This window comes from Microcebus murinus, chromosome 15 (assembly GCF_040939455.1).
Source record: "Microcebus murinus isolate Inina chromosome 15, M.murinus_Inina_mat1.0, whole genome shotgun sequence".
Classification (NCBI taxonomy): domain Eukaryota; kingdom Metazoa; phylum Chordata; class Mammalia; order Primates; family Cheirogaleidae; genus Microcebus; species Microcebus murinus.
This window is the reverse complement of record NC_134118.1, coordinates 76931974-77000082: the sequence shown is the minus strand read 5'-3', so window position 1 is coordinate 77000082 and position 68109 is coordinate 76931974. Positions and strand designations below refer to the sequence as shown.

General features: G+C 49.1%; 1 protein-coding gene across 1 annotated transcript; it reads left to right on the top strand.

The window, feature by feature from the left end:
• Positions 1-7967: 7967 nt before the first annotated feature.
• CPE (carboxypeptidase E) lies at positions 7968-66836 on the top strand. Its single transcript, XM_020280271.2, has 9 exons — positions 7968-8486; positions 52266-52462; positions 55545-55712; positions 56737-56854; positions 57787-57969; positions 59062-59201; positions 61947-62046; positions 64974-65092; positions 66148-66836. The coding sequence occupies exons 1-9, from the start codon at positions 8228-8230 to the stop codon at positions 66244-66246; spliced, it is 1383 nt and encodes a 460-aa protein (XP_020135860.2). The 5' UTR covers positions 7968-8227; the 3' UTR covers positions 66247-66836.
• The last annotated feature ends 1273 nt before the right edge of the window (positions 66837-68109 follow it).

Below are 68109 nucleotides of genomic sequence, written 5' to 3'. Positions count from 1 at the left end.
TCCGGTCCGCAGGTCGCGGGAGTCACCTCAGGTGGGCGCTGAGCGCGGCGGGCGAGGGGGACTCCGGTCCGCAGGTCGCGGGAGTCACCTCAGGTGGGCGCCAAGCGCGGGGTGGGGGACTCCGGTCCGCAGGTCGCGGGAGTCACCTCAGGTGGGCGCCAAGCGCGAGGTGGGGGACTCCGGTCCGCAGGTCGCGGGAGTCACCTCAGGTGGGCGCTGAGCGCGGCGCGGGGGGAGGCAGGTCCGCAGGTCGCGGGAGTCACCTCAGGTGGGCGCCAAGCGCGGGGTGGGGGACTCCGGTCCGCAGGTCGCGGGAGTCACCTCAGGTGGGCGCCAAGCGCGGGGTGGGGGACTCCGGTCCGCAGGTCGCGGGAGTCACCTCAGGTGGGCGCTGAGCGCGGCGCGGGGGGAGGCAGGTCCGCAGGTCGCGGGAGTCACCTCAGGTGGGCGCTGAGCGCGGCGCGGGGGGAGGCAGGTCCGCAGGTCGCGGGAGTCACCTCAGGTGGGCGCTGAGCGCGGCGGGCGTGGAGGACTCCGGTCCGCAGGTCGCGGGAGTCACCTCAGGTGGGCGCTGAGCGCGGCGGGCGTGGGGGACTCCGGTCCGCAGGTCGCGGGAGTCACCTCAGGTGGGCGCTGAGCGCGGCGGGCGTGGGGGACTCCGGTCCGCCTCAAGCATGCGGGAGATGAGGACACAGCAGGGCCTCTCCTTTTTTTTTAATTTTTTATTTGTTTTACTTTTTTTTTTTTTCATATAAACTCTACTCGTGTGGATGTTTTACTTTTTAAAATAGATTTTAATCATAATAAAATGATCTAACAGGAGAAAACCAAAATTGAAACACTTAATTTTGAAAGCCAAAATTGAAACAGATTATAATACTAAGAGGGGTTTAACAAGTACTGACTTTTCCTATAGTTAATAATTTCATATTATAGCCACGATAAAATGGAAAAACGCCTCTTCTGTAGGCCTCTGGTTTGCGCTGGGAGGAATTGTCCCTCAGTGCATGTGGTCTCTGTCCACTCATCTGAACACCTGGGGCAGTGGGAGAGCTGGGGACAAACACTCCAAGTGCGCCGGGTTTGCTCCCCATGTCCCTCGTGAGTGAATCTGCCACATGGGGTGGGGTCCCTCTCTGCAGGCCGGGGGCCTGCCCTGCCCGCACTGCCCAGACCGAGGCAAGCAGGCAAATCTGAGGTGCCCTGGGGTTCAGTTAGCAGATCTGTGTGCCCCGTACTAAGCTACACCCCCAATTTAGCTTTTATCAGTAAGAAACATGATATTTTGGTCTGTATCTGCCACTTGTTTTCCCTCAATTTGTGCAGATCGCACATGGGGAAGAGGCGTGCTATTTATCGACCCCCTTCAGAGACCCCAGCATGAACCATCACAACGTGAATGTTAGCACATTCATTTACATATTAGTTAAATATTACTGTTTTGTGACCAATATGCCAGTTATAATACCAGGATTGTAGTGTGGGGTCATGGAGAACAGAGGGAACTAATTTTGAGCATTTAGCATTGAGTTAAATTGGCAAAGATTGTATCTTAAATGCCGTACTTGGTTGACTGGCCAGCTAGCATGAAGGGGCAAGTGGAAAGAGAATGCTATTTGGCTGCCTATACCTTTGAAGGATCTGCGCTTCTGTGTGGTAAAAGCTAAAGAGCAAGGGTGAGGCGACAAGATGCAGAAGATACAAGAATAAAATACAGGTAAAAGCCTATTCGACATCAGCCATCCCAGCAGGTAGCCAGCAGCATCCCTCTGGCTCTTTAAATAATCATCCCACTTCCTTCTGGCCGGCAATGTTTCTGCGGAGAAACCTGCTGATAGTGTGTGGGTGTCCCTTGTCTGTGATGAGTGGCTTTTCTCTTGCTGCTTTCACAACTTGTTTGGTTTGTGACAATGGGATTATAAAGTGTCTCAGTGTACACTAGTTAGGGTCCATCCTATTTAAAATCCCTTGAGCTTCATGAATCCAGATGTGCATTTCCCTTCCCAGATTTAGGAAGTTTTCAGCCACTTCATCTTTAGATAAGCTTTTGTTGCTTCCTCCTCTCTTTCTCCTTCTGGATGCCCATAATACATATATTTGTTTGCTTGGTGGTATCTGATAATTCCCTTAGACTTTCTTCACTGGTTTTCATTCTTTTTTCTTTTTCCTGCTCTGATTGGATAGTTTCAAATGACCTGTCTTTGGGTTCAGTGATTCTTTCTTCTGCTTGACCAACTCTGCTGTTGAGCCCCTACAGTGAATTTCTTACTTCAGTTAGGTATTCTTCAGCTCCAGAATTTCTGTTTGGTTCTTCTTTATTGTTTTTGTTTCTTTGTAATGTTTTTGTTTTGTTCATGTATTGTTTTCCTGATTTTGTTTTGGTTGTCTTTCTGTATTCTATTGTAACTTGCTGAGTTGCTTTAAGATGATCATCGTGAATTCTTCATCAGATAATTAATAGATCTCCATTTCTTTGGGGCTAGCTAGTGGAGTTTTGTTGTTATTGTTCTTTTGACTGTGCTTTGTCTTCCTGATTCTTTGTGTCCCTGGTGCTTTGCATTGGTGTCTATACATTTGAAGAAACAGCTCCCTCTCCAGTCTTTATGGACTGGCTTTGATTGAGAAAGATCTTTGCCAGTTATCTGAGGTAGAATTTCTGGGCCTTTCCTCCTAGCTCCTGACTCAGGCATCTAGTCTTTATTATTATTAATTAATTAATTAATTATTTTCAGCATATTATGGGGGTGCAAATGTTAAGGTTATGTATATTGCCCTTGTCCCCCCACCTTGAGTCAGAGGTTCAAGCATGTCCATCCCCCAGTTGGTATGCATCACACTCATTATGTATGTATATACCCATCCCCTCCCCCACCTGCCCGACACCCAATAGATATTAGTCCTATATGTCCACTTAGGTGTTGATCAGTTAATACTAATTTGATAGTACATGTGGTGCTTGTTTTTCCATTCTTGTGATACTTCACTTAGTAGCATGCGATCCAGCTCTATCCAGGAAAATACAAGAGGTGCAATGTCACCATTGTTTCTTATAGCTGAGCAGTACTTCATGGTATACGTAGACCACATCTTATTAATACAGTGGTGTATTGATGGGCACTTGGGTTGTGTCCACATCTTTGTTATTGTGAATTGTGCTGCTATAAACATTCCAGTGCAGGTGTCTTTTTCATAGAGTGACTTTTGTTCTTTTGGGTAGATGCCCAGTAGTGGGATTGCTGGATCGCATGGTAGATCAACTTGTATTTGTCTTTTTTTGTTTGTTTGTTTAAGTCAGTACCAGGAATCTCTTGCTCTCACTGGTTCCTATATACGATCCATCACTGCTCTATGGGAGGTGAGAGAGAAGCAGCTCTTCAGGGAGCCCAGTGAAAGGGCAGAGACATTCGAGTTTTGGTCCATTCCTCCTTCTATCCTGGAGGGGAGGCCTCAGCCCTACGATGTCTACAAGTCTCTCAGAGCTTTGCCTGCCATGGAAACATGCCCATCTCCGGGCCCTCCCAGGTATCTGGACTGTTCTACTTTTAGCATCTTTTAGAGGCAGGACAGACACCAGCCACTTGCGGAATGTACTGAAGGGCTAGAAAAGTTGGATGCTTGCCCCACTCTCTGCCCTCCCCCAGTCCACCCCGGGGAGGAGTGGCCAACCCTCTTCATGCTGAGCTGTGCAGCAGGTGAAGTGACATGGCTCTTCTTGTCTGTGTCAGTGTGGCTGCTCTTGCTTTGTGTTTGTCTGTGATTCTGGGCTTCTTATAAAGCTGTCTGTATTACTTGTATCATTGTTAAATCTGTGTTTCTGTGGAAGAATGAGAGCCGGGACTTCCTATTCTGTCATCTTGCTGCTATCATCCTATCCTCTATGTTCTGGAGGTTATTTATGTCTATTATCTGTGTATAGGAGAGATGCTGCATGCATCAGTTATCTATAGCTGTGTAACAAATCATCCCAAACTCACAGCTTAAGGCAACAAACATTTATTATGTAGCTGTCCTGTGGGTCAGGAAACTGGGAGCTGCTTAGCTGGCTGGCTCTGACTCCGAGTCTCTAACGAGGCTGCAGTGACCCTCAGAGACATCAGACATCAGCAAGGGAGTCCTCTCAAGGCTCAGCTGGTGCAGGAGGGTCTGCTTTGCAGCCCACTCGCAGGGCTGTTGACAGGCCTCAGTGCTTCACGGGCCCACGGACTGAGTACGTCAGTTTCTTCCAGCCTCTTTGTCAGGTGCCGAAGTTTCTTGCTCTGTAAGCCTCCTGACAGCTGCCCTGGAACAAGTGATGGAGGGCAGGTGGAGAGGAGGAGAGCGAGCCAGCATGAGGGCATAATTGAGATGGAAGCTGCAGTCCTTTTATGACTGAATTCTGGAGGACAGACAAATCACATCACTTTTGCTGTACGACGATCATGTGAATGACTTGCTAAGTCCTCAAATGGAATGGGACTAAGTTTCATCTCCTGAAAGGGAGGAGTGTAAAGAGTTTGTGCCCCTCACATTCTAAATCAGGCTCCCCCCAGGCCGGGTGTCGTGGTTCACGCCTGTAATCCTAGCACTCTGGGAGGCCGAGGCGGGTGGATTGGTCAAGGTCAGGAGTTCAAAACCAGCCTGAGCAAGAGCGAGACCCCCGTCTCTACTATAAATAGAAAGAAATTAATTGGACAACTAATATATATAGAAAAAATTAGCCAGGCATGGTGGTGCATGCCTGTAGTCCTAGCTACTCAGGAGGCTGAGGCAGTAGGATTGCTTGAGCCCAGGAGTTTGAGGTTGCTGTGAGCGAGGCTGATGCCACGGCACTTGTTCTAGCCTGGGCAACAAAGCGAGACTCTGTCTCAAAATAAAATAAAATAAAATAAAATAAAATAAAATAAAATAAAATAAAATAAAATAAAATAAAATAAAATAAAATAAAATAAAATAAAATAAAATAAAATAAAATAAAAAATAAAATAAATCAGGCTCCCCCCGACTTCCAATCCCCTCCCACTGAGAGCTGAGTGTTGAACGCTTACCAGCACGCAGCTGGATGTGTACAGAGCTTTGCATTCACAGAATGTTTATAGAGATGAATTTTAGAGGGGGCTTTGGAGGAAGGGAACAAAAGCTTATTGACACAGGACGGGGATTTGAGATAATGAAGGTGAAGCCGGAAGTGAGGGTTTGGGGAGTTTAAATATGCTCATATAAATGTCCAGAAGTGGCATTAAGAAAAAAAAAAAAAGCTCTTTTTCTTCTTCTCTCTTGTGTAAGCATGTGTGCACATAATTTAAAATGGAGTTTGCAGACTAAATTTAACTATGGGTACGCAAACATGTTAAAGATTTGGCATGCAAGATTTTTTACCCAAGCAGTCAGGATGGGCACAAACTTTTGCATAATTGCCTGTGAAGCCACAAACAAGTAGTACATGCTCCAGTAAACTTGCTGCAGCTGAGCTACACCTAAAGCAGCCCAGACAATTTTTTATTTTTATTTTTTTTTTGAGTCCCTGGCTCATCAGCCTAGCTCATAGCAACCTCCAACTCCTGGGCTCAAGCAATCCTGCCTCAGCCTCCCCAGTAGCTGGGACTACAGGCATGTGCCACCATGCCTGGCTAATTTTGTCCATATATTTTTAGTTGACCAATTAGTTTCTTTCTATTTTTAGTAGAGAGGGGGTCTTGCTCTTGCTCAGGCTGGTTTTGAACTCCTGACCTTGAGCGATCCTCCCGCCTTGGCCTCCCAGAGTGCTAGGATTACAGGCGTGAGCCACCGTGCCTGGCCACAGCCCAGACATTTGAAGACCAAGTTTTAGTTCCTTCAAATGGGTGCGGTGGTGTATGTAGTACATCCAATAACACATGAGGAGTGCTACCATTTACCAGGTGAGTAGGAGTTTTCTTCAAACAGAGAACTTCCAGAACACAGCATTTTAGATCTGGAAGAGACCTTAGAGAATTTACAGGGTGTTACTCCTCAAAGTGTGTTTGCTAATCAAACATTAAAATTATAAACAACTGCTTTTCTTGTTGAAACCTAGAAGGTTGCTAACATGTGAAACCCACCTCAGACCTAATGAATTGGTGGGGGCTTGAGAATCTGCACATTTTATAAACTCTCCAGATATTCTGTTGCACTCAAACATTAGAGAATAAATAATCTAATCCAAACCTGTCATTTTATAGATTAGGGAAACAAACATCTAAGCTGTAAAGAGACCCCCTCAAGTGAGACCGCATAGTACATATGATTCTACCCATGAAAAAATATTTTAAATACCCCATAAAATTGACATTTTGGAGAAAATAGAAAATCTGCCCTTTCTTTAAAGAGGTAGCTGAGGAGCAAGACAGGACTTCAATGAGTAATATGTTATTTATATATGCAGTTACTAGTCAATATGCCCTACCTAGCCACAAATTAGTGTGGTTACTCTAAATTGCTAACATGAAAATCTTAACCTCCTACTTCTGAAGTTATTGGTTTTAGCTACTCTATTTTTCCCCCCTAGGTTTCTAAGGTTGTTGTTTTGGGCATAATTTTAGAAATATAATTATAACTCTGGCTGGGCATGGTGGCTCATGCCTGTAATCCTAGCACTCTGGGGGGCCGAGGCGGAGGGATCACTCAAGGTCAGGAGTTCAAAAACAGCCTGAGCAAGAGCAGGGCCCCGTCTCTACTAAAAATAGGAAGAAATTAATTGGCCAACTAACATACACATAGAAAAAATTAGCTGGGCGTGGTGGAGCATGCCTGTAGTCCCAGCTACTTGGGAGGCTGAAGCAGAAGGATCGCTTGAGCCCAGGAGTTTGAGGTTGCTGTGAGCTAGGCTGATGCCATGGCACTCACTCTAGCCCGGGCAACAAAGTGAGACTCTGTCTCAAAAAAAAAAAAAAAAGTATAACTCTGGTTTCAAACTTCTGGACTGTGTAATCAAATGCAGACTGGTCGTAGTGGAAAATAGGAAAATATACAGTTCCTGGCTCTGCCTACATTGATGAGGAAAATGGCTGGACCCACATCAACTCCACTGAGTGCGTGTCTACACTGGCAACTTCCCCCAGAGAAGATCCGTGCTGCTGGGGGAAGAGTAGACAGTCAGGGAGGTTGCAGCCACCCGCTCCAGCAGCATCTTACTAACCTTGTCTATGCTTTCAGTTTTGATCCCATAAAATCACCTAAACATCTGGATCCTTTTCCAGGTGGAAGTGTTCATTCTGTGCAATGCGTTGTTAAACTGGTGGAGAAGGAGCAAGTTCAGAGGAAAACGTCTAACAGGAAAACTGCCCGCGTGGAGCCCAGTTTCCCCGTTTGGCTGCAGTGCCCAGTGGATTACTTGTTTAGATTGGTGCAGTCCTCGGAGCCGCGCGGCCCCTCAGGGTGGCAGCTGCCACGGAGCGTAAGTCCCGGCCAGGGCGGGCACGCAAAGCCGCAGATGGTTCTGCGTCTTCATAATCAAGGATGATTCTGCATCCCTTGGCTTTGCGGAAGGGATGGAGGGGCCCTGTCACCGCCAGCTTCCTTTCTGGAAGAGGGTTGGATCTCGAGGCCGGGCTGCAGCCCTTGCGCGGCCGTCCCCACGCGCGTCCCCAGTGAGCGCACGGCCACACACCCCATCTGGGTTTCCCTTCCCTTTTCCAGGAAGAACCCAGGGGCGCGCACAGATATAACTAAAGGCGGCGTCTGCAGATTGCTAGAGAGCACGTCTGCCCCCCAGCCGTCCGCACAGAGCCGGCGTTCCGGTTCCCGGCCGGCCGCGTCCGGGCTGCGGCGCGTGTCCCCGCGTCCCGAGTCCCCGGCGCGGGGACGGCCGCGGCTCTGGCGCAGACGCGCAGACGCGCGGGCGGGTGGCCCTTTAAAGGCCCCGCCGCCATCCGGGGACATCTCTGCGGCGCCGCGCGGGTGGGGCTCGGGCTCGACGTCAGCGCCGCCGCGGCCAGACCCCGCCGCCCCTCACCTGCGCGCGGGCGCCATTGGCTCCGCCGAACCCGGCCGGCCAGCACGCTGCGGTACCCGGAGCGCGGACCCGAGCGGAGCCTGCGGTCCCCGGTGCCTGCGGACCCGAGCGGAGCCTGCGGTCCCCGGTGCCTGCGGTCCCCGGAGCGCGCGGACCCGAGCGGTGCCTGTGGTCCCCGGAGCGCGCGGACCCGAGCGGTGCCTGCGGTCCCCGGAGCGAGCGGACCGAGCGTAGCCTGCGGCCCCCGGAGCGCGCGGACCGGAGCGGAGCCTGCGGGCCATGGCCGGGCGCGAGGCCCGGGCGCTGCTGGCGCTGGGCGCGCTGGCCGCCTGCGCGGGGCTGGCGGGCGCGGCGGGCGCGCGGCGCGGGGGCGGCCTGCCCTTCGAGTACCACCGCTACCCCGAGCTGCGCGAGGCGCTGGTGGCCGTGTGGCTGCAGTGCGCGGCCGTCGCCAGGCTCTACTCGGCCGGGCGCAGCGCCGAGGGCCGCGAGCTGCTGGTGCTCGAGCTGTCGGACAACCCGGGCGTCCACGAGCCGGGTAAGCGCCCGCGGCCGGGGGAGCCGGGCCGTGCGGTGCCGGGGCCGGTGCGGTGCCGGGGCTGTGCGGTGCCGGGGCCCGTGCGGTGCCGGGGCCCGTGGGGTGCTGGGGCCGGTGCGGTGTCGGGGCGGGGCAGGGCGGGGCAGGGCGGGAGGCCCGACCGGGCGCTGCGGGAGGCCGGGCGGTCCGGATCCGTGTCCGCGGGCGGGGGCGGGGGGGGGGCCGCGGACGGGGCAGGGAACTCCTGAGGGAATAACTGTCAGCCGGGGGTTGGGGGGCCCTCGCTACCGGGGTGCCAGGGTGAGGTGCAGAGGCGGGTGAGAGGACAGGGCGGAGGCGTCCGTTAGGGCCCAATTCCTGGGACCCGCTCGTTGGTCCCGCGGGCTCCGCGTGCGCATCTGCGCCGGGACGTGCGCTGGGCGGGGTGGGGGGACGTTGAGGTGCTCGAGGCGGGGATGCTCTCGGGGTGGGGGGTGCGCTCTTGGCAGGGGGTGCGCTCGGGGTTGGGGGTGCGCTCAGGATTGGGGGGTGCTCTTGGGACGAGGGTGCTCTCGGTGTTGGGGGTGCTCTCTTGGCGGGGGTTGCACTCAGGGTTGGGGGTGCACTCGGGGACATTGAGGTGCTCTGGGGGCGGGGGGTGCTCTGTGGGGTGCACTTGGGGCTGGGGGTGCTCTCAGGGAGGGGTGAGGGTGCTCTCGGGGTCGGGGTGCTCTCGGGGTGGGGGTGCTTGGGGCGGGGTGGACGTGCTCTTGGGGTGGGGGTGCTCGAGGCGGGGTGCACTTGGGGCGGGGGGTGCTCTCGGGGTGGGGGTGCTCGGGGTGCTGTCGGTCCTGGGCGGTGGTCTGTGCGGACTCGCAGGTCCTCCTAGCCTGGCGGAAAGGTGAAAGGTCAGCTCTGACAGGCGTTCCTGTCCTGAAACTGCACTCGGTCTTTCTAGGGAGAAAGGACGATTGCATTTTGTCTGGTTTTAACCACGTGAGATGAATAGTTTGTCACCTGGTGTTTATTCCACCTGATACTCCCAAGTAGCTGACGTGTGCATCTTCCTTGAGTATGTCAGGGCGAGTCGTACTTCATGCTAAATGTGAGGCATTTAGTATTAATAGAAAAGTATTTTAAAAATGTTCTTGGGGCTTTTTTCATTACGTTTCTGCTCTTTGGAAATGATTTAGGCCTGATCTTCTGGTAATCAGGCTCTGCTAATGTAAGCTGGGCTAGCAATGTCAGCATGCAATGCTCTTTTCTTTTTAAATGACAAAGCAAGAAAAATGGGCTAAAAATTCTCAAGGAAGGGCCAGAATAGTTCCATAATGAATGATACATAGGGACCGAGCTGAGATGGAATTAAAATAGGTGTTCAACAGACATTTTGATCTTCAAATGATAGAGGCACCCTGACAAAGCGAAACAGTATACACAGGTACAGCACTTCCCAGTGCAGAACAGCCAGTGAGAGGGGACTCGCTTAGATTGGCGGTTTATGGACAGAGAAGTTTGTTGACACACCCAGCCTCTTCCTGAGCAGAAAGAAGTGATTTTTTTTTTTTTTTTTTTTTTTTTTTTTGAGACAGAGTCTCACTCTGTTGCGGGGGCTAGAGTGCCGTGCATCAGCCTAGCTCACAGCAACCTCACACTCCTGGGCTCAAGCAATTCTCCTGCCTCAGCCTCCGTAGTAGCTGGGACTACAGGCATGCTCCACCACGTCCAGCTAATTTTTTCTGTATATTTTTAGTTGGCCAATTAATTCCTTTCTATTTTTAGTAGAGACAGGGTCTCGCTTTTGCTCAGGCTGGTTTCCAACTCCTGACCTTGAGTGATCTTCCCGCCTTGGCCTCCCAGAGTGCTAGGATGACAGGCGTGAGCCACCACACCCAGCCAGGTTCCCTCTATACTGAGAGTTTGTGTTTGCGACCAGCTTGGGACTGGGGTGAGGACTGTGCTCAGACTGGGCTGGGGGCTGATTCCAGGTGCTTGCAGAAGTCCCCGTGAGATGTCATACCTGCCAGGCACGATCATTTCCCTCACTTTCCTCTCCTTTTACGTATATTTTATACTTTTTTCTTCATAAGGACTCATGTGTTCAAACCCAGACACATGTTTTCCTAGGCATGCGTGTCCATATTAAAATACAGTGCTCATAAAAGAAACCGTCATTACATCTAAGCTGTGGAATCATACCCCCAGACCACGCCTCCCAGGATGAAATAGGAGTTACCATTTGTTTGTTTGAAACACTGTTTCTTTTATATGTAGTTCAGGATTGCTCTTGGGAAGTAAATCTGACTTATAGCTGAAATGGTATCTCAAAAGCATTCTTCAGAGCATGGATTTTTCTCTCTTGAAGGCTATAATGATTATTTTGGACTTATTCCTCCCCTCTCGCTTCCCCCCTGAATTTACACACTTTAAAGTTTGAAGTGTATACATGCCGGCATGCATTGGCCAGATATCGTGATGGAACATTTAACGTTGGCAGCATTTTCTGCACAACTTGAAAAGCAGAGCTGGGGATTTTGATTATTTGTGTGGCCTCTTTTCATAACAGATTAGTACCTATTTGTGGGAAATGATTACAATTAAGTAGCACCTTACAGGTGGTGAACATAGATTTTAGATTGGGGAGAAGAATCTAGAGCTACTGCCTGTGGTCAAGAGTTATTTTTAGACCTGAGTGCGTCAGCACAGCTTTGCCAGAAGTAATGCTCCTGACTGGCTTGTGCTTGGCTGCTGGAAGGGGGAGTGGGGCTGCCCCAGCCTGACATCATTTGCTTAGACCAAGAGGGGGCAGGTGAGTCCCCTGAACCACCTGTTCGCAGACCTGCCATGGGTGAAACCTCCACTCTGCATGCTCTTCCTTGGGGAGAGACACTATTAAATACAGGCTGGGCGTGGTGGCTCACGCCTGTAACCCTAGCACTCTGGGAGGCTGAGGCAGGCGGATCACTCAAGGTCAGGAGTTCAAGACCAGCCTGAGTAAGAGCGAGACTTCCGTCTCTACTAAAAAAAATAGAAAGAAATTAGCTGGACAACTAAACATATATATAAAAAATTAGCCGGGCATGGTGGCGCATGCCTGCAGTCCCAGCTACTCGGGAGGCTGAGGCAGGAGGATCGCTTGAGCCCAGGAGTGTGAGGTTGCTGTGAGGTAGGCTGACACCACGGCACTCTAGCCCGGGCAATAGAGGGAGACTCTGTCTCAAAACAAAACAAAATGCAAAATAGCCCCTGTAAGGAGTGACATGCCAAGCTTTTCCCAATGCATGTTTTTCGATGGAACCTTAGGTCAGCATGATTTGATAGGTATTAGGTAAAAAAAAGATAAACAGGTTTGTGTATAGCAAGGCTTACCAGAGCTCTTAATGTGCTAATAGATGTTTCAGATCTCCAAGGCAGACGCACACTGGGCGGCATTTTCCAGTCTTCTTTCCCCGTGGAATTCCCACCCCCCCCCCTTCTTATTGAAAAAGGAAGCTTATCTTGAAGCTTGCTGCACCAGCCTGAGAAGCAGCAGCCTTGGCGTTGGCCTTCTCAGCGTGGCGGTAACCAGTCCCCCGGGGCGATTCTCCAGCAGCGGCTCTTGTGCAGGGAGCTCTTCCGGGTGGGGAATACGCTTTCCATTTTCCCGGTAAAGAGCTAGGGGAGTGGTTCATGTGCAGAAAGCTCTTAAGGTTACACTGACTGCATTCAGAGCTTGATTCTGAGGTAACGAGACTTATGACAGATCATTCTGATTGGGAAGATGGACAAATGCGTCCCAGCTCATCTTTGGTTGTTAAATAGCCTCGTGCTTTTAACTTCTGTGTACCTCCTTTTCTTGTCTGTAGAATGGGAATGCTTTAAAACTCAGACCTCACAGGGCTGCTGTGAGGCCCAAGTTGGATAGTATTATTAATATGTAGAAATAAACTTAATGCAGTTGCTTACATCTGGTTATTAAGAAGATGGGCTAATTTGTGAACTTTTTTCCCCTTTACTTTCAGTTGGTCTGAAAAATGTGCTCCCTGGGGTTTAAGTCACTTAGTGTGCACACCCTTGAGGTCTGCCCCACCAGCCTGCTGCAAGCTGACCCCCGAGGACAGGGCTCACTGACAGCCCCGAAGGACTTTTTCCTCTTCTCACTGTTTTATCTTGCTCCCTTCCTTTCTCCCTCCCTTCCTCTCTCTCTTCCTCATTCCCTCCCTTCCCTGTTTCCTTCAGAGTCTCACTCTGTCACCCTGGGTAGAGTGCAGTAGTGTCGTCATAGCTCACTGCAGCCTCCAACTCCTGAGCTCAAGCGATCCTCCTGCCTCAGCCTCCCCAGTAGCTGGGACTGCAGGCAGGAACATGATGCCCAGCTAAGTTTTTTTCTATTTTAGTAGAAATGAGGTCTCACTCTTGTTCAGGCTGGCTTTGAACTCCTGACCTCAAGCTATCCTCCCGCCTCGGCCTCCCAGAGTGCTAGGATTACAGGTATGAGCCACCATGCCTGGCAGCCTTCTTGCTGTTTTCTTGTTCACAAATGTTTGCTTTTTTATCTATTTTTAAAATGTGGGGCATTTCTGCTTTTCTTCTGTGTGACATCCTGTTTTGCTTTGCTCAGTAGGAATAGTCAAAGTGTTCGTCATTATTTCAGAAAGTCTTTATGACTGTTTCTTCAGGTAGCTAAATAAATCTAGAGCAATTTCTTGCTCTTGCTTAGGCTGGTCTCGAACTCTTGACCTTAAGCGATCCTCCCACCTCAGCCTGCCAAAGTGCTAGGCTTCCCAAAGTGCTAGCCGTGAGTTGCTGTACCCAACCTCAAATTGTAAACTGTAACCATGAGTTTAGGGCATTAAAGCTTCAATATAAAAGTTGGGTTGTCACCTCCCTGGTTACGTCCTGAATAACCTTTTTCTTTTTCCTAATGAAAGGGTGATTTCTAAAACAGCTTTTCCTCGTAACTATTGCTGTATAACATTCCACACTGCAATCAAATTTCCATGGTGAAAACAGGCCTTTGTTAATATAACTAATAATTTCAGTTTAATTTAGGGAGCATTTAGTGAACACCCACTATGTGATGCTGTTTTACTTTATCTGCCAGTCACCCTTTGAAGCAAATCTTTTTTTTTTTGAGACAGAGTCTCACTCTGTTGCCGGGGCTAGAGTGCCATGGCATCAGCCTAGCTCACAGCAACCTCACACTCCTGGGCTCAAGCAATCCTCCTGCCTCAGCCTCCCGAGTAGCTTGGGACTGCAGGCACCACCATGCCCGGCTAATTTTTTCTCTATATATTTTTAGCTGGCCAGTTAATTTCTTTGCATTTTTAATGGAGACGGGGTCTCACTCTTGCTCAGGCTGGTTTTGAACTCCTGACCTTGAGCGATCCTCCTAGGATTGCAGGCGTGAGCCACCGAGCCCGGCCCTTTGAAGCAAATCTTGAAATGTGTTATTTTATTTCTTGCCTTGTGTCACTGTCTCCCGCACGCTGAGCTGAATTTGCACACTGTGTCACCAGTGGACACTGCAAAGTGCTCGCTGCACCTAGACACAACGTTCAAAGCTTCCTTCTACATCTGGTTCTTGACGTAGCAAATGTAAAGACAGTCTCTGTGCAGGAAGCTACTGAAAATGTTAAAGACATTTGCAAAATAAAATATTTTCTGCTTTTGTGTGTGTTTTAGGTGTGGTGTTGGACATCTGACTGTAAAGTACAACACCCTATTGAAATAGTTTCATTTGCTTCCAATCATGACATTGTGCAGCACAGTTTTTTTTTTTTAAGTTTGCTAGAGGAAACCAGTCTTATTCGTTGTGGGTACTCAGTCAGTGTTAAGCCAGATTCTCAACATAACTAGCATCATGGGAATTCAGTTAATGCAGTTTTGGAAACTGCATTAACTCCACGAGATCTCACACAAAGAGAAATCAGTGTGTTCAATGTCTTTTCTCTGGAGTCAAATTCAGTTTTTGGAAAATGCCAAAGCAATAAAAAAATCTGGATATATGATTCTCACGTGAATGCTGTGTGGATCTATAGTGAAGGATACTCTGCAGACATGTGGACTAAAATACTATCTGGAAGTGTGAGTTTTGTCTAGGTTTTGATAATGGCCAGATGACTGTGAATGCAGAAATCATCTTAAATTGTTTTAAATTTAAAATTAGTTTATTTATAGAGTTCACTTGCATCTACAAAATAACCTTCGCTTTTCTTGTTTTCACTTCTATTTATAGCTATTATCAGAAATTGAGTTTTTTAATCTGAGTGGTTGATTCTTTTTTAAAAATCACTTTTCAAAAGTATTTTTCTTTCAGGAAATTTTCTTGGGCTATTATTGTCCTGTCTAAATATGGTCACATATTCTACTAGGGTTTTTAAATAGCTGTGCTGAATTTGTGTTTGTTTTCACGAGGATACTACTGTGTTTCCCCGAAAATGAGACGGTCTTATATTTATTTTTCCTCAAGAAGACACCCTAGGGCTTATATTTCAGGAGATGTGTTATTTTTTTTAAGTACAGTACAACAATCTACATTTATTCAAATATAGTTAAGTCGTCTTCTTCTGGAACATCATCCTAACTCTCGAAATGCCGAATTCTGTCCTGAATGTCTTGCAACTGTATTTCCTTTAGAACCAGTGGCCCCGATCTCTCATGTCAAGTCATAGAGCTCTCACGGGGCAGATGAGAAGGGCTGCTCGTCTTCTTTCCCGCTCCGCGACGACATGCACGGGTTGTACAGATGCGCTGCGTGGCCACGCCCGTCACTAGGTCTTATTTTCGGGGTGGGGCTTCTATTGCGCAAGTGCTTAGAAATAATGCTAGGGCTTATTTTATGGGCAGGTCTTGTTATTTTCGGGGAAACACGGTACCTGGGTCCTCTGAGCTGGGTCTGAAGAGTCTGGTGACCTTAATGTGGCCCCATGTTCTCTTCTCTGCCTCACCTTTCTTTTTCACCTGTGCATAGTAAAGCAAGGCAGAGCCGTGGCTTGGATGTCGCTGGGAGGTTTCGTCTGAGAAACGTGGGACATGTGGGCACACTCACTGTCAGCCTGTGTCTCTCGACAGCCTCCAGTTTGGTCCTAAATTAACGCTTTTCTATTCTTATCGCAGGTTAAGAAATTAGATAATATTCATCTTTATAGGAACTCGGTGCTTGAAGTGTCTCCCACTTGGTGAGTTTAAAAGCAAAATCAGAGTGGACGTGGGGGTTTGTGCCCACAGTCTGGGCACTCAGGAAGCTCGGGTGTGAGGATGGCCTAAGCTCCTCAGGGGTTTGAGACCAGCCCACGAAACATAGTGAGACCTGTCTTAAAAAAGAAAAGTCAAGTACATACATTTCTCTCTTTTTAAAAGATCTTAAGAGAATGATCTTCATTTATGCCCTGCAAAAACGCACATAAGCTACTGTTAGGCACTAGGAAAATCTTAGTACATATATATTAAGAGTAGTTACACTGTAAGAAAGACAGGTAGCTTGAGAAGCTTATTTTTTAAAGGAGTTATTTAAAAACAGTTTTATGGAGCTGTAGAAGGAACCGTCTGAGTCTTAAAGCAGGCACATTTGGGTTAAGTTTGCACTGCCTTTGCTTGTCCACCAGGGACAGCCCATTATTGGCTAGTGGAGGGGCCCAACTTCTCGTCCTCAGCACGGTCCACTCCGTTTCTGACAGAAGTCAGAGCTGTCAGATGAGGCTGCAAAATCCAGTTGAAAAGTTAATGACGTGAAGCTTTGCTCGTGCTGGTCCACCCTTCTCAAAGCTAATTTTGCAGGCAAACATACAAAACCTGTTAGAAAGGCAAGGTAACGTATAACCATTTATAAATTAAATTTTATAAAATTACTTGGCGGAATGAACTTCGTTAAGTGTGACTGAAATAATAAATGAACAAGTCCAAACATCCGGTGAAAATACTCTCAATCAGATTTAAGACGTATTTTGATGATGTCAGTGCTTAATTCACCATTGCCAGGTCGTAAAGTGAGGGGAGGTTTCGTGACGTGTCTGTCGTCTCCTGGACCCAGAACAGTGACCGCGCACGTTCTTGCGGACCAGCTGGTTGCTCTTGTGGACCACAAGACCATCAAAATATCTTTCCTCAAGTTAGAATAACTCTGGGCTGAATGTTGCTTGGAACAGTCTCCCCAGAGTGTAGATGGGCCCCACTGTTCCCCCGGCCAGTATAGCACCTGCGGTCAAGAGCGTTGTACGTTTTCACGTGCATAGGTTGTGCACAGGTTCCTGTACCTCTCAAACCTATTTCAGTTCCCAATTTGCTCTCTGCTGGTGAGCTATGGACCGAGCTGGAGAAACTGTATTAGAAGAGTGTGTTAATTTTACTAGTGTGTCTGAATTGGTGGATTGTATGTTGAGGACATCTCTAGGGCTTCCTCTGGCGGTAGAACCATGGACTGTGTGGGAATGACTTTTAGTATTTTGAGGCCCCTCTCCCATTATTCCCAGGCTTCTGGGATGCTTTTTGTAGACTGCTCAGATTGCTGGGTAGATGGGAGCTGAGGGCACCTCATACTGCTTTTTTTTTTTGAGTCTCACTCTGTTGCCCAGGCTAGAGTGCCGTGGCATCAGCCTAGCTCACAGCAACCTCAAACTCCTGGGCTCAAGTGATCCTCCTGCCTCAGCCTCCTGAATAGCTGGGGCTACAGGCATGTGCCACCACGCCCGGCTAATTTTTTCTATATATTTTTAGTTGGCCACCTTATAGTGTTTTAACAAACATTTCCTCTTCTCCTTTGATGCTGTTTCAGTCCGCACAAATCATATCTTGAAAAATCACATCTGACTTTCAGGAATGTCAATTCAGTGTGAGTTTGGAGATATTTTTTCCTGAATAATTTAAAAGCTCTCATTTTTGTTGCTGTTGTTCTTTTAACATTGAAGCTGAACCCAGCAGTTGCTGTAATCCTGTGACGTCTTGTACAGGGAGAGTGAATGAATGAGAATGTGTCTCCCAGAGAATGTTCAGAAGGGTCAGACTTGCCAGGATTTTCTCAGAAATTCAGTGGGTAAAGGGACGTATTTATGGACTCCGTAAAGAGAGTGACATAAGGAAATCATTCATACCTCTGCCAGCATTTCCAGGAGGCCGAGAAGGCTGTCCTTTGTGGACCCCCGCATTTTCCATGCTGCTCTCGGTTCTGAGGCCAGGTAATAGGAAACGCCCCGCTAACCACTCGCAGGGATAAATAATACTAACCGGGCGGGTCACCGAGGGAAAAATAAAGACATTCATTCACAGGCACGTGGAAATGCCAGAGAGAATTGCTTTCAAATCAGTCCTCATTCGGAAATCACACTCAGGAGAAGTGGGGAGCAGTGTGGGGCGCTGACTCTTTTCATCTGATTGGAGAATATAATTTTCAGGGTGTTGGCCTTTGGGGTCGATTTCCCTCATCTGGATGGTGAAACTGCTTGGAATGGAGCTTATGCTAACATATGTGTGTATGTTAGTATGCATGCATGTGATGTATATATGTAAGTCAAGCATGCAATATGGTTATAGTACATATTATAGAAGCATATATTAGGCATATACTGTATTATTAATATATTGTCATGAGCAACAATGGATTGCTAATGCTTTTCCACCTAGGTACCTGTTACTGAGCACTGAACACCCTCCAAAGTCATGGAGGGAAAAGAGGTAATGTGATTTTGTTAGGCTAATTTCCAGCAGTTTAGTACAGCCCAATTCTGTTCTGCTTTGACTATTTAATTCAAAAGCCATGTTTGAAAACACAAGCAAACAGAGAAGGCAACGCAGTCTGAGTGACTGCAGGAGAATCGAGGCCGGAGCTGTTCTCCGTGCATTGGCAGCTGTTCTGGAACATTCCTCCAGCTGCTTTTGTCCAACGCTTGAATAATGATCATGCAGCTTGTCAGATGCCTTTGGGAGAGAAATTCACCATGCAGAAATATTTAGCATTTCACCAGTGTTTCCAATTATAGGTTTTTGATTAGGGTAAGTTTATTTTGAGTTTACTCCCAGTGTCAAACCCAGTCTTCGTTGGTGCTCCGTAGGATTGTGAGATGTTAGAATTATAGAGTTTTCTTTCCTAGCTGGAAGGAAGGAACACTCTCAATTTTTTTTTTAAGACAGAGCCTCGCTCCGTTGCCTGGGCTAGAGTGCTGTGGCATCAGCCTAGCTCACAGCAACCTCCAACTCCTGGGCTCAAGCGATTCTCCTGCCTCAGCCTCCCAAGTAGCTGGGACTACAGGCATGCGCCACCATGCCCGGCTAATTTTTTCTACTTTTTAGTAGAGACGGGGTCTCTCTCTTGCTCAGGCTGGTTTTGAACTCTTGACCTTGAGCGATCCGACAGCCTCGGCCTCCCAGAGTGCTAGGATTACAGGCGTGAGCCACCGCCCCCGGCCCGAACACTCATTTTATAGATGATGAAGTTGAGCTGCAGAGAGATGGAACAACCTGCCCGCAGCTGTGAAGCCAGGAGCCTGGACTTGTTTTCTGCGGCACGGCAGGGCGCTGTCTTTAGAGCATGTCCCCTGACAGGGCACGAGGATGGGGGAGTGGACGTGGCTGTTTCCTCTGTGCTCACTGAGGACCATAAGCTGTGGCGGGAACTGCAGGCTGTGAGAGGTTTACTGGAATGTGACTTATCAGTGTGTTTCCAAATCCTCAGGGCAGAGCTTCCTCCCGGCCCTGCGGACGGGCTGGGTGTGCCGCGGGTGGGCGGGCAGGGCCCAGGGCAGCAAAGGGTCCGGAAGGCGCTGCAATAACTCACTCGGCGTGCGTGGACTCTCTGCAGGCACTCACAGAGAAGGCTGTTTTTCTTGGCAGCCGGGGCCACTGTCTAGGAAGAAACAAGTTTTCGTTGGAAGACGGCTCTGGGGGAGGCCGGGTCTTCAGGGCTGAGCCGTGAGCTGTGATGGATGAGAAGGAGGCTGGTGGGGAGTCGGAGAAGGAGAGAATGACGTCAGGGCGGTGGCTTCGGGAGACCTGGGGGTGGTAGAAATGTCGGGCGTCAGCAGAGTCTGTTGTGCTCCTCGCTGACGTGTGGGCACATTTCTTTGGAAGATGGGATGGGGGCTTTGTCTTGCTTCCAGACAGGCGTCGGCAACACCCAAGACTGTCTCGGGAAGGGCAGTTGCGTGTACACTGCAGCGCGACTGAGAACTCTTCAGCGGGGATCAGAGACCCGCCGTACCACAGCGCCTCCTAGAACACGCCTGAGACGTCGGGGGAGTTTGAGCCAGGCGCCTCCCACGGTCTCCACTGACCGTTGAGGCCTGGGTCACGTGTCCCCAGTTGGAACCTTGGCCCCACTGGGAGGGGCCTTTGGGGGTGGTGTGGTTTGCGGGGCGGCCCTCGGGGTGTGTGCCCACGCAGAAGGAAGCGTGTGCCGTGGTGGTGGCAGTTGGGGGGGGACGACATCAACGGCTGAAATTGGGCGAGGCTTCCTTTCAAAAAGTCGTGCCCGTGTGGACCTGTCCATGTGTCTGCGTTAGAGTTTAATGCGGAAATGTCACCTGTGCTAACGGGGTCTCAGGTTTGTGTAGGGTGTTTTGCAAGTCAACGACCGTTACGCAGGTTCCCAGAGAACTTTATTTCCGTATTTGCGAATGCCTTATAAAACATGTTAAAGCGCCATAAGAATTACTGACGTTATATTGCGTATTTAATACATGTCCTTTATTAAAAAGAAATATGCATAAGAACGATGTCTGCAATAAAGGGGCCTCCTTAAATTATAGTGCAGATCATAGTGGTACACGCCGTTGTGAGAATTTAAGAACAGATATGAAATACACGTGAGGGAAATTTTGGGTTTTGATTTTTGTCCTAAGAGTAACTCCGCCGAAATGGTTAGATGATACGTTCTGCCGGTCGTTCACAGTCAGGACGTCGGCGAGCAGAACATTCCAGAGTCTCTAGGCTGGTGTTCGCGTGGCAGGGCGTGTTCTCACGTGAGCAGGAAATGGAAGAATAATGCAGTGAAAAGACTTGAGATGGCCGGGTGCGGTGGCTCCCGCCTGTAACCCCAGCACTCTGGGAGGCTGAGGCGGGCGGATCGCTCAAGGTCAGGAGTTTGAAACCAGCCTGAGCAAGAGGGAGACCCCGTCGCTACTAAAAATAGAAAGAGATCAATTGGCCAACTAAAAATATATAGAAAACATTAGCCAGGCATGAGAGGCTGAGGCAGGAGGATCGCTTGAGCCCAGGAGTTTGAGGTTGCTGTGAGCTAGGCTGACGCCATGGCACTCTAGCCTGGGCAACAGTCTCAAAAAAAAAAAAACCCAGTTAATTCTAAAGCCACAACAACTTTTTTCTCTCACAAAGAGGTGCTGCTTTAAAGATGTTTCATTTACTTTGCCCTCTTTTTTTCTACTCCCTCCAAAGGAAAAAAAGTGTGTGTGGGTTGGAATTTTAAAGACAGCAAAGTTTTCATTAAAAAAAACAACAACCACTTTTCAGACAATCAGATTTGTTCTCTGCACATGAGGTTTTAGTCCCTGAACTGGTTTCTGGAGTCTCCTTTAGCCGGCCTGGTCCTCTGGGTGGTTTGGGAGGGGCGTGGCCGGGGGTCTCTGTGCACCTGCCACGCATGGCTTTAAATAGCTCTCAGAAAGTGCAGTTTCAGGTGCTGAAAATAGCACATAAGAAGTTAGGATGATAGAGATGGTTAGAAAAATACTAAGACACAGAACACCACATTTAAAATGAAGGAAGAAAGTGAAGGCAACTGAAAACAAAAAGCTTTAAAACACAGAGTGAGTTAGAAAATAAAGGAAAAAATTAAGGTTTAAAGATGAGCCAAGAAAACATATTTAGGGGTTGTGGAGAGAGAATGAATTTGCTTTACGTTTTTTGCCCACACTTATGTAATGTTTAGTGTATGCCAAGCACTGTTTAAAGACTTAACTCATCCGAGCAACCTATGTGGGGTTGGTACTGCTATTATTTCCACTCTACAAATCAGGAAACTGAGGCCCAGGGAGGTTCAATGACTTTAATATCACAGGTTTGTAAGTGGCAAAGCCAAGATTAGACTGTGTATACGCAGCTACGTTGTTAAGTGAATGCACAGCTCCTGTTTGTTTTGTCTTCCCCCCTTCCAGGACTCGTTCCTCTCTTCTCACCCTCCTCTCTCCCCTTTGTGGGGAAATGTTCTTTGCTGCCGTGTTCTTAGACACCTTCTTTCCAAGCTCTCAAAGCAAACATCCTTTCTGCCTCACCCTCGTATCTCGATTCTACATAATTTCCAGACATTATCTTAGATTGTCTGCATTTTCATCAGGTAAAAAAAAAATATAATCTCCCCTTTATGGGACAAATTATCATTTCAACTTAGACATGGGGCTTTGTTAAAAGTAAGATTTAATTGTTATTCTGAACCATTCATGTGAGGTAACTTAGAGGCTGGAAACAATGAGTATTATTCTGATATTTTCTACATTATTTATTTCATTCTTTGTTCACTGAAGTCGGAGACACTATTGGTGAAAGACTGACGAGAGCACGTGCCAGTGAGGATTTTCTGAGACGTTAGCATTTGTCTTTATATGCAGGACTGTCGGCCCACAAGTGCACGCACAAGCACACACACACCTTTCAGTGCAGCGTGTTAATCTGGGAACGTGAGGAAGTTAGGAACTGAATGCAGACCATGGAAAAGATCATGGCTTTTCAAGAGAGCCCTGGTTTGAGGTCGGTGAAAAAAATCTAGGCAGTTACAATACTTTAGCTAAAGTATCTGATCATTATAGCTGGGAGGGTCTGATATCTTAAGGTGGGTGGCTCATGTCACCCGGAAATCCAATATTTCTTCTGAAGCAGGTGTTGCCATGGTAACAGAATGGCTTAGCACAGAAGACTGATTCTGCGGGCTTCCTGTTTGCAGCACTAATACATTGCCTCCTGCTGTTTTTTATGGAGGGGACCATCTGGCAGGAGCTGTATTTAAAGGTGCAGTTCCCTTGTTAAGAGTGCCAGGTGAGAGGGACTGGGGTGCTGAGAATGGGAGTTGCAGACATTAGCTGTTGTAACCAATCCGTGACTGAGAAGTTCCCCTTCAAATCACTGCCGATTATGGCCAATTAATGTCGTGATTCTTTGACACTGGAAATTAAAGGGCTTTACTGCTGAGCTTGCTTGTGTCATAAGGATTTAAATGTCTAAATATGCTTCAGTACATGATTATGTTAGTCTTGATGTGCCTACAAATTAATCTGCTTGATAAACGGTTTTCACATTTTATGTCCATAAACCAAACAGAGATATATTTTTAAAGTAATAATTGCTGAAGATGTTGAATATATGAGAACATGAATAGTTGTTAGGTTTTTTTTCACATTTAAGAGAGACAAAAATCATGGATTTTCAGGTAAGATGTGTAAAGATGCCAAATACATGTATTGTAATAATTATAACTATGGATTCCAAACAGCAGATACCTGTTGCATTCTATGAAAAGACATTCCCTATTCTTTTTTTTTTTTTTTGAGACAGAGTCTCACTGTATTGCCCGGGCTAGAGTGCCATGGCGTCAGCCTAGCTCACAGCAACCTCAAACTCCTGGGCTCAAGTGATCCTCCTGCCTCAGCCTCCCGAGTACCTGGGACTACAGGCACGCGCCACCATGCCTGGCTAATTTTTTCTCTATATATGTTTAGTTATCCAGCTAATTTATTTCTATTTTTTTAGTAGAGATGGGATCTCGCTCTTGCTTAGGCTGGTCTTGAACTCCTGAGCTCAAGAGATCCTCCTGCCTTGGCCTCCCAGAGTGCTAAGATTACAGGCATTAGTCCCTATGCCTGGCTGAGATATATTCTTAAAGTAATAATTACTGAGAATGTTTAATACATGATAACATGAATAGTTGTTAGGGTTGTTTTTGCGTTTAAGAGAGATAAAAATCATGGATTTTCAAGTAAGATGTGTAAAGATGCCAAATACATGTATTGTAATAATTATAACGGTGGATTCCAAACAGCAGATACCTGTTGTATACCTATGAAAAGACATTCCCTTTTTTTTTTTTTTAAGACAGAGTCTCACTCTGTTGCCTGGGCTAGAGTGAGTGCCGTGGCGTCAGCCTGGCTCACAGCAACCTCTAACTCCTGGGCTCAAGCGATCCTCCTGCCTCAGCTTTACAGGCGTGAGCCACGGCGCCCAGCCTGCGTGCTCTCTCACCACACGCGCATTCCCGAATCACAGCGAGGCGACGTTCGATGCACCACTCTCTCCAGACTGTCCTCACAAAGGGCGCTGGGGGCTTCTCGATAGGGTGACCTTGTGTCTTGCTTTTCACCGGGGCCGTATTCGGGGGTCCCGGGCCCTTGTCAACAGTGCCCCTTTCACCCCAGAAACTGTCCTGGTTTGGGCGGGTTGCGAGTCACCCCAGCTCCTGGCCATCGGTGCCAGCGAGTGTTTTTTGCTCTTTATCTTACTGGATCTCAGTGGAATTTTTTCACTTCCTACACTTGATTGCTCTCCTTCCTGTGACTCAAAATGACACTTCTTTGATTTGCGCTAAATACCTCTCCTGCTCTCCTGGGACCTGCCCAGTCTTTTCTTCTGACCCTGCAGGTGGTGGCTTTGCTCAGAGCTGTTTTGTTTTCTTCCCTTTTCATCACATCCTTTCTCCCCGGACAAGGTCACCCATGCCAGGAGGTGCCTGTGAGGAACAGACATTCTGTGACTCTCGTTTCTCCCCTGAACTTAAGATTTGCGTGTCCACCTGCCTGGCACACGCCTTCACTGTGAGCGGACACGCCGGCAGGAGTCCCAGCACTGGAGCAAGACTGGGTTCCACCTCTGCCGTTTGGCGTTTAAAGATCTTGAGGAGGACAGTCTCTACGGGGCTCAGTTTCCATTCTGTGAAATCATGAGACCTGTCACGTAAGGTTTGCGTGGGGACAAGATGAGACAGCACACGTAGAGTGTCTTGCACAGGTCCTGGTGCACGGTATGCACTTAATAAATAATAGGAGTTATTGCTGTTCTCCAGACTTTATTCTCCTCCTGTTATTCTGTCTTGCTGAGATGTGGGGCACCTGCCCACCTGCGTGAGAGAGGTCCATGTTAGGGGGAACAGGAAATACTGTGGTTCTGGAAAGACCAGGTAGTTCCCCAATCCGTGAGACTCGGAAAGCTGGGATTTAGGCAGGATGGCAGTGGCTGGGGCTCCTGTGGGCTTGTGAGCTCAGGATCCTCTAGGAAGGTGGTGTCTCGGAAAAATTAGTTATTTCAATGTCGAGCCAGGTGTGTGCAAAGTAGGGGCTGGGAGGCGGCCAGGAGGCTGTCAAAATAACACTGCCATGGCAGAGTGCAGGGGTTCATGCCTGTAACTCTAGCCTAGCACACAGCAACCTCAAACTCTTGGGCTCAAGCAATCCTGCTGCCTCAGCCTCCCGAGTAGCTGGGACTACAGGCATGCGCCACCATGCCCGGCTAATTTTTTCTATATATATTAGTTAGCCAATTAATTTCTTTGTATTTTTAGAAGAGACGGGGTCTCGCTCTTGCTCAGGTTGGCTTTGAACTCCTGACCTTGAGCAATCTGCCCGCCTCGGCCTCCCAGAGTGCTGGGATTACAGGCGTGAGCCACTGTGCCCGGCCTAAACTCTAAACTCGTCACAGAAATGTGTGCTCTGCATTGAAGAGGAAAGAGTCAGCATGAAAACCTGAGAAATTTGGCAAGTTGAAAAATGGGAAAGAGAAAACTACTTTGTTAAAAACACTTGTAAGAGTCTCTTCTTTGGAAGAGGATGATGGTGTTGAAACCTGGGGTGCAAGATGCCCGAGCCTCCTCCCTTTCCTGGATTTCGGACACACACACTCGGGACTGTGTAGTCCTGAGCTGAGACTCGGGCTCCCCGAACGCAAGCCCAGACTCAGACGGGACCAATGAACGAACAGCTCGAGGGAATCCTGGGGAGCATTTATTTGATGGCTGCTGCTTCCCTAGCCAGGGGCAACTCACAGGGCCACTGGCCTAGGGCGAGTGCCCATCAGGGAGGGGACCCTCGCCACCCGCACGGCAGTCACCTGAGTCTCGCGCCCGCTGAGTGTGAAAAGAAGACAGTGTCAAAGACGTAAAAACCGCATTCTGCACATGCCTGCAGTCCCATTTACTCGGGAGGCTGAGGCAGGAGGATCGCTGGAGCCCAGGAGTTTGAGGTTGCTGTGAGCGAGGCTGACGCCACGGCACTCACTCTAGCCTGGGTGACAGAGCCAGACTCTGTCTCAAAAAAAAAAAAAAAAAAAAAAAAATCACATTCTGAAGGCCACGAGATGCATGTTCCGGAAGACAATTTATTAGTGGCACAGTAAATAAAAGCCAGTGTCTGCGCCCTGGCGGGAAGCAGTGTGGAGTGGTGTGAGAGATGTCGGCGGAGGCTGTCTCTGCACAATCTGGAAGTTAGACTAGATCATCACCAAGGCCCCAGCTCTGCAGTTCTGCCACCACTGCCAATATGACAATGATTTAATTGTTGAACAAAATTTATGTGGCAACAGATGCCACGGGGAATGTGTTTTCCGGCTTGCTAACAACACAGACAGAGGAAGTGAAAAGCCTCTTAAAAATAATTCATGTTTTTAATTTCATCCTCATCTTTGTTTTATCTCTAGCTTTTTGTTTGTTTGTTTGTTTGTTTTTTTGAGACAGAGTCTTACTCTGTTGCCCAGGCTAGAGTGCCGTGGCATCAGCCTGGCTCACAGCAACCTCAAACTCCTAGGGCTCAAGTGATCCTCCTGCCTCAGCCTCCCAAGTAGCTGGTACTACAGTCATGTGCCACCATGCCCGGCTAATTTTTTCTATATATTTTTAGTTGTTCAGCTAATTTCTTTCTGTTTTTAGTATAGACAGGGTCTCGCTCTTGCTCAGGCTGGTCTCGAACTCCTGACCTCGAGCGATCCTCCCGCCTCAGCCTCCCAGAGTACCAGGATGACAGGCGTGAGCCACCACGCCCGGCCTGAGCTTGCTTTCTCCAAAAGCCAGGATCACTAAAACGCCTGGAGACCTCTGTGTGGGAGCCAGTGTGTACACAGGTGATGACACCAGGTGCTGAGTGCTGGGACGCAGACACGGGCAGGGTGCTGTGAGGACAGGGGGAAAGGACAACAGCACGGCGCAGTCGGGCAGAGACGTCACTCGGCTTCTCTTCGTCCTTCCTGGGCTCCCAGCACAGACGTGCCTCGAATACCTGGAACGGGGCAGCTGCTTCTCTTTCCGGAAATGCTTAGTCAGAGGTCTTTCTCAGCAGGGGACGGGGCAGGTGACCTTCCATTCATGCATATTTATGATTCTATTCCAAGTTGAATTATTAATAGCGCTCGAGAAATACTCTGTTTTAATATGGACAAGAAGAATGTTCAGTCTGAAACATTTCCTGAGCCTGCCCATAGCATACCGAGAAAAAAGGTCTTGGTTTTGTTATGTTCTCAAAAGATATATGTTTTTTTTTTATTTTCTCTTGCAATATAATAGCAAAAATAAAATTCAAAGAGGATCTAGAATGCTAAGGTTATAGAATTCATGTTCTAAGTCTTTACCATCGCAGACATTCCTATAATAATGGGACAAATGAGTGTTTACAGAGAGGCTTTTCTATCAAGTTGATCAGATCCAATTTATCTTGAAAATAGTTATGTGTCTTTGGATAAAACCTGTTTTATTCCGAATAAAGCTTTTTGATGACAAATAAAAACAAAGGTATACATTTTAAAGAATCTTGTAAGGAATAAGAAGATCTGCTTTACAGAAGGGTGAATTTATTTATTGATCGATTGATTGATTGAGACAGAGTCTCACTTTGTTGCCCGGACTAGAGTGAGTGCCATGGCGTCAGCCTAGCTCACAGCAACCTCAAACTCCTGGGCTCAAGCAATCCTTCTGCCTCAGCCTCCCAAGTAGCTAGGACTACAGGCATGCACCACCATGCCCTGCTAATTTTTTAAAATATATTTTTAGTTGTCCAGCTAATTTTTTTATTTTTTTATTTTTTATTTTTTTGTTTTTGAAGAAGCCTACGGCACCCGGTATTCCCAGGCGGTCTCCCATCCAAGTACTAACCAGGCCCGACCCTGCTTAGCTTCCGAGATCAGACGAGATCGGGCGCGTTTGTCCAGCTAATTTATGTCTAATTTTTTTGGTAGAGACGGGGTCTTGCTCTTGCTCATGCTGGTCTTGAACTCCTGAGCTCAAACAATCCACCCACCTTGGCCTTCCAGAGTGCTAGGATTACAGGCGTGAGCCAACACACCTGGCCCAGAAGGGTGAATTTAAATAATCTGAGTGTACTTGTACACACCTTGAGGTCAGATATTTGGGAAAACAGCGATGCAGTCATGAAGCTACAATATTTTCTTGCATAAATGTTGTGCGTGTGCATGTATGTGTGTGTGCGTGTTTGTGCGTGTGTTAATAGCTTGAACAGTATTCTCCGATAGGCACCCTGGTTCTACCACCAAACTACTAACGTAGTTTGGTGAATATCAGCTGGTTTACACAATTCGACTTAAGAAATGTTGAACAAAGATAACCCAGATGAGATGTATATATAGTTCAGTAATTCATATAGACAAACAAACTGCATGTACATACATACAGCATTAACATAAAGTAATTAGAAGAATTCATCCAGAAATACAATTGAGCTTTGCAAGCACCACCTCATGTACTGCAGGGGCAGCTGGTTGTTTTTTTGGGATCGATTGGCATTTTGAAGTGAGTAGCATCGACATTGAAAAGTGCCGGATTTGGAAAGCAGGAAGCCATTAAAAAAAACAAAAACAAAAACAAAAAAAACGAAATATAATCGACACTAGAAGCGTGAGTTTTCTCGTGATTGCCTCATCAATATAAATTAATTCCAAATGAGTATGCTTGGATGAGACACTGGTTTTGAGTCCTTGCTCCATTTCATCCGTAGCCCTGTTGCTGACAGATCACAAATAAGAAAGATCAGTGATGATGACAACAGGGTCAAACCTGAAATGTCTCCAGGTCACTGACCTTCCGAGTGGCGCAGAACCCTTCAAAGAAAGATCTTACAGTTTCCACGGTGGGCCAGTCTGCGTCCTCTCCCCCGTGGGGGCAGGGGAGGAGGTTCCCTCCCCGTCCCGTTGCCGGGACGCTGCTCTCCCGGAGCTGCTGTGCGGGGTCAGGCTCCACAACCACTGCTGGGCAGACGGGGTCGTTTTAATACGTCCTTTTGTCACCTGGATTAAACACAGCAAACGACAGCAGTGTTATTCAGAGGACCTGTCACCACAATTTTTTAATATTTTCTCAATATTATTTCCTTTAAAAGTATATTTTGAGGCCAATTAATGATGGCTAGTACTGAAATTTTCACTATGAGTAAAAGCCTTTTGGTAAACATTTATATTCCATGAGAATGAATATAAGAGAGAGAGACAGAATATAAGAGTATATAAGAGAATATAAGAGAGAGAATATATGAGAGAGACATGTCTCTCTCTTATTCCCTAATCATTTCACCTAATCACCTAATTATTTCATGACCCAAAAGCTTACCAACTATGTGGAAATGTGTAGATCAAAATTAATATAAATACATTCCAATTGTGACATATCACATGTTGTATCTGCCACATACTGTCCTTTACCTTCCTTTTAAGTAACGGGGGAATGAGCTGAACGTCAGTCTGTCTTTGTGTCCAGTCCTCAGGTGAGAAGGATCTTTTGTGTGTGTGTGCTTGCTTGTTCAGTTCCCTTCGGGATCTGTACCCACCAGAGTAAACACTAGGTGCCAAATGGGGAATACAGCCTGGCTCTGGGCTGTCCGGTTCTAGGCACTGATGTTTCCCGGAAACTCGAGGCCTGGGCTAGACTCGAGGTGCTCCCCTCTGTGCTTCCGCGCCAGCGCACCCTGACTTCGTACGAGGGCAGACCACGGCCTTGCACTCAGGAGTAAGGAAGCTCTCCGGCACCAGGGAAACCGGCCCCAGCCTTCAAGCCGGGCAGTGGAGGGAGAAGGGACGGCCCTGCCCTGCCCACCCCCCACTCACCTGCCCCCTGGGCGTCCTCACCTGTGGGCTGGGCCTGCAGACAGTGGGGCGGCAGGAACTCACTCATCCTTTCATTGCTCACTTTTATTGGCAGAAAACATTTTTGTCATTAGTTTCATGTGTTTCAACGATGATGAGTGCGTCTCACTTAGACCCGTGATCTCAACCCCGAGAGAGCTGTGCAGAGATGAGCACTGAGTTACGTAGGCCCTGTCACTATCTCGCGCGTCCCAAAGTGTCCAGGGCCTTAAGTCCAGTTCCTTTTGTTCCCACTGAAGTATTTTGTCCGTTGGGTTGGATCTGCACTGAGTCCCCAGCCCCTGGGCCCCGGTGGGCCCTCAGCAGGTAATGTATGGTGGACGAGAAGACTGAGGACCACGAGTCGCTTCCTGTCCAGAATCAACGAAGCCTGACTTGCTGCCGCTGTTCTGTGTCTGGGCATCTCGCTGAGCGCGAGTCGTGACGGGCCCGAGATCCAATCCACGTGCCGCCGTCACGCTAAAGTTGGAACTGAATTAGGGACGGAGCGTTTTGTGCTCTAACCTTTTCCCCGCTAAGACACACGACATCCGTGCAGGGAGTCATGGAGAATAATGGATTCAGGGAGGCAACCGACGTGCTGGTTCTTTTTTTTTGTTTTTGTTTCTTTGAGACAGAGTTTCACTCTGTTGCCCGGGCTAGAGTGCCATGGCGTCAGCCTCGCTCACAGCAACCTCAAACTCCTGGGCTCAAGCGATCCTCCTGCCTCAGCCTCCTGAGTAGTTGAAACTACAGGCATGTGCCACCATGCCCGGCTCATTTTTTTCTATTTTTAGTTGTTTCTTTCTATTTATAATAGAGACAGGGTCTCGCTCTTGCTCAGGCTGGTCTTGAACTCCTGACCTTGAGCGATCCTCCTGCCTTGACCTCTCAGAGTGCTAGGATTACAGGCATGAGCCACGGTGCCCGGCCCGGATGTGCTGTTGTAACACATGGACGTCACGGGCTGTGTTGGGGCAGACTCATCGCATGGATAAGAACCAAACTCTGGTCGACCCTCAGGGACCCTGGAGAAGTCCGGAGAGCGAGAGCTGGTCAGATTGGAGCAGAGACGCAGAAGCACAGAGGGCCGGAGGGCGGTGAGAGAAATGTCAGACAGCAGACTGCGGGGGGGAAAAATAAACAAGCCAAGAAAACTCCCATTTGGCCTTCAAAAGAGGCAGATGGTGACAGGAAGTGTTCAGTGAGGAGTGATTGTGCTAAAAATCACAAAGGCTGCAAAATTACCCATCTGTAGTTTGAGGTTTTAGGGCAAAATTAAAACTCTTTGTTAGCATTTCACGGAAGGGGAATGGAACAGAGGCAGAATATTAAGTGAGCGAGTGTTTGCGCCAGGACGACAGGGACGTGAGATGTGTTATTCCATTAGAACAGAAGTTTTGTCTACGGAGACTGTGCCCAAAATTAAAAAAGTGTTTTTTGTTTTGCATAAAAGCAGCTGGATTTGTATTAAATCTGTTCTTTCAACATTTTTGATATAAGAACGGATTCTCCTAAGGATGTTGGTAGGTTGCTAAGGTAGCAGTGGTAGTTTTCTAACTGAAAGAACATATTAAACACTCTTCCTCCCCCCAACCTTTGTTCTCTTAGAAAGATCTTTAGAAGGGAATTTAGAAAACGACAAACATAATGTTGAGCTTTATAGCAAAAAAATTTAATTCAAAAGTTGAGAAAAAATTATAGCAGAGGAAACTGATAATTTGGAATGGCATAGGGAGAATTTGAAGAAAATTCACTGTAGATGTTTTAAGGTAGACATTATTGAACATTTAGAGTTGGGAAGAGTTTTTAAATTAAAGAACCTAGTTTTCTGTGCTTAAACATTTCGTTCCAAACTACTTATTCCGTTTTCATGTGGCAGTGTCCAACTTAAGTAGCCAAAACGCCTGGGATTTTATGACCCTCTGCTGATGTATCCCGCTCTGTGCTTGAATATAAGTCTTTGATTTCATGCACAAGAACTATTAGATGCACTGTTCTCCTTCTTTAGAAGAAATAGCGATTTGATATATTGGGTTCGTGTCAGTTTTTGTTGTTTATCCCTTGGATTTTTAACCACACTCAAGAGTAAGTTTCACATTTTGAGTTTAAATGAATAAAGTAAGATGCTGGGAGGTGGGTGGGTGGTGATGCGTCTGCCCTTTCTCTTGACAACTGAAGGAAAAAAAGAGAAATGTATCATGAAAATTTGTTTTACTTTTAAAGACATGGTTTTCCAGACAGAGAAACAAGCTCATGTTATCAGTATATTTTCAAATGAGAGCTAGAACATGAAATCTAGGCACCCTGCATGCCTCGTTTTATTTAAGCTTCAAAATAATCTTTTAGAACATTAAATAGTTATCTGCATCCTTGTTTTGTAGTTGGGGAAACGGAAGCTCGTTTTTCCTAAAGCCGCACACCTAGCCAGTACTTGTGAGAGTCAGGACTCGTCCGGGGTGGGGTGCCCAGGCACGTGTGTGTGGACGGAGCTCCAGGAGGTTCTGCTTTGAGCCTCTCATTGGGAACGGCTGCGCCCAAACTCTCAGCAACCAACCAGGCCAGCCTTCGTCACCTGGCGGCAGGTGAGGGCGTCCACGTTATGTTCTGCAGGTTGCCAGCCAACTGGGTCCAACTTCCTCACGGGATAATAGTTTTAACCACAGATTCAGAATGTCTTTTTATCAAGTATTAAAATTTAAAAAAAAAAAAAAGGATATTTCTGAGAAACACACACGCAGTTGTTTCTCACTTCTTGTGATTATGCATTTTTTTCACTTTTTTTTTTTTTTTTTTCAGAGACAGAGTCTCGCTCTGTTGCCTGGGCTAGAGTGCCGTGGCATCAGCCTCGCTCACAGCAACCTCAAACTCCTGGGCTCAGGCGATCCTCCTGCCTCAGCCTCCCAAGTAGCTGGGACTACAGGCATGCGCCACCATGCCTGGCTAATTTTTTGTATGTATTTTTAGTCGGCCAATTAATTTCTTTCTAGTTTTTGGTAGAGATGGGGTCTTGCTCTTGCTCAGGCTGGTCTTGAACTCCTGACCTTGAGCGATCCTCCCTCCTCGGCCTCCCAGAGTGCTAGGATTACAGGCGTGAGCCACCTCGCCTGGCCATGTTTTTTACTCTTGTAGTCTTATGTGTGTGGATCTCTCTTAGTATCTCAAAGGACCAGTGCTATATCCATCTTTATTCATGGATTTCATCTCTTTAATAATTTTCTTTGTCTTGTTATTCCCACCACTTTGTCTTCTGGGAGGTCTTCCAATCTTTTATCATGTAACAAAATTCCCCTCTTTTATTTTGAGTGAAAATGAATGCAGTATGAGTCTGGGAAAAATGAAAATATTTTACGTCTTTTGTTTCTCAGAAAAGTGTAGCAGTTGTATTAAGATTGGTGGTGTATTCTCATTATAGTCATCACTATACAAACAGTATTTTCATTGCTACTGTGGATAAATTCTCTTTCATTATATTTTTAACTCCTTATTCCTAGAATAAAAAACAAGTGATTTTGCATATAAGTATCTTGTTTTGGGCCATTTTGCTGAACTCTGAATTCTAACGGCTGTTTATTGATTCTTTTTTTTTTTCTGAGTATACTGTATAATTTGTACCCAATGTTTGCATTTTATTTTTCAAAGCTTATATATGTAATTTACTCATGAGCGCGAGTGAGTAGGCAGGTACGTGGTAATCGCAGTGGGCATCTTTCCTCCTGGTATTAGTGTCTGCGTAGGGCCACACTCAATGTACAGGTGACCACACTTTTGGACCTGCAGATCGGATATGTTAGGTGTTTGGAATAATTAGTTTTTATTAAATGTCATTTTTTTTTTTTAAGAACAGAGTCTCATTCTGTTGCCAGAGCTAGAGTGCCGTGGTATTAGCCTCACTCACAGCAACCTCCAACTCCTGGGCTCAAGCGAGCCTCCTGCCTCAGCCTCCTGAGTAGCTGGGACTACAGGCATGTGCCACCATGCCCGGCTAATTTTTTCTATGTATTTTTAGTTGGCCAATTAATTTCTTTGTATTTTTAGTAGAGATGGGGTCTCGCTCTTGCTCAGGCTGGTCTCGAACTCCTCAGCTTGAACGATCCTCCCTCCTTGGCCTCCCAGAGTGCTAGGATTACAGGCGTGAGCCTCCGCGCCCGGCCCTGTGCTCACTTTGTTATTCATCTTACGTTGTCTTCATAATACCATGTCTTGGTGTAAAACACAGATGTGTAAACTGGGACACGTCTGGATAGCCAGTGCTGTCTCATGTCATGTTCTCCCAGTTTAAACAGCGTCCGATGTGCACAGATTTCCATTTTAACGCCTTTTCCTCTGTTCATTATTATTTCCATTTCATTGTTTCTAATCTAATTATTTCTGTTTTTTTTTTTCTTTAATGGTTTTGCAAGAAGTTTGTCTAGTTCAGCATTTTGCAAGCTGTCCTCAGAATACTAAAAAAAGATAAATAAGCTTGGGAAATTGCACTCAGACACTTCTTCAGGATTCAAAGGACATATTAACATAAGAAAAGATCTGAGAAGTTCTAAAGTAAAAGGAAAAACTTTTGAAGTCTGTTTAGTGATTAAAAGAAGTTAAAAATAAAGAACTTATTTGTGTAGACGGAGACTTTTTCTTGGCACAGTTATGAATGTCCTCTGGGATAGATTTTCATTTTTTAACACCAGTTTGAGAAGTGCCAGTCTATTTCATCATCACTGTTGTTTAAATAAGGAGCTTTGGAATTTATTTATTCAATTCATTGCCCTTCTTCTTTTCACATGTATTTAATTATTTTTTTACCTTTACAAAGGAATCTTTTCTTCTTTTACAATTTAAAAATCGTATAGTTCATTTATTTTTATATTTAAACGGGGAAAAATATTAAAGCTATGACAATGTCTCTGAGTATATCTTTGAACAATCCTAAAGGTTTTGATGTTTAGCAATCTCATTATTGCTATATTATAAACTATTTGTCTTTAGGATTTTTTTAATCTGAAAGAAAATAGAATAAGTTAATAGAATAAGTTTAAAGAATAAGTTAAAAATTTTCCAATTTTGTGCCTCTTTTCGAAGTTTTATTAATATCGGTTTCATTATATAGTTATTAGAGAACGTGATTTGTATTCTTTCTTATTTATAAATGTATAAAATTTGTAAATTTTGCTTTTTAATATTTATCACAATTTCCCTGTGATCAATTATATAATTAACCATTATATTTGATGTGTGTGTTAGAAGGTGACTTATCTGTTTCTAGAGTATCAAGATGAACATGTTGTTTTTGTTTTTGAGACAGTCTTACTCTGTTGCCTGAGCTAGAGTGAGTACCATGGCATCAGCCTAGCTCACAGCAACCTCAAACTCCTGGGCTTAAGCAATCCTGCTGCCTCAGTCTCCCGAGTAGCTGGGACTACAGGCATGCGCCACCATGCCCGACTCATTTTTTCTATATATTTTTAGTTGGCCAATTAATTTCTTTCTATTTATAGAAGAGACGGGGGTGTCGCTCTTGCTCAGGCTGGTTTCAAACTCCTGACCTCCATCGTTCCTCCCGCCTCAGCCTCCCAGAGTGCTAGGGTTACAGGCGTGAGCCACCGCCCCCGGCCAAGATGAACATGTTTTAATTAATTTTATTTTTCTTTTTGTAATCTCCGCTGTTCTTGTTTTTGTCTGCTTGACCTACTGTGAATAGGGGCAGGTGGGATGGCCTCTGTGTGTTTGATTATTTTCTGCTTCTACCATGTATATTCTTGTTGGTTTATCCAGACTCATTTACTCACATTTTACCTTTTCAAAATATATTGTCTTTTCACCTGCTTACTGCTTTTTACAGAAATGGTAAAGTCTAAGATAATTAGTTTATCTTTCTTGTTTTTTATTTTGGGTTTACTTGACATGCATTCCTATTGCATTATTTCCTGTTCATTTAAATATACTTTAAGAATATTAAGCCTCTGTTGTGTTGCAAACACTTCAAGTTCATAGGAAGGATGAAATACACACACACGTAACATAAAATCAGTAAGAAGCAACCAAGATGAATCATAAGAAATTATAAATATTTGCTTATGCTGTGCTTGTACTTTTTTTTTTTTTAAATGCCATATAGATGACTGACAGGTTGGAAAAATTTTGTGCTTAACATCTACTCCCTAAGGAAATCAGAGCCTCGGTTGGCGGGAGGCCTTGGCTGTGTTGGGAGAAATCCTGCAGCTAATTTCCCAGCACCTAGAGAATTTCTGATTATTCGAAAGCTGAACGGAACCATCAAAGAAAACTAGAAACAATGATATTGTTGTTATTGTGCTGTTTAAAATAGATTGATTGTCATCTTACTTATTTTTTAGTAATGACAGAAATCACATAGTCTAGAGGCAGTTTTCATTAAAAAAAAAAAAAAGACTGCTTGCAAGTAACCATATGTGGCCAAATTGATCCCATGTGTTGACTCAATTTTTGGAAGAAGTGATCTTAGTCAGACTCACTGCAAGACGTGCTTGTTCTCTGAGGGAAATGTCACTTCAGGAAATGTACACAAAAAACTCTCAAAGTACTGCAAAGCACCCTGTGACGAAATGACATAAAAATATCTTTCTGGCCTGACTTTCCGAAGGCAGGTGCCCGAGTGGGGTTTCGGAATGGCGTTCACACGTGTGTCGCGCAGGATCTTGCTTCACTGATGCCGGGAAGGGAACAGACTGGAAGCGTTGTCAGTTAATGTTTGAACTTCGCCATTTCAGACGCAAATCCCAGAAGGCCTGTGACAAGGACTTTCAGAAATTCACAGCACGACTGGCTGGTGGTTGGAGCCGTGTGGTAGTAAAATATAGATGTTAAAGCTCCACGCTGGGGTTGGGGGGAAGGCGCAGAGGCGGGACCTGGCCGGGCAGGAAGATGTTAGCAGGAAGTTAATTAAGGATGTGTATATTTCAGACCTACTAAGAGAGAATGAAATTCAGGGTGGGGAAGTTATTAATATAGTTCAGAAAAAGCAAAAAAACAAAACACGAGGAAACAATAAGGACATGGTGTAAGTTAAACAGTCAGACACGAGGGCTGGAGAAAGCAGGCGTGGTCCCGGGGATCTAGCCGTGGGAGCTGGCGTGCAGGCCTGCGTGGTGCTCTAGCCTTTCCCGAGACCCCACCGGCCGCCTGCAGACGGCTCCTTGCTGCACCCGGGAGGGAGCCCCATCCGCCCCTGCCCGCCAGAGGTCGCGCCCCAGGCCCCGCTGTGTGCGGCCAGTGGCCACACGTCCAGCGTCCCCGCTGAGGCAGAGATCCGGCAGAGCGGGTCGGACTTGTGTGTGGGCAGGGAGATGCCGAAATATGACGAAGGCTGACACAGACACCGCAGAGTAGTGAGAACGGTTAGAATGTGCCGGAAGGTCCGGAGGGAAGGAAGAGTGTGGAAGGCTTCAGGGAAGAGCAGACTTTCCTGCGTGGAGTGGCTGGTGGGCAACGTGGTGTCCTGGTCTTGTGGCACCAGGGCCTAGTTCCATGGAGATACCTTTGCACGGTGGAGTGGGGGTGCAGGGGGTGCAGAGGGTGCAGGGGGTACAGGCGTGCAGGGGGTGCAGGCGTGCAGGAGGTGGGGGTGCAGGGGTGCAGGGGGTGGGGGTGCAGGCGTGCAGGGGGTGGGGGTGCAGGGGTGTAGGAAGTGCAGGGGGTGGGAATGCAGGGAGTGCAGGTGTGCAGGGGTGGGGGTGCAGGTGCAGAGGGTGCAGGGGTGCAGGGGGGGTGCAGACATGCAGGGGTGCAGGGAGTAGGGGTGCAGGGGTGCAGGGGGTGCCAAGGGTGCAGGCATGCAGGGGTGCAGGGGGGGTGCAGGGGTGCAGAGGTGTAGGGGTGCAGAGGGTACAGGGGTGTAGGGGTACAAGGGTGTAGGGATGCAGGGGTGCAGGGGGTGCAGGTGTGCAGAGGGTGCAGGGGTGCAGGGGTGCAGTGGGGGTGCAGGTGTGCAGAGGGTGCAGGGGTGCACTGGGGGTGCAGGTGTGCAGAGGGTGCAGGGGTGCAGGGGTGCAGGGGGGGTGCAGGCATGCAGGTGTGCAGGCCCCTCCTGATCTGCCCCCGGCCCTGTTTGTTCTCGATTCCGGCGCCTCCGAGGCACCACTACCCCCGGCGGCTCCTCCAGGAACCGTGTTATTCCGGATGCTGCCTCCTCACTGGCACCAGCCCTTGCCAAGCCCTGTCAGTCCCCCTTCACTCTCCTCGTGTCCCCACGACGCCCCCCACGGCCTGGTCCGTGCCAGCGGCGTCTCCTGCTCGCGCCTGTCACAAGACAGAGTCATAAGGAATGTGAAGATCTGGGTTGGCTTCGCTGCGAGCCGGGCTGCACTTGTCCATGCAGCTGTGCAAGTGTCCACACAGAGCCGGCTGGCTTTAGAGGCGGAGGAATCGGGGAAGCAGAATGGTGTTCTGGTCACTTCAACGCCACTGTCCTCGTTGGGCAGGTCGGGGAGACAGTGAAGAGTGAGCCGATCGGTGACGTGGGTGACGGCAGCGGAGGATTAGGGCGGGAATTCGTTCCACGTCACCTGCTTGTCTGGGAAATGGGCCGTTCTCTCCTGATTTTGGAGAAGGTCACTCTCGGTTTGGTGACGTGGAAGCTCACACGGGTAACTCCATCTGAGCTTTAGTCTGGTCTGTGGGGCCCAGGGCAGGAGCTCAGCCCCAAACAAGTAGCCTCTTTAGTTTTTACTTAACAGAGAGAATATCCTAACTCCTTTTCCTTGTTATCCTCTCAGCGCCTCCCTCCGCCCCAACTCATTTTTTTTTCTTTTTTTTTTGAGACAGTCTCTCACTCTGTTGCCCAGGCTAGAGTGAGTGCCGTGGCTTCAGCCTAGCTCACAGCAACCTCCAACTCCTGGGCACAAGCGATCTTCCTGCCTCAGCCTCCCGAGTAGCTGGGACTATAGGCATGCGCCACCATGCCCGGCTCATTTTTTCAATATATTTTAGTTGTCCAATTAATTTCCTTCTTTATTTAGTAGAGACGGGGTCTTGCTCTTGCTCAGGCTGGTTTCGAACTCCTGACCTTGACCGATCCTCCCGCCTCGGCCTCCCGGAATGCTAGGATGACAGGCGTGAGCCACCGCACCCGGCCAGCAGAGAGGTCTGACTGCACGATAAACGTGATGTGCTTGAATCATCCTGAAACCACCCTCCAACACCGCCAGTCCTTGGGGAAATTGTCTTCCGTGAGACTGTCCCTGGCGCCACCGAGGCTGGGCATGGCTGCTCTGGGGCCGTCGAGGGCCCTGCTCTCTGCAGCGAGAGGTCGTCTCGCTAACCCGCAGGCCTGGGTCATGCTGCTTACAGGCTGCTCTCTGCTGAGGGAAAGAAACTGGCAGGGCCTTCCGTCCTTGTCCCGCCGGTTCCGAGCCCTTCCTTCTTGCTCCTGGGAGCCGGTCGCCTTCCTTGGTCCCGTCTGGACCTTTGGCGCCGCTTCCTGACAGCGTTTGTGCAAGCCGCCCTCCCGGGCTCCCTGCCGTCCTCACTCCCTCTCTGCGTCTGTCCTCAGCTCTCCGTCACTGTCTCAGGAAAACCGTCCCTGTCCTTCCAGACGAGTTTGGGTGTATTTCTGCTAGACGCATACTTCTGTTGCAACTGTCATATCGGGTTTGATGAAATAGAAATATCTGTGTGATTTTTGTCTAAAATATAATGGTCCTTGCGGGACTGTCGGCTCTGAGGGTCAGGGGTCACGTCTGAGTCTCCAACTCTGGATTCCCAACGTCTCGTCCGGTGCTTTGCATAGTGGGTGCTTGGCAGATACTGCTGAATAAATGCGTTTAGCTCTGTAGTTTGTATCTACAATGTGAAGGTTGACGTCAGAGAAGCGGTCACAGGTGGGCAAGCCCAGGTGAGGCAGAGACGGTGCAGTGCTCAGCTTGCACCCAGAGAGGACGCACGGATTTTGCAGGAAAGATGTTTAGGTCGAACCGCACAAAACAGCCCATATGTGACCATTCTTGACCTACAGCAAAGCCTGTTTCGTGCGCCCCAACCTAGCGCTAAACCTCAGGCACTCCCTCCCTTAGCACCTCGCTTTCAACACCCACAGAGCCCAGGGGACGGCGAGCGCTGGCATCGTCACGGCGTCCACGGCCCATGTGGCGTCGAGCACTGTATTTAATTAGCTCCTGACGGAAAGTTCTGGAAGTCAGAGAAAGGGACCTGCCAGTAGAAAGGTGCGAGTGGGAAGAGGGGCTGCTGCGGCCCTGGCAGCTGAGCGCGTGACGAGAAACGTCTGCAGTGGTTTGGCGTGTGTGCCTCCTCCAAGTCTGGCGTGGAGACTCGGTGCTCAGAGTTGGGTGTTTGGGTCACGGGGGATGGTGGGTCCCTCAGGCGGGGCTCGGCGCTGTGCTCACGGGGACGAGTGAGCCCTCGCTCGTAGGTCTCCCTGAGAGCTGGTTGTTAAAGAGAGCCCGGCGCCTCCCTGCCTCCCTCCGTGAGCCCCGCACACGTGTGGCCCAGGTCAGCCTCCTTTCCTTGTGAATCGCTTGGCCTTGGTGTTCCTTTGCAGCAACACGAACGGACTGAGACAGCATCCGTGGCCTCAGCGGGCCAGGCCAGAGCTACAGAAGAAAGGACAGGGAAGTGTCAGATAATCCCTGCCACCTCCGTGAAGCGGAACCGGACCATGGTTTTGCACATTTTGTGCACAGCAGCTTTCTGAGAGAGTTGAAATGCTACGGGAAAAAACAGACCTTGGAAGAGAACTCAGAAAAGCCAAAGACGAAAGGATGAAAGCTGGAGTTTGTGTTTATGTAAGAGCAGACAGGGAATTCATTTATTAATGGAATGTGCTGTGAGCTATTTTATCATAGGGAAATCATCCCAAGTATGGTTCAAAATATTCATTCCTGAAAGTTTTGGAAAATAAGAGGGAAATTCTTTCCTTGTAATAACTCAGTGCAAGTCTTAGCCAGGACACGAGGACTGTGACCTCTTATGAGCCTTTTTAGCTCTGTAAGCCCATAAAAGGTGCAGAAGGAAGGCAAAATGTAACTTTATAACATTGCACATACATCTGAACACGTTTTCTGTACCGTCTGTGATACTGCGTGTGCTGACGCACATACATCTGAACACGTTTTCTGTACCGTCTGTGATACTGCTTGTGTGACGTACGCACACTCTGTTGCTATGTTCCTTGTGCATTGCAAGCATCCGTCTGTGCCATTTTACTGCTAACACTGTCTTTGATTCCTCACTTCCCCTGCAGTGGATCGATCCCAGTGAGGGCTGCACCCTCCACTGCACTGGAGACTGTCACCCCCTCACTGCCCAGGGCCCCAGTGGCCGGCCGTGTGGCTGGGTGATTGGCAGTTTGCCCTGTTGATCATTCTTTCCATCTAAACCCTCTGTAGCTTGGTGTCTTGGCTCCCCTCCTCCTGGCTGATCCTTTCCTGCCGTCTTTGATAGTTTCTCTTCCCATTCCCAAACTCAAGTATTTAGGGATGCCAGGACTCTGCCCTTGACCCTCCTCTCTCTCTGTTTGCACACGCTCCTCGGTCAGAGACTTTCAAGCCTGTTTAATTCCCATGCATAAAAAATGCATTGTATAACACTGCAGGTGCACACACGCACATGTACTCACACGCATGCGTGCACACATGGAATCCAAGTCCTCACTAAACAAGGCATTTTGATCTTCCCTTCACTTCCTTTCCTCCCCTTCCATTCTCTTCTCTTTTTCTATCTCACTAATTTTTTTTCACAGCCACTAAATTGACTTCTCTACCCACCTCGTGGGTCACGATTTGCAGTTGAGGAAACATTTTCTCTAGGTGGTCTCCCCATATAATCCCATGTGTTAATGGAAAAAACCCAACTCTGTGAAGTAATTTAACCACTTGGGCCCGGTGCTCACCTGCTGCGACCCCTCGCCCACAGCCGCACTCACAGTCCGCACGGGGGTCTGTGCTGTGCGTTGACAACACGTCCGCTTTGCTCTTGTGTGATGAGGAAAGCTTGAAAGCACTGAAAGCTCGTTTCACTTTACAGGCAGCTTTCCTTGTCATGTAAATCAGAGCAGGTAACATAGACATGTATGTTTTCATTATATTATTTTTAAATGTTCACAATTTTATTTTGATAAATGAAAGATTAGAGAAGTCATATCACGGCTGTCGGCTACAGTCGACGTGCGCGTTCACCTGTGGCTGCCGACTGTAGTCGCCGCTGGTACCGAAGTGGTTAAAGAGGGTTATTCTGAGCCGACTGTGTGTGATGGGCTGGGAGCACGGGGCCTGGACAGGTCCAGAGGAAATGTGCTGGAGGTGGCCGGAGCACAGTTGGTTTCATGTGTCCATGGAGAAGGAATCACACTTAAAATCAGGTGTCAGTACAGGGAAGGGTACATTGCTTTGACCTAGAAAGGTGGGGCGTCTTGGGGGGTGGTGCATTTCAGGTTACAGGTGGGTCCAAAGAATTCTTTGATTTGTAATCGGTCGAAGACATGCGGATTTGTCCAAAGGCTGGGGACGGTTAAGTTAGGGAGGCCTGTTATCAGAGAGAAGCCTCAGGGCATACACCGGCCCCCAGTGACGTGTTAAGCAAATCGATGGCTGGCAGGTGTGGCTTAACTCTCCTCTTGTATGACCTTCGTCCTGTTGGTGATTTAGTATCTTATTACAAAGAGTGACTCCACAAGGGGGTGGGCACAGGGCGGCAGCCTGTCTGACTCCCCTCTGCTCATGGCCAGCAGCTCGGTTCTGCAGCTGTTTCCTGGGGTCCCCCTTGGCTGGGGGGGTTCTTAGGATTTTATTGGAGTTCACAAAGTGACTGCGCATTGCATAGAAATCATGCAGCGTGAGCTTCATCATGAGTGGGGAAAGTTATGATCGTTTCATGATGTGTAAACCTTTAAGAAAAACATTTAAAACTCACACTGTGGTGCAGGCAGGTTCCGATAAAACTTTATTTACAAAACAGTAGGCAGTGGCCCATGGACTGCAGTTTGCTGAACTCAGGATCCGGCAGTACCAAAGACTTTCTGGCAGAATCATCTGGGCTCATCTTAGACACAGAAAGATCTCTCTCTCTCTCTTTTTTGAGAGAGTGTCGTGGCATCAGCCTAGCTCACAGCAACCTCAAAGTCCTGGACTCAAGCGATCCTCCTGCCTCAGCCTCCTGAGTAGCTGGGACTACAGGCGTGTGCCACCATGCCCGGCTAATTTTTTCTATATATTTTTAGTTGTCCAGGTAATTCCTTTCTATTTTTAGTAGAGACAGGGTCTCGCTCTTGCTCAGGTTGGTTTCGAACTCCTGACCTTGAGCCATCCTCCCGCGTTGGCCTCCCAGAGTGCTAGGATGACAGGCGTGAGCCACCTCCCCTTGGCAGCGATATGTTTTTATGCCAAAATGTAACTCTGGCTTGTGCTAGTGTGTCCGCAGTGCTACTTCCTTTTGGTGTTCCTCAAACTCATCTTCCTATGGTGTAAATGCGTTCAATGTACAGGGACTGCAGACAGAAGTGCTCAGTTCAGTCTCCAGATAGTAACAAAAACCCACACACATTAGGTGCCGGAATTATGCTGTTCAGTGTGGTCGCCACATACAGCTGTTTACATTTAAACGAATTAAAATTGAGTATAAGTCAAAATCTAGTTCCTCAGCTTGGGGCACACGAGGTTCGCCTGGTAGGTCTTCCCTTTCCTTCTCCTCCTCCGTCTGTCTCCTCTTCCGCCTCCTCCATTCCAATGTCATAGCAAATAGCTCATTTTAGTTGGCATTTATTCAACGCCAGACACGATTCTGAGTTTTAAAATTATTTTATTTAATCTTCCCAATAACCCTATTATGTTACTTTGCTGCCATAAAGAAACACCACAGGCTGGGTGGCCTAAATAATAGGATCTTCTCTTCTCTTCTCTTCTCTTCTCTTCTCTTCTCTTCTCTTCTCTTCTCTTCTCTTCTCTTCTCTTCTCTTCTCTTCTCTTCTCTTCTCTTCTCTTCTCTTCTCTCTCTTCCTTCCTTCCTTCCTTCCTTCCTACCTTTTCTTTCCTTTCTTTCCTTTCCCTCCCTCCCTCCCTCCTTTTTCCCTCCCTCCCTCTTTCTCCCCTCCCTCCCTCCCTCCCTCCCTCCCTCCCTCCCTCCCTTCCTTCCTTCCTTCCTTCCTTCCTTCCTTCCTTCCTCTTTTCTTTGACAGAATCTCACTCCATCACCCTGGCTAGAGCACAGTGGCGTCAGCCCAGCTCACAGCAACCTCCAACTCCTGGGTTCAAGAGGTCCTCCTGCCTCAGCCTCCTGTCTTGTAGCTGGGACTATAGGATGGTCACCTAATTTTTCTATCTTTTGAAGATATGGAGTCTCACTATGTTGCCTCGCTGCAAGCCAGAGCTGGCTGCTGAACATTCGCCAGTGCGCCACTGTGCATGGGCATTTGCACAAAGTTTCTCGTGTGCTTTTGTGAAGGGATCACACATTTCCATTTCAAAAAGTGAGGGCAAGGGTGTGGAAACAACCCAAGTGCCCGTCAACTCATGAGTGGATCATTAAAATTTGGTATATGTTCACAATGGAAGATTACTCAATTCTAAGAAACGACAGTGAGCTAGCACCGCTCATACTATCCTGGATTGGGCTTGAGCCCATTATCCAAAGTGAGACGACACGAGATCAGAAGAATGGGCCCCACACATACTCGCCATCACATTGGTACTGACTGATCAACCCCACGGTGCTCACAGGGTGGTGGTGCTCACCAGGGATTTGGGGGTTAGAGGGTAGTCCCACATCTGAGGGATGCGGTGAGCATTGTGGAGGGAAGGGCAAACCTCTAACCCCTGCTAGGGAGAGGCAAAGGTGTAAAAAGCAACCAAAATGTTTGTCCTCTCATATTTTCTTGAAATAAAAAAAATTAAAATTAAAATTAAAAAAAAAACATTCCAAACAGTCTATGAGTTGTTATGATATACAATGTCATTCATTTTTATGAATTGGCTGTCAGTTCAGGTTGTAATAAAGTCATAATTCCTCCCTGGCCAAAAAAAAAAAAGAAAAAAGTGAAGGCATTTCCGTTAATGTTGGAACTATGACATTTATAATTAGAAGGAACATTCTAGATGTCATATATAAGAGAACTTTAAAATTATATTAATGGCAAATGTATAATGTTTTTAAAAATAAATCTGTGGTACATCTCTGCAGAATAGTTCTGTAATGCATTCCAACTTGCCCATTAAAATCAGATGGAGCAAGACGTCACTTTCAAGATGTCCTGTTGGTCTCGCTGTATGGTAAATGCCACTCTGAAGGAAGAAGTGAGAGGAGAGGATATCACTATCAAATGCTTCCACACTGTGATTTCTTTTGCAAACACTTTGTAAATTCTTTTCTCTCATCTTGGTTTCCCTCCCTCCCTTCTAACGTTGCCCGTTTCACTACAGTGATATTCTTGATGGCTTTGCCTCTGGAAAGTAATTTTGAACATCAGTATCATGTTCTATTGTAATAGCCCGTAACTTGCTTTTTATTCACTTTTTGCCTTCGAGATTCCTCCGTCTCAAAATAACAACTACTGTTATTTTGTGTCAGTGCTATCATCGCGTCTTTGCGTGATAATTCCCCAAACCCTGGCTCTTCTCTAAATGACTCGGGTACTTCTCTTGCCTGTTGATAAATCTAGCACGATACAACTCCACACACGGTCAACGATCTGTAAGGGGGACCCCGACACTTTTGAATTCATTTTATGCACCACTTAGTAAGAGAGGGATCTATTTTTATGGCCATTCCCATCCCTTTTATTGTTCACTGGACCCCTGGAAATTCGCATCTCCTTTAGGGGTATGCTCAGCATTTTTGGCTGCTCAAATGCACTAAACCACGAGCCAGTTAATGACGTTCCTATGACAAGTTCTGGGCAAAACTTTCAGGGTTCTGTTCTGAAGGAACAATTTATGGCTACCACAGGTGAGGATGTCAAACAGGTGAGAGCAATTAGCAGCCCCAAGGTGTTCGCCCAGGTTTACCACCGAGGGAGGGAGATCGCTGGTTCAAAGGCCCTTTGCCCACCTGTCCATGTTTCCAGCTTGCAGAGTGGTTTGTGAATCACGTCAACTCAGCGACAATCCTGCTTGGACAGCCCGTTCGTCTGTCTCTGAGAATCAGCACTTGTGTGCACATTTTGTCACGGTATCTTCGAGAGATGGGGTTTGATTTGCGAATACTGCCGTTGTCCAGCAATATGCTCTGGCTCTCATTTGCACCAGATAGCGGTGCTTTGAAACCGTCACCAGCTCTAAGCATTATGTCACCAGTGAGTCAAATGCGCACCTTGCATATGAGTTAGGGCCTTCTGCTTTGGCAGATGTCTGACGTGGGAGGAAGAATAGATTCATCTCGGTGCGAGTTTCGTCTCTATTTTCAGGATGAAAGACGGGAGAATCCGGTTACTATAATCAAGTTCCTTCTTAAAATACCCTTAGCCTACTTCTTCCCCTAGATAACGACGTTCCACTTCTTAACGTAGAGTTCCACAACTTACAACCCATTTTCGCATTTGTAATTTTATTTTCCTTCGTGTATTTTCCCCTGCTGCTTCCTTCCCTTGGAGGTCACTGAGTGATTGAGGCTGAGGTTCGAAAGGGCTCTTGAGACGCCGTCAGCTGAGCAAGTGCTGTGCCCGGCAGGTGGAGACAGGTGACAGGTGTACCCGCCTGTCCAAGTGGGAAAGACTCTGGGCAGGTGGAACAGACAGACTGAGCGTGAGGACACCTAAGGGAGAAAAAGTAAATTTTCTTTTTTGTGGGGAGGGCAGGCAATATTGGTTTGTACTGCTGCCTGTCTATTTGGCCATATCCTGCAGGGTCTCCCTGCTGGGCTGCGGGCCTCTGACCCGGGGCTCTCCCATCATGTCAAGGCACGGATGCCCTCGACCGTTTGCGGACATGGGCAACTCGCCCTCAGGCCTCACCCACATTGGTGCGGATTTCTGGGGTGTTAAACATTAACAGTTTATTTTGGGGGCATAGAAATGTCTGTAAGTTGCTTTTCACTGATTTGGTTGTTTCTAATCCTACTATTACATGATTGGGGCGTGTTGATAGTTACAAGTTTGGCCCGAGAATCGCTTGCCTGCTCTGGTTTGGAATTTATGGAGTTCTTTTTTTCTTTTATTTTAAGAGACAGGTTCTGGCTGTGTTGCCCAGGCTGGCCTCGAACTCCTGGGCTCAAGCGATCCTCCTGCCTCGGCCTCCCAGCCTCTCTGGGAGCAGGCACTACAGGCGGGTGTCACTATGCCTGGTTTAGGGTGGTTATCGTGGACTCCATTAAACCTGTGGATGTTATTTTTGAAGCTTAGATGTCATTCTTTCTTGCTCTGGTGAGGACGCACGTCCGACCAGGTGCAAGGGCCGTTCTGTGATGCTGATGCACAGGCGGAGACCCGGCCCGCCCGGGCTGGGTTCTGTGTGTGGACCGGCCGTCTCTGAATGATGGCTTGGCTGACGGGCGTGTGACAGGCCACGTGACTGCAGCACTGACAGCCGCGTGATTGTGGGAAAGTTGCGGGAAAGTCGGCGCCACAGGGAGGCGGCACGTCCTGAGCCCACGCGGGGCAACCCGCACAGACACGAGGGTGCCCGGTCGCGAGGCCAGGAACTCGGGGTGGCTGTGTAGAGAGGAAAACATATCGGCGAGCGAGGAAAGCGAGAGGCATGTGGAGACAACCCCCCCCCCCCCCCGCGTCCCAGGCTGCACTTCCTGCCTTGTCCCCCGTTGCTAGGACAGGGGCGCTGGGGCGGCAGGTGCGTGCGTCACCAGCTGTGGCCATGCCCAGCGACGCACCTGGCAGCCGCAACCTGCCACGCCAGGCTTGCTCTGTGCAAACACCGTGAACGGAAAGGCAGGTGCCATCTGCCCACCAGCCTGCAGTGAACCCTTTCCGTGCCTTTCCAGCCGCAGAAAAGAAAATCCAGCGGTGATGAAAAGCTGCCCCTCCTTTTTTTAATTTTTTTTATTTTTGCAAGAAACGCCAATAGATTTTAATGTAAGAGAAAACGAAGAGTTCACTGAAATGGTTCAGCTCCACATAGCAGTTAATCTCGAAAAAACCACTTGAGTATCGATATCATATCAGAGAAGAATATTCACAGTAATCTGAAAAAGCTGTTAGAATACTCCTTTCTTCCAACCACCTAAGTGCACGAGACTGGCTTTTCTTCACTTCCTTCAAAGAAGACAATTTATCACAATAGATGGAATGAGGAAGCAGACACAAAAATTCTCATGCCGTCTAATTCGTCAGGCATCAAAGAGATTTACAGAAAATGTAAAACGATGCCACTCTTCTCATTATTTCTATTTTTGAATGTGAAAAATACAAACATTCTATCAAAATGTATTATAAATTGAAGGAAAACGATCTGTGGGCTCAGGGACGGCCATCCAGAGTCCAGAGTCTCCAATCCCAGCCCGATGTCTGGGTCACGGATTCTGCAGGCGAGTCTTCAGAGTCTGCTGTTGAGACTAGTGACAGGAACAGCCTCAGTGCTCGCCTGGGAGGCTGTGCTGTCACCATGGAGACCGAGCCTCTCCCCAGGAGGCTGTGCTGTCATCGTGGAGACCCAGCCTCTCCCCGGGAGCCACTGCTCACAGCCCGGGTGTCCTTCCCAGGGAAGACGCTTCCTCCAGGCTGGACTCCGGAGAGCACCAGGCCACGGAGGGCTCCGCAGCTCCATCCACGCCGCCCTGGTCAAGCCTTTCTTCCAGAAAGGTCCGGCAGCCGGGCTGCACCTGCTCTCGGGGCGAGATCTGCGGCCAGTGCCGCTAGGGGTGCGGGGTGGAAGCCAGACCGTCCCTTGCTCATTTGCTCAGGAATGGGCGGAGCGTGTTCCCTGCGCCCTCGCCGTGTTCTGGGCCTGTGCTGGCACACAGGACACCCAGAGGGTGCGCAGGTGCTGCCGGCACTGACGGACCGCGGTCTGGGTGAGGGAGGGTCAGTCAGACAGGCGGTCACACGGATCAGTGTGTGTTTTCCATGGCGGCTCCGGAGCAGTCAAGGAACCGGACCCAGACCAGAGGTGCTCCTAGGAAGCCGTGTGTGTCCACGATGGGAAGCATGTGAGGGCGACGTGTGTGCATGTGTGTGTGTACACATATGTCTGCGTACATGCACGTGTGCGTGTGCATATGTGTTTGCGTGTGTGCATGTATGCGCGTGTATATATATGTGTGTGCATATGTGCACATGTGCGTGTGTGCATGTGTGCACGTGTGCGTGCATATATATGTGAGTGTGTGAAGGAGCGGGCAGTATGGGCGAGGGGCCTGTGGCAGAACCGGGAAACGCGTGCCCTACCCCAGCGCATTCAAATCCAAATGCAAAATGCACCGTGGCAGCCAAACCAAACACCTGGGGGGCAAGTTTGGCTAAGGGACCGTGAGTTTGGTATTTCTCCTTTAAACAATTTAAACTAATTTAAGCCCAGAGAAGTAATAAAAAATTTCACTGTACTTTTGGGTTGTGGGCCAAGCCTTTTCTAATGGTTTGAAGCCTCAACGCGGTTAGGGTAAAGGAGCAGGACCAGAACACATCCTGCAGTGCGACATTGCCCAATAACCGTGCAAGGCGGGCTTCTAATATCCCTCTGGTGTCTGCCTGGTCTCTCTCTTTCTCTAAGGAGACGCTGCAGTTTCTCCTGTGCCCCAGGCAGAGCAATGCACCCAGCCAGGAAAGGTATAAGCGCATGGGATTAATAGAAAGGAAGAAGGTTGTCACTTTCGAAATCAGAAGCCAAGGAAACGCCTTTTCTCATGCCTTCTGGGCATGTCCCCAGGGGGTAGTTTTATTAGAGAGTCTGCCTCCAAGTACAACCAGGGCTGTGAATAGCCCTGACCCTGCTCCGGCTGACCCTTAGATTAAGATTAGCCCAGCTCAGGCCGCGAGGTCACGCAAGGACACGGATCTGGGGTGAGCAGCCACTCAAATCCCGATGCCGGGAGCCTTGTGCAAAGGGTGCTCAGGTAACGTGTTTCCAGGAGAAGAACAACCGCGAGCTCCTCTCTCATACCGAGAGTGAGCAGCGCTAGCGGCTCGTAAACGGGGGAACCTCCCACCTCAGAAACGGCCCAGGGAGGGAAGAAGCAGAAAGGGGCAGGGCCGCAGGGCTGGTTAAGGTCACGGAGCGGCTGCGCAATGTCATCGCTGTCCCCAAAACGCCACAGAGAGCAGCTCACACAGGTGATGGCGACTTGGTAGAATTCTGAGCCCCTTGGCAAAAGCTTGTCTTCTCTGGGCTGCATTTGTGCCATAAGGATAGTACCAGTGTCTGCCTTCCACATGTGAGTGGGCTGTTGTGAAAATTAGATTATGTGTGGCACAGCACCTCACAGCGACAAGATAATGCGATGTAATAATCATAATAAAGACAATTATAGGCCGGGCGCGGTGGCTCACACCTGTGATCCTAACACTCTCGGAGGCCGAGGCGGGAGGATCGTTTGAGCTCAGGAGTTGAAGACCAGCCTGAGTAAGAGCGAGGCCTCAGCTCAACTAACAAAATAGAAATTAGCTGGACAACTAAAAATGTATAGAAAAAATTAGCCGGGCATGGTGGCGCATGCCTGCAGTATCAGCTACTCGGGAGGCTGAGGCAGGAGGATCGCTTGAGCCTAGGAGTTGGAGGTTGCTGTGAGCTAGGCTGATGCCACGGCACTCTATCCCAAGAAACAGAGTGAGACTCTGTCTCAAAAAAAAAAAAAAAAAAAGATAATTATAGGAAACACAGAGCAATTTGCAATTTGCCAGGCACGGTTCCAAGCATTTATGTTCATTATTTTACTTAGTTCTTGTGGTACCTTCCATATGAGGCAGGCTCTGCTGTCACCTCTGTTCTCCAGGTGGGGAGACAGAGCCGTGGGTGACGGGAAAGCTTGCCCAGGGCAGGCGGGAGGACCGGGCTGGGTGTGAAGCGTGCGTTCAGCTCCCCTTAGTCCCTGCAGTTACTGGGAAATAACCACAGCCAGAGCCAGATCACAGAGTGACAGCTCCCTGCAGGGCCAGCGTTGAATCCTGGCTTCACGGGCTGTGCATCAATAATTCTACAACCTGTTAATGTATCCGTGATTAATAACCCATTAACCACTTCGGCATGACGCTCACCGGCCGCGACACCCCGCCCACAGCCGCACTCACAGCCCTCATGGTAGTGATGACGGGTCCATTCTGCTCTTGTGTAATGAGGAAAGCCTGAAAGCACTGCAAGCTTGTTTCACTTTACAGGCAGCTTTACCTGTCATGTAAATAAGAACAGGTAACATGTACATATATGTTTTCATTACGTTATTTTTAAATGTTCACAGTTTTATTTTGATAAATGAAAAATTAGAAAAGTCATATCACGGCTGTCGGCTAAAGTCCACCCTCGGCTGTGCGCGTCCATCTGTGGCTGTCGACTACGTCACTGTGCGCGGTCATCTGTGGCTGTCGCCTATAGTTGACACTCAGCTGTGCACCTTCATATCACGGCTGAGGGCTACAGTCGACACTCGGTTCATCTGTGGCTGTCGACTGTAGTCGACACTGGGCTGTGCACCTTCATATCACGGCTGTCGACTGTAGTCATGCTCGGTTCATCTGTGGCTGTTGCCTACAGTCGACGCTCGTACCGAAGTGGCTGATAGCCATGGCAGGCTTTTGACTCTGTCTGAACTCCAGTTTGCCCGTTTGTAGGATGGAGGTGGACAATAGCACTAACACTTACTTGCAGGTGCTTGGTGCGGACTGACTGAGAAAACACGAAAACCGTAGTGTCTGATCCAAGGGGGGCTTGAGCTGCATTATTATCACTTACCGGGGTGGACGTGGCTGCTCGGGTCAGGCTGCCGTAGAGAAATCCCACAGGCCGCATGGCTTGCGCGGCAGAAATGTGCCTTCCTGCAGCTCTGAGACCGAGGTCAGCCCGGGGCGCCGCAGGGCTGACTCTGTAGGCCTCCCTCCTAGTTGTTGCCGCTCGCTGCGTCTGCGACTGGTTTTCCTCTGTGTGCAGGAGAGATCTCCGGTGTCACCTTCATCCTATAGGGACACCAGTCCTATTGGATCAGGGGCCCCACCACGGGGACCTCATTTAACCGTATTCCTCCCTTAACATGGTCGCATTGGGTGTTAGCCTCAACACACGCGTTTTGGGGGACGTGACTCAGTCCATCTCGGGGTGGCCGGGGAGGGTGGAATAGCAGGATCGAAGGCTGCATCCGAGCATGTCCATGTCTGAGGTCCATCTCTCAGGTGTCCCTTCTGAAGCGAGGAGAGGCTGTCAGCTACCACGTTTCCCTGAAAATAATACAGGGTCTTATATTTATTTTTCCTCAAGAAGACGCCCTAGGGCTTATTTTCAGGGGTGTGTTATTTTCCCCTCAAAGCCTCAGCTTGCAGCACGCACAGGATTGCTGGGACCTGACAGGGGAGCCGACCTTGCTGGTGGGGCTGCCCGCACCTTTCCGGTCACCTCTGGGACAGCAGCTGTCAGGACGGGGCAGATGAGAAGGGCTGCTCGTGTTCTTTCCCGCTCTGCGATGACATGCATGGGTTGTGCAGACGCGCTGCGCAGCCACGCCCGTCACTAGGGCTCATTTTCGGGGTGGGTCTTCTATTGCGCACATGCTTAGAAATCCTGCTGGGGCTTATTGTATGGGCAGGGCTTATTTTCGGGGAAACGCGGCGGTCCTAGCAGATCACCAGGTGTGTAATCTGTTCCACATCGCCTGTCCTGTCGCCTGCCTTCTCCCTGATGCCATGGAAACGTCTCCCTCCCGTCTGCTTCTGCCGTCCAGGTGAGCCGGAGTTCAAGTACATCGGGAACATGCACGGCAACGAGGCGGTCGGGCGGGAGCTGCTCATCCTGCTGGCCCAGCACCTGTGCAACGAGTACCAGCAGGGGAACGAGACCATCGTGAACCTGGTGCACAGCACGCGCATCCACATCATGCCCTCGCTGAACCCCGACGGCTTCGAGAAGGCCGCCTCGCAGGTGAGCACCGGGCGGGCCCTGCCCCTCTCGCATGTCTGTGGGTGTCTGGGAATGAGCACACCTGCACCCAGACCCTGCAGGTGAGCGTGGGGGGCGGGCCCTGCCCCTCTCGCATGTCTGTGGGTGTCTGGGAATGAGCACACCTGCACCCAGACCCTGCAGGTGAGCGTGGGGGGCGGGCCCTGCCCCTCTCGCATGTCTGTGGGTGTCTGGGAATGAGCACACCTGCACCCAGACCCTGCAGGTGAGCGTGGGGGGCGGGCCCTGCCCTCTTGCATGTCTGTGGGTATCTGGGAATGAGCACACCTGCACCCAGACCCTGCAGGTGAGCGTGGGGGGCGGGCCCTGCCCTCGTGCACGTCTGTGGGTATCTGGGAATGAGCACACCTGCACCCAGACCCTGCAGGTGAGTGTGGGGGGCGGGCCCTGCCCTTGTGCACGTCTGTGGGTATCTGGGAATGAGCACACCTGCACCCAGACCCTGCAGGTGAGCGTGGGGGGCGGGCCCTCCCCCTCTCACATGTCTGTGGGTGTCTGAGAATGAGCACACCTGCACCCAGACCCTGCAGGTGAGCGTGGGGGGCGTGAGTGGCAAGGAGCTCAAAGCAAGGGACGGCGGGTGAGTTTCTTCAGCAGATGCTGGACGAGAAAGCTCGTCGATAAGTGGATGTTTGATTGCTGCTTTGTTCATGTTGTTAAATGAATTCTATTTATTCACCATCCTCTGTGGCCAGGCGGGCTTTCTGCCCAAGTCCACAAGTGTGACAGCAGGCCCTGTCCACCTGCAGGGACAGGCGGAGCCGGTGTTGTGGCGCCCTCTGCTGGATGCAGGGAGAAAGACGCGGGCCAGAGGACACTTGCCTGGCCCGCCCTGGGTTTCTGTGTGGGATGAATGGAGTGAGGCAGACAAGCAAGGCCATACCTCCTAACTACAAACAGTTTAGTGCACCTTGACTTTTAGACAAGCTGGAAATTAATAACTTTTTTTTTTTTGAGACAGAGTTTCACTCTGATGCCCAGGCTAGAGTGCTATGGTGTCAGCCTCGCTCACAGCAACGTCAAACTCCTGGGCTCCAGCAATCCTCCTGCCTCAGCCTCCTGAGTAGCTGGGACTACAGGCACACGCCACCATGCCCAGCTAATTTTTTCTATATGTTTTTAATTGGCCAATTAATTTCTTTCTATTTTTAGTAGAGACGGAGTCTTGCTCTTGCTCAAGCTGGTCTGGAACTCCTGAGCTCAAATGATCCTCCTGCCTCGGCCTCCCGAGTAGCTGGGACTACAGGCGTGCACCACCACACCTGGCTAATTTTTTCTATATATATTTTTAGTTGGCCAATTAATTTCTTTATTTTTTCTAGTAGAGATGGGGTCTCGCTCTTGCTCAGGTTGGTTTCCAACTCCTGACCCTGAGAGATCCTCCCGCCTTGGCCTCCCATAATGCTAGGATTATAGGCGTGAGCCACCTTGCCTGGCTGAAATTAATAACTTTTTAAGAGAATATATATGTTGTGTGTTTCCATTTTGATTGGATGGTTTGAGGAACACTATATTTTCTGTTTTCTATATTTTGCAATAATTTTCTTATTTTATGGGGACACATTAAAGTAAATATGTAGTATGTTTATCTACAGGTAAAAAGATCCATTGACATTGTAAGAAACCCAGATAGTGAATGTCTGTAAATAAGTGTAACAGTGATATAATTTCTAAAGTTATAAGAGAAAGATTCTAGTGTCATATACAATTAAATTATTTAATATTTTAAGGTGATATTCAGAATCGTAAGACAGGTGGGAAGAAGATTATTATTGGTTTTTTCTTTCTTATAGATTTTCATTCCTCATCGTCTAAGGTATCTAAGCTTACATGATTTAAAAAATATGGGAAACATGTCTGTACCATGTGATATAATTTAGTAGTAAAACAGGAAAATTCACATCATAAAATAAAACTAAATATGTTGGAAATTTTTAAATTTTCCAGGTTGTACCATTAGTGACGTAAAGGATTTAAATTAAACAGAAACTCCTCAAATCATAAAGCCCCAGAACTTCTGTTCTAGAGCCCATGTTTTTCCATGAAGAGTAGAAAAGGGAGACATGTTACATAAACATATAAGTAACTCACATTCTATTCATTGTAAGCTTCTAATCTTATTCATGTATTCTTTTGACTATTTAAAAAAAAACCAGGTTGCTGTGACTCACAGAGGCCATCTATATTTTACTCCAATCTAATAGAATGGCGTGGTTTGGAAACAGGTCGTCTATTGGTATAAATATATGCATTGACCTTTTTGCAATATGATCACAAATATCTCTTAAACATTACTACTATTACTATTTAAAGTACTGTTCATTGAACATTTAAAACACTGTTCAAAATGTTTTCACTGAAAATATTTTCAAAATACCTATAACAAATACATTCACGTGTTGCTTAGCAACCGGGACACACGCTGAGAAATGCACCGTCTGGTGATTTCGCCGCGGTGCGAACGTCACAGAACATACTTACCCAGACCGGGTGGGCAGCCCGTGCTCCCAGGGTGCACGCCTGCTGTGCTGAGCACTCCAGGCGACTGAGGCACAGTGGTGAGTGTTTGTGTGTCTAAACACGGAAGGCCGGGTGTGCGGTGGCTCACGCCTGTAATCCTAGCTGTCTGGGAGGCCCAGGTGGGAGGATCTCTCAAGGTCAGGAGTTCGAAACCAGCCTGAGCAAGAGTGAGACCACGTCTCTACTATAAATAGAAATAAATTAATTGGCCAACTAATATATATAGAAAAAAATCAGCCATGCATGGTGGCACATGCCTGTAGTCCCAGCTACTCGGGAGGCTGAGGCAGGAGGATTGCTTGAGCCCAGGAGTTTGAGGTTGCTGCGAGCTAGGCTGACGCCACGGCCCTCACTCTAGCCCGGGCAACAAAGCGAAACTGTCTCAAAAAAAAAAAAAAAAAAAAAAAAAAAACCCTTGGTGTATTATTTTAGAGCATCGATAGAGAGTACTGTCAGCCATCGATGAGGCGCTGTCGGTGACGATGAATGACTGATGATTCCCCTGTGGTTTTTTGCTCTTCAGCCTGGTGAGCTCAAGGACTGGTTTGTGGGTCGCAGCAATGCGCAGGGAATAGACCTGAACCGGAACTTCCCGGACCTGGACAGGATCGTTTACGTGAACGAGAAGGAAGGGGGCCCAAACAACCACCTGCTGAAAAACATGAAGAAGATTGTGGACGAAAACACAAAGGTAGGAGCATGGAGGTTCCTGGGTCTGTCCTCCAGCCTGGGTGGACGTGGCCGGCCTAATGTCCGAGCCACAGTGAAGGATGCACCAGTGAAGTCGGATCACAGGGTGGCGGCCCGTGGAAGTCAGAGCTGGGAGGGCTGGAGCTTGGAGGTCAGTCCCAGCCTTCAGGACCGGCCGACTCCCTCCACGGAGGCCACCACGCCTCCTGCTGGGACCGGTGCAGTAGCCTCCCAGCTCCGCCCTGTGTCCAGCCTCTCCCAGCTCTGTTCAACCTTCCCAGCTTCCTCCAGAGTGGCCTTCCCACACAGATCATCACTCTTCTGCATAAATAAACCTTGCCGGCTCTCCCTTGCCGGGAGGATACCTCGAAAATTTGTCAGTGGTTCACGCCCTGGTTTTCCAGTTGCAAAGAGAAAAGGAAAAAAAAAAAAGCCTGTCAGCCCACAAAGAGCTTTGAAGGGAATTTCAACGCTATTGAAATAATAGTTGTTGTTTTTTGTTTTTTTTTTGAGACAGAGTCTCACTCTGTTGCCGGAGCTAGAGTGCCGTGGCGTCAGCCTAGCTCACAGCAAGCTCAAACTCCTGGGATCAAGCGATCCTCCTGCCTCAGCCTCCCGAGTAGCTGGGACTACAGGCATGTGCCACCATGCCCGGCTAATTTTTTCTATATATATTAGTTGGCCAATTTCTTTCTATTTATAGTAGAGACGGGGTCTTGCTCTTGCTCAGGCTGGTCTCAAACTCCTGACCCTGAGCAATCCGCCCACCCCGGCCTCCCAGAGTGCTGGGATTACAGGCGTGAGCCACGGCGCCTGGCCAGGAATAATAGTTTTTTATTATATATTCTGGAAAGACAGGCTGGGCTCTTACAGAAACCTTTTTTTTGTGTGTGATGGAAACAACCGTGGGGTGGCTGCCGCGTTGCCGGCTCCCGGCCGTTTCTCTTGGCCCGTCTGTCCTGCCTGTCGCGCGGCCTCGCGGCGACTGCCCCGCCTCTGACCCTCTGCTCTCCGTCCCTGTGCAGCTGGCGCCCGAGACCAAGGCGGTCATCCACTGGATCATGGACATCCCCTTCGTGCTGTCCGCCAACCTGCACGGCGGTGACGTGGTGGCCAACTACCCCTACGACGAGACGCGCAGCGGTGCGTCCCCCCGCTTCCCCGCCGGCCTGCGTCAGATGCCCGCTAGGCAGAGCCCGAGGTGGCGTGGGGGCTGGTGACGGGCCCGGTGGGCCTGCGTCAGACGCCCGGTAGGCAGAGCCCGAGGTGGCATGGGGGCTGGTGACGGGCCCAGTGGGCCTGGCGTGGTTTGCAGGGCACGAGTAAGAGTGCAGGGCGCCCGATTATGTCATTTGCTTGTTTTTATGAGACAGAGTCTCACTTTGTTGCCCAGGCTAGAGTGAGTGCCGTGGCGTCAGCCTAGCTCACAGCAACCTCAATCTCCTGGGCTTAAGCAATCCTCCTTCCTCAGCCTCCTAAGTAGCTGGGACTACAGGCATGCGCCACCATGCCTGGATAATTTTTTCTTTATATATTTTTAGTCGTCCAGCTGATTTCTTTATTTTTAGTAGAGACGGGGTCTCGCTCTTGCTCAGGCTGGTCTCAAACTCCTTACCTTGAGCTATCCTCCCGCCTCGGCCTCCCAGAGTGCTAGGATGACAGGCATGAGCCACTGCGCCCAGCCTATATTATTTATTTTATAATACACATGGGAGATTTAAAAAAAAAAAAAAAGACTCAGATGCTGAACAGCGGTGCGAGAGTGGCTCACAGAGGCTGTAGGGTCGGTATGGGTGCGTCTTTTTAAATTAGAGATGTTAACGATGGAAGTCTTCTTGGCAGCCTCCCAGTGTGCTATGACCTCGACTCTGTTTCTGCGAACCTGTCGAGTCCCAAGTGGAGTGTGCGTTCCCCCTAGGTGCTGCTCTGCAGTGTTAGAAGTGGAAGTGACAGGAGCTAAAAGCCGGGTGTGGCTGTTTCGTACCCGAGGCGAGGCTAGAAACCGCGGGGCCAGCGCTCACGCCTGCGCTCCCCAGCGCGTGGTCTGTTCCCGAGTCCCCTGGCTTGCTTTGCAGGCAGCACCCACGAGTACAGCTCCTGCCCGGACGACGCTGTCTTCCGAAGCCTGGCGCGCGCCTACTCGGCCTTCAACCCCGTCATGTCCGACCCCAGCCGGCCGCCCTGCCGCAGGAGTGACGACGACAGCAGCTTCGTGGACGGGACCACCAACGGCGGCGCGTGGTACAGCGTGCCCGGCGGTGAGTCCCCCGCCCTCTGGCCCTGCAGCAGTGGGTGGCGCGTGGACGACAAGGCCCGTGTAGATTAGGGAGTGACCCGGACTGGAGCCTTCAGTCCCCACCAGTCACTGGGGAGACCGAACCCAGAGTTCTTCCGCCGGCGTTCACTTTCTGCACGAGTAATTGCCGGGCGCAGTCTGGCTTTTGTGGTATGTTTGACCAAGATGCTAATTGAAGAGGCGCAGGAAATGAGCGGAAGGTGTTCACTGGGAAAGTGTGAACTGAATGTTATTTATCTATTTATTTTTTTGAGACAGAGTCTCGCTTTGTTGCCCAGGCTAGAGTGAGTGCTATGGCATCAGCCTAGCTCATAGCAACCTCAAACTCCTGGGCTCAAACAATCCTCCTGCCTCAGCCTCCTGAGTAGCTGAGACTACAGGCATGCGCCACCATGCCCGGCTATTTTTTTCTATATATATGTTAGTTGGCCAATTAATTTATTTTTATTTATAGTAGAGACAGGGTCTCGCTCTTGCTCAGACTGGTTTTGAACTCCTGACCTCGAGCAATCCACCTGCCTCGGCCTCCTAGAGTGCTAGGATTATAGGAGTGAGCTACAGCGCCTGGCCTATGTATATTTTTAGTTGGCCGATTAATTTCTATTTTTAGTTAAGATAGGGGTCTCGCTCTTGTTCAGGCTGGTCTTGAACTCCTGACCTTGAGCGATCCTCCCACCTCGGCTTCCCAGAGTGCTGGGATGACAGGTGTGAGCCACTGCACCTGGCCTAAACTGAATGTCGTTAGTGACCTTGCTTTTCAAATTCTGGCCTCAGGGAACAAGTGAGCGTCCTCGCTCTATGCTAGTCTGGCTTCGCCGCAGGTGAGCGGGAGCTAGGGCCTGCGGCACAGCCCCACGCATGCGTTCTCATTCAGGTGATGGGACTCTCTCTAGGGTGCTGTTTGGTGTCTCAGAGCAGGAGATGTCCTGGAGTTGTCCCGCAGCCCCCAGGTGCCCGGGTGGGGTGTCTGCAACCTGCTCCCGACGCCGCAGAGGGGCCTGTGCCGGGCGTCCCTGCCTACCTGCGTGGGTCAACCCCCCTTTGTGCTTTGCAGGGATGCAGGACTTCAACTACCTCAGCAGCAACTGCTTTGAGATCACCGTGGAGCTCAGCTGCGAGAAGTTCCCACCCGAAGAGACGCTGAAGAGCTATTGGGAGGATAACAAAAACTCACTCATTAACTATCTGGCCCAGGTAAACCAGTTCTCTGCACAAAAACTCACTCATTAGCTACCTGGCAAAGATAAACCCGTTTTCTGCACAAAAACTTGCTCATTAGCTACCTGGAGCAGGTGAGCCCGTTCTCTGGACAAGAACTCGCTCATTAGCTACCTGGCACAGGTGAACCCGTTCTTTGCAGAAAAACTTGCTCATTAGCTATCCGGAGCAAGTGAACCCGTTCTCTGCACAAAAACTTGCTCATTAGCTATCTGGCAAAGATAAACCCATTCTCTGACACAAAAACTTGCTCATTAGTTACCTGGCGCAGGTAAACCTGTTCTCTGCATAGAAACTCACTCATTAGCAATCTGAAGCAGGTGAACCCATTCTCTCTGCACAACAATTCTCTCATTAGCTATCTGGAGCAGGTGAACCCGTTCTCTGCACAAAAACTCGCTCCTTAGCTTCCTGGTGCAGGTAAACCCGTTCTTGGACACAGAAACTCGCTCCTTAGCTGCCTGGTGCGGGTGAACCCGTTCTTGGACACAGAAACTCGCTCCTTAGCTGCCTGGCGCAGGTGACCCCGTTCTTGGGCACAGACATTTACCGTAGTCTGGTGAGAGGGGTCCAGGGACCCCACCTGTCCCGGAAGGAGGACGCTATTTGGAAGCAGGTGTCAGTGGTGGCTCACATTCCTTTGTCTCAGGTCTGTGGGTCGTGACTGTCCGCTGAGAGCCGACATGGGGGACGTGTGGAGCAATGGGGGTCCTGTTTCTCAACAGCAAGAACTCAGGTGGTCAGCCACAGGGACCCCAGGGCAGCCCTGGCGGGGCCCTGGCAGGACACCTCCCTTGGGGAGAGCACGGGGGGAAGATCTCCCAGCAGCAAAGTCAGCCAGACAGTGTGTTTGGGGCAGAAGCAGTAAGATGCGGCTACTTGGTGTGTTCTCCACGTAGGCATCAAAGAGCGCCTGCTGAATACACGCTTCCCGCTTTATTTACACGTTTTCCAGCAGAAATTTATCAAGCTGCTTTTGTGTCCCAGGCACTCCGTGAAGCCCCCAGGAAGGCTCCGTGTTAGGGAGGCCAGACACGCTGACACGAAGGCTGCAGACACCAGGCAGCGGCAGCCCGCAGGGCCCCCGGCCCGGTCGGGAGTTCGGGAAAGCCGTCTGGGGGGCACTGTAGGGTTTCCCAGCGCTGATGCCAAGGAGGTCGTCACTCTGCTCAGCAATCGCAAAACTCGCTTAGCTGCTGCTGAAGGTGTCTCTCAGCTCTTGAGAAAAAACATGACACAAAACAAAATGAAATGCAAATTTATACCATCAGGAAAAAGGAGAGTATCTGCGATACTTACGGTGGCGGGTGGACATACATCCAATGCGTCTGATATTAATAGTTGTATCAATTTATATAGAAATAAGCTGACAGTAAGTAGATGCAGTTATGCAGTCCTGTTTTATGCCACATGGAAGGAGAATTTGCAGTCTGCAGGTCCGCGTGCCCCGCCCGTGTGGTGTTGACACTACCATGCGAGCCGTGTCAGGCAGCTAGCAGAGTGACTTTATGAGGCGTGCACACCATCTGAGCCGTAGAACGTTCCGGTTCAGGGAGTTGGCTGGTGCAAGGTCGTGCTGGCTGCCAGGGCTCTGCGCCGTTCTCCTTTGCTGACGGCGGTGGTGACCAGCAATGGAACACCTGGGCCTGGAGTCCAAGCATGGGCTAGTTCACAACTCGGGGAACACAGGTGACTGGGGGTCTAGCTTTGGAACTGCTGAGGAAATCTCTTGCAGAGGTTTTTTTTTTTTTTTTTTTTTTTTTGAGACAGAGTCTTGCTCTGTTGCCCGGGCTAGAGTGCTATGGCATCAGCCTCGCTCACAGCAACCTCACACTCCTGGGCTCAAGCGATCCTCCTGCCCCAGCCTCCCGAGTAGCTGGGACTACAGGCATGTGCCACCACGTCTGGCTGATTTTTTTCTATATATATATTTTAGTTGGCCAATTAATTTTATTTCTATTTTTAGTAGAGACCAGGTCTTGCTCTTGCTCAGGCTGTTCTCGAACTCCTGAGCTCAAGCAGTGCTCTCACCTCAGCTTCCCAGAGTGCTAGGATGACAGGCGTGAGCCGCCGTGCCTGGCTATGTTTTCAAAACAAAGAAAAAGCTGCTGTTGTGTAGTTTGCCTTGTAACAGCTAGTTGACGATACAAGGTAATTCAGGGGATTGTTTGCGATGGTGCCTCTTCCGTTTCTCTCTAAATGAGTATCCAGCATTCCGTGTGACATCCCTGCTCTCTCCTGTCACTTATTTTCAGCCAAAATAACGTTGTTGGTGAGTTTAATCCCGAGGTGGTCACAGCGTATGTCTTCTTTCCCCAGAGTGAGCTAACATTTAAGGCCGTAAGAGAATGTTCTTGCTGATTGACAGAGTCCACAGAAGGGACGTGCAGGTGACCAAATGTAGAGCAAGAGGAAGCACTGAAACGTGCTCAGACTAGAACTTCACAAACACCATAGACTCCGCATCACATGGGAGGGGCGTCAGAGTCTTTCTTTGACTCGGGACAAGACACTCATTTCCGGGAGGTCCCGTCTCATTTCTCCGTTTAAGGAAAAGCAGAGTAAAAAGGGCACAAAACATCCAGCGGCCCTGTGAGCCCGTTTGGCTCCCGCACAGGGAGAAGCTGCTGTGTTCTGCCGGAAAGCGAGCAGATGCTCGATGTGGGACGGCGTCGGGCCATTTCTACGGCAGCGCGAATTGTGTGTCCTTGTCCTTCGCAGGTACACCGTGGGGTTAAGGGGTTTGTGCGCGACCTGCAGGGGAACCCGATCGCCAACGCGACCATCTCCGTGGAGGGCATAGACCACGACGTGACATCCGGTGGGTGTGCTGGCCGCGCTCTGCGGGCTCTCGCCTGACGCACGATGGGGGCAACAGTACAGGGTCAGGGCAGCGTCTCGCTGCGGGCGGGTCGGCCGGCCAGCCCGGACGGTGCCGTGCGTGGGGAGGGCGGCGGTGGCCTTGGCTGCCTAGCCCGGGATTCACTGCAGCTCTCCGGCACAGGAAAGTGAATTCCCTGGAGTTAGAACACCAGCGGCTTCCCAGTCTCCATTAAGAGGCGCTAATGAGCTGTGAATCAGCGGGCGGTGGGAGGAAGATTGGAATTCTCATGCACTCACATTTCTCCATTTGAAAAATTATATATATATATGTACATTTTTAATTTCAGGATATTATGAGGGTACAAACATTTTGGTTACATTTTATGACTTTGCCTCACCCAAGCGAGGGTAAGAGGCGTGCCCTTCCCCTCTACAATGCTCACCATGTACATTAGTTGAGTTTACCCTCTAACCCTGAATCCCTGGAGAATATTACTGCCGTATGAGTGAGCACCGTAGTGTTGATCAGTCGGTGCCAGTTTGACGGCGTGTACAAGTGGAGCCTGTTCTTCTGATCTTGTGATGCCTCACTTTGGATGGTGGGCTCACACTGTATCCAGGAAAATATAAGAGGTCCTAGATCACTGTCGTTTCTTATAATTGAGTAATATTCCACTGTACACATATACCAAATTTTAATAATCCACTCATGAATTGACGGGCATGAGATATCACCTAACCCCAGTGAGACTGGCCTCTATCAAAAAAATCCCCAAACAACAAATGCTGGCGTGGATGTGGAGAGACCGGCACACTCCTACACTGCTGGTGGGACTGCAAACTAGTGCAACCTCTGTGGAAAGCAGTATGGAGATACCTCAAAGAGCTAAAAACAGAAATGCCATTCGACCCAGTAGTAGCACTATGAGGCATCTACCCGAAAGAGCAAAAGACACTCTATAACAAAGACACCTGCACCTGAATGTTTGTGGCAGCACAGTTCACTGTTGCAAGGACATGGGAACATTTCTCCACGTAACCATCTGGCAGCCCTGGTTGTGCAGGGTTAGTCCGGATGTATGGGGTGGAGGTGAGATGTCAGTTGTCTCTAGGGTTAGAGCCCACGTCCGTCTCCCAGTTTGGGGAAAATGATGCATTTTCCTGATGAATCTACCTGCTCCTGTCACCACACGTCAGCCCACCTCATTTCAGTTGTCCTTTGTTAGGGTATTTTCAGTGACCACGGCAATGCTTTCAAGCTGTGAACGCTTTATGCCCTTTCTTGACCTCGTAATGGATTAACCTTGAACTTGTTTCCCAAGTCTCACTGTGTCAGACATGGCCTCTTTCTTAACCTTCACATCTGAGGTTTGGATTTTTTTTTTCCCTAAATCTTTACCTTTTGTCCTCTAAAACTCTATTTACTCATATTTGTCAAATATTTATTTATTTATTTAGAGACAGAGTCTCGCTCTGTTGCCCTGGCTAGAGTGAGTGCCGTGGCGTCAGCCTAGCTCACAGCAACCTCAGACTCCTGGGCTCAAGTGATCCTCCTGCCTCAGCCTCCCAAGTAGCTGGGACTACAGGCATGCGCCACCATGCTTGGATAATTTTTTCTATATATTTTTAGTTGGCCAATTAATTTATTTCTATTTTTAGTAAAGATGGGATCTCGGTCTTGCTCATGCTGGTCTTGAACTCCTGAGCTCAAACCATCCTCCTGCCTCGGCCTCTCAGAGTGCTAGGATTACAGGCCTTGAGCCACTGCGCCTGGCCGACAAATTTGACAGCCCACTAGATGCCTTCCCAACCAACACTCCACGATGCTGCCTTCTGTCTGTTAGCTGTGGCGTGCTGCACAGATGTTATTTTCTCTGCATTGCATGATGTAAAAAGTTTAGAAAAATCTAAGCTAGGGAACAAATAGGTGCTGTGTTTCCCCGAAAATAAGACCTACCCATAAAATAAGCCCTAGCAGGATTTCGAAGCATTTGTGCACTAGACGCCTTATCCCGAAAATAAGCCCTAGTGATGGGTATGGCTACCCAGTGCATCTGCACAACCCATGCATTCCGTCGCAGAGCGGGAAAGAAGACGAGCAGCCCTTCTCACCTGCCCCGTCATGACAGCTACTATCCCAGAGGTGACCGGAAAGGTGCGGGCAGCCCCACCAGCAAGGTCGGCTCCCCCTGTCAGGTCCCGGCTGTCCTGTGCGTGCTGCAAGCTGAGGCTTTGAGGGGAAAATAACACATTCCCTGAAAACAAGCCCCGGGGTGTCTTCTTGAGGAAAAATAAATACAAGACTCTGTCTTATTTTCCGGGGAACATGGTAGGAAGAAATGCGATCTGTGGAGTGGGCCTAGCATGCTCCGGGCCTTGGGGGGCAGGGCGATGAGCAGGAGCTGGCCTGCAGAGGGAGGCGGGAGGGACGGGAGGGGCATGGTCCTGGAGGCCTTGAAGTGTGTCAAGAAGAAGAAACAAAAAAAGGGTGAAGAAAGACAAACCACGTGACTGAACCATGGTTTTCCCAGTTTGGAATCTGCACTTCTTCCCGGGCGGCTCAGGGATTCCGGTGGGGCCAGCCTTGGCCGGGGACCGGGTCCGCACCTGTCTGGGCTCTAGCTGTGGGGCCAGGATACTCTGACCTGCTGCTTGGGGTCAGCTGTCTTTGCACCTGCTACTTCCGAACGGTTAGAAGATCCGTGGTTTTAGGAGGTTTGTTAGACAACTTAGCCTTCTTATCTATAGAGTAGCTGCAAGAAATGGGGCCCATGGAGAGACTCACACCCAGTTGGGTAGCATTTCACCGAATTCCCTGTGTGTCTAATTCGAAAGTGGGGAATGGAAGAAGTTGAGGCTTTGCCTGGACGCAGGGCTACGAGTTTCACGGATGTGCCTTGTGCTCTGACACTGTGTTTCCTACAGCCAAGGACGGGGACTACTGGAGACTGCTCGTGCCTGGGAACTACAAGCTCACGGCCTCGGCCCCCGGCTACCTGGCAACAACGAAGAAAGTGGCGGTCCCTTACAGCCCCGCCGTTGGGGTGAGTAGAGGGCAAACGCTGAGCCCCGTGATAATAAATGAGCACTTAACCGCCGCCAGGCCCGTTCAAGTGACTCATGATAGCCCTGTGAGGGCGGCACTGTTGTGATACCCATTTGACAGATGGTAAAACTAAGGCCTAACAGAGTTAAGTGACTTGCTCACAGTCTCCTCGGATGATTTAATACCACCCAGGGTGAAAGTGTTAGCATTTCTCAGCTTTCGAAGAGAAAATAAAACTTTAAACACTTAAATTTTTATTTGCAGACATTGGTACCTCGATTTCAGTCTAGCTGGGATTCTGTTCCATGTGTGTTTTCTATTTCTAGCACCTAGCACCGTGCCTTAGTGTTTGAAATAAATAAATGATGCATACAAGATAATTTTAGGCATGAACCAAACATGTATTAAGCACATATTATAAATAAATCTCTGTATGTTAAGCAACTATCAAAATCCATATCTTTTTTTTTTTTTTTTTTGAGAAAGAGTCTCACTCTATGGCCTGGGCTAGAGTGTCGTGGTGTCAGCCTAGCTCACAGCAACCTCAGACTCCTGGGCTCAAGCAATCCTCCTGCCTCAGCCTCCCAAGTAGCTGGGACTACAGGCATGCACCACCATGCCTGGCTAATTTTTTCTATATATTTTTAGTTGGCCAATTAATTTCTTTCTATTTTTGGGAGAGAGGGGTCTCACTCTTGCTCAGGCTGGTCTCGAACTCCTGAGCTCAAACGATCCACCGCCCTCGGCCTCCCAGAGTGCTAGGATTACAGGCGTGAGCCACCATACCTGGCCTGTTGAATTATGTCTTCAAAGCTGTTTACTCAAAGCACATTTAAAACACAATGGCTTTTGATTTTTTTTTTTTATCCCCCTGAAAGTATTTTTTGTTAATCACAACAGATATTTTTAGGATTGACCTAAATTCAAGTGGCTGGATTGAGTTTATTCTATAAGATCTGAAACAACTTTCTCTCTTTTTTTTAAAAATTTAAGTTTTTAAAGATACTTATGTGGTTTGATGACAATATGTTTGTTCTTGACTTTCCCCTTCAGGTTGATTTTGAGCTGGAGTCATTTTCCGAAAGGAAAGAGGAGGAGAAGGAAGAATTGATGGAATGGTGGAAAATGATGTCGGAAACTTTGAATTTCTAAAAAGGCTTCTAATTAGCTGCTTTTAATCTTATCTATCTATATAATGTAGTTTGATGTAATGTGGCCATTTTATTTTAGATTTTGTGCAGTTAATATTTAACGTTGGCTTATTTTTTAATCACTAAAATATCAATTGATGTTACTTAAAATAGAGTGTTAGGTGAAAATATAAGAACTTGATCTATTTCATTCTCTTCTAATACATTAATTTTCCTACATCAGTTGCACAAAGGACTGTAGAAAGATTTAAGCAATCTTGCCGTTTTAGGATTAAATGCAATATTCCAGGTGTTCTTTGCAATAACAGGACTCTTTGAGTACTTCTAGCGTGTAAAAATTAGTGACGTTCTTTTAATGTAATTGGTGACAATGTCACACAATTAATGCCATTGAAAAGGCTGACAGATACAGCTGGGAGTTGTGAGCACTCTGCCGCGAGACTTAAGCGGTGCACAGTGTAAATTATCGTTTTTCCCTTGTGTGACCACCACACACGCATGATCTCGTGAATGCATTTTGGATGGTGCGAAATGTACGTGTTTGCCAAGAGGTTTTGTGAAAAGAATAAAGATCGACTTGCTTGTCTAATACGTACGGGGTGACATTGTTCTATCGTTTAGTTAAAAGTTAAAAGTTCAGGGTTTTCTCTCGGTTGTAGACGGCCCAGAATCATATGCTGGATGAATAAAGGTTAAAAACACGCCCGGCTGGCAGGGCGAGGAGGCTCACGCCTGTAATCCTAGCACTCTGGGAGGCTGAGGCGGGAGGATTGCTCAGAGTCAGGAGTTCGAGACCAGCCTGAGCAAGAGTGAGACCCCGCCTCTACTATAAATAGAAAGGAATTATCTGGACAACTTAAAATATATACAAAAAATTAGCCGGGCATGGTGGCGCATGCCTGTAGTCCCAGCTACTCGGGAGGCTGAGGCAGGAGGATCGCTTGAGCCCAGGAGATTGAGGTTGCTGTGAGCTAGGCTGACGCCACCGCACTCTAGCCCGGTCAACAGAGCGAGACTGTCTCAAAAAGAAAAACAGAAAAAAAGCCCCAGTGCGCGTCCGTTCTCTGCGCTCTCGCTCCAGATTGGGGTCTCGCGATGAAACAAGCGTCCCCCTGCGGCGCCGTCTCCGCCCTCCGCGTCGGGGACGTGATTAGGTGACGAGTGTTTGCGAGTGCCCGAGGGCTCTGCGTGTCAGCGTGGCGGGCACAGACTCTGGTCTCGTGGGTCGGACGTGGACACGGACTCTACACACATCACACGCAAATTAACACGCCGTCCCGCGAGGTGCGGGGAGGGACGGGGCGGGAAGGACAGAGCGGCCCGAGGCAGACTGCGTGCGGCCGGGAGGCGGCGTGACGCTCAGGAGCCGGCCGGAGACGTGAGCGCGAGGCCGCGTGCGCATGCGCCTGTGCGTGCGGGCCGGGAGGCGGCGTGACGCTCAGGAGCCGGCCGGAGACGTGAGCGCGAGGCCGCGCAGGCTGCGTGAGGCCGCGTACGCATGCGCCTGTGCGTGCGGGCCGGGAGACGGCGTGACGCTCAGGAGCCGGCCGGAGACGTGAGCGCGAGGCCGCGTGCGCATGCGCCTGTGCGTGAGCGTGTGCGTGCGGGCCGGGAGGAGGCGTGACGCTCAGGAGCCGGCCGGAGACGTGAGCGCGAGGCCGCGTGCGCATGCGCCTGTGCGTGAGCGTGTGCGTGCGGGCCGGGAGGCGGCGTGACGCTCAGGAGCCGGCCCGAGACTTGAGCGCGAGGCCGCGCAGGCTGCGTGAGGCCGCGTGCGCGTGGTGGTGGGGCCGCTGCCGGGACCCCTCCGGGAGGTCTGCCGCCTTCCGCGCGGGTCCAGAGCCGCCTGGCGTCGTCTCCGTGC

Bases quoted from the DNA above. Each gene is read 5' to 3' on its own strand.
- CPE (XM_020280271.2), top strand. From the start codon at position 8,228: ATGGCCGGGCGCGAGGCCCGGGCGCTGCTGGCGCTGGGCGCGCTGGCC. The intron at 8,487-52,265 runs GTAAGCGCCCGC...TCTGCCGTCCAG, and splicing joins CCCGGGCGTCCACGAGCCGG to GTGAGCCGGAGTTCAAGTAC. The intron at 59,202-61,946 runs GTAAACCAGTTC...TGTCCTTCGCAG, and splicing joins TCATTAACTATCTGGCCCAG to GTACACCGTGGGGTTAAGGG.